Raw genomic sequence first — 72,089 nt, 5'->3', positions numbered from 1 at the left:
CTGTCAAACAATGGCTGAATGTCATCAAGGATTCCCTCCTCCTCTTCCTCCTCATCAACATTGGCTGCAGACGCTTGCTCCTTAAGGTGCGTCAAAGTTTGCATGAGCAGACGCATAAGTGGGATGCTCATGCTTAGGATGGCGTCGTCTGCGCTTACCAGCCGTGTGCATTCCTCAAAACACTGAAGGACTTTACAGAGGTCTTTCAGCTTCGACCACTGCACACCTGTCAACTCCATGTCTGCTCTCAAAGTGCCTGGCCGTGTATCCTTCCACAAATGCATTATGGCCTGCCTCTGCTCGCACAGCCGCTCCACCATGTGCAGGGTGGAGTTCCACCTTGTTGCAATGTCGATAATGAGGCGGTGGTTGGGAAGGTGGAGCAATCGCTGCAGCTTCTGCATACGAACGGAGTGTACAGGCGACCGGCGGATGTGCGCGCACAGTCTTCGCACCTTCTGGAGCAGGGCTGTTAACTCCGGATAATTTTTGAGGAAGCACTGCACCACCAGGTTCAAAGTGTGAGCCAAGCAAGGTATGTGGCTGAGTTTTGAAAGGGCTATGGCTGCCACAAAATTACGGCCGTTATCACTAACTACCTTTCCTGCCTCAAGATGTACACTGCCCAGCCATGACTCAGTTTGTCGCTTCAAGTACTCGGCCAGCACCTCGGCGGTGTGTCTGTCGCCCAAACACATCATCTGCAACACAGCCTGCTGACGCTTTCCACTAGCTGCTCGATAGGGGGACACCTCATGTGCAACAGTGGCAGCTGCAGATGGAGTGCTCATACGACTGCGCTCTGTGGACGAGCTTTCGCTTCTGGAGGAGGAGGAGGAGGGTCGAACGCCTACAGCCAACTGTTTCCTATACCGTGGGCTAGGCAGCACCACCGCTGTCCCCTGTGGACCCTGCATCCACCACATTAACCCAGTGCGCAGTGATGGACGCGTAACGGCCCTGGCCATGCCGACTGGACCATGCATCAGTTGTGAGGTTCACCTTTCCACTCACTGACTGCTTGAGTGCATGGACAATGCGGTCTTTTACATGATGGTGGAGGGCTGGGATGGCTTTGCGAGAGAAGAAGTGGCGACTGGGTAGGTCATAGCGTGGTACTGCATAGGCCATGAGTTCACGGAAAGCTGCGCTTTCCACCAACCGATAGGGCATCATCTCAAACGAGATTAGTTTGGCAATGTGGGCGTTCAAACCCAGTGTACGCGGATGAGAGACTGAGTACTTTCTTGACCTACTCATAGTGTCTGGGAGGGTGAGCTGGACTTGAGAGCTGCATATGGTGGAAGTAGCGGTGGACAGGGCGGACTGAGAGAGGGTTGATGATGGTGATGGAGTTGGTGTTCTTTCTGATGGCCTAGATTCAGTATTTCGTTGATATAACAGTGGGATTCCCTGACTGCTGTGTCCTTGCAACGACACCTCAACATTTGCTGCTGTGCTAACCGGTGGGCTTACAGTGGGGGAAACAATGTAGCGTTGCTGACTACCTTCTTTGTGATCAGTTGCACATGTGGCACTTGAGGTTTGGTGTTGTGTCCACGCTTGCAAGTGCATGGTGGTTAAATGTCTAAGCATGCAACTGGTATTCAAATTTTTCAGATTTTTCCCTCGGCTAAAGGTCTTTGCGCACTTCTTACAGATAACCTTGGCCTGATCATGAGGATTTTGTTCAAAAAAGTGCCACACTGCACTCTTCCTACTTTGGCAGACATTTTGCGGCCTAGCACGCTGTGATCTTTTGACCCTCTGGACAAGCTGTCCAGCAACTCTTTTGATTTTTGGAACCTGTCTTTGGAGTGCTCCGGGCCTGCCAGATAACAGCTGTTGCGATGTCGATGTCTGCTCCTCATCTGAGCTATTGGAAGCAGCACCCTCTTCCCCCAATGGATGCCAATCTGGGTCAACAACTGGGTCATCCATCACCTCCTCTTCAATGTCATGTGCACCTTCCTCTGTGTCACCGTGTATGGTGGTATAGTGTGCGGGAAGGGGCACCTGAGTCTCATCAGGGTCAGAATCTGGCTCTGTACACTGCGAGGACAATGTAGTGCTCTGAGTGAATGTACCAGCAGAATCATCTATCAGCGGCTGTGCATCAGTGCACTCCATGTCAGATTCATCTTGGCCTGGGTAATTCACCATTTCACTTGATAATCCAGGCATGGTATGTGAAAACAGCTCCATGGAGTAATCAGTAGTATGGCCTGCGTCATCCTTCAATCTTGGTTGGGGTGAAGGACACAAGGAAAGGTGTGGTTCATGAACATGAGCCTCCAATGACGACTCAGTGCTTTTACTTTTTACAACTTCAGAAGAGGAGGCGATAGAGCTGGAGGCTGAGTCAGCAATGTAAGACAAAACTTTTTCCTGATGCTCTGGCTTTAAAAGCGGTTTGCCAACTCCTAGAAAACTAAGCCTTCGAAGCCTTATGGAGCCAGACGATGACGCAGGCTCAACACCTCCTGCATTCGGTCCTATTTTGCTCTTGCCACTACCATCAGATCCACCACCAACACCATCATTACCAGCTGCCAACCCCCGCCCAATTCCACGGCCTCTTCCAACAGCCTTCCTCATTTTTTGTAGAAATGTAGACAAAATCCAACAAACTATATAGTAATGTAAAACAAGGTACAAGGTGTCTATAGGACAGAGGAGATTTTGAATTTCTGCACACACTTGTGGACACTGGACACTTATGGATTGTGTGAGGCCCACTGAATATCACAGCTAGTGTTGAGCATTCCGATACCGCAAGTATCGGGTATCGGCCGATACTTGCTGTATCGGAATTCCGATACAGACTTCCGATATTTTTTCAATATCGGAAGTCGGCATCGGAATCGGAAGTTCAAAGTTGATTGACAGCCTGACGTCATCATGATGCGCGGTGTGTGCGCATCATGATGCGCCGTCATTTCGGGCCTTCCGGGGGTCTCTGCCGGCCTGCCGGGGGGCTGTGTGGACTGCCCGGGGTCTGTACCGGCCTGCCGGGGGGCTGTGCCGGCCTGCCGGGGGGCTGTGTGGACTGCCCGGGGTCTGTACCGGCCTGCCGGGGGGCTGTGCCGGCCTGCCGGTGGTCTGTGCACCCTGTGGGGGTCTGTACCGGCCTGCCGGGGGGCTGTGCCGGCCTGCCGGGGGGCTGTGCTGATGTCCGGGGGTCTGTGCAAGCATCGTCCGATGGGACTATAAGTCCCATCTGGCGATGCCTGCTACCATGACAGTGATTGACACATTAGCCAATGATGGAACAGTAGTAGTCCCATCATCCGGCTAATGTGTTAAATGTTAAAAAAAAAGAAAAAAAAAATACTACATACATACTACATACATACTACATGCATGCTACATACATACTACATGCTACATACATACATACTACATATATACTACATGCATCCTACATACATACTGCATGCTACATACATACTACATACATACCACATATATACTACATACATACTACATGCATGCTACATACATACTACATACATACTACATGCATGCTACATACATAACATATATACTACATGCATGCTACATACATACTACATACATGCTACATACATACTACATACATACTACATATATACTACATGCTACATACATACTACATGCTACATACATACTACATATATACTACATACATACTACATGCATGCTACATACATACTTCATGCATGCTACATACATACTACATGCATGCTACATACATACTACATACATACTACATATATACTACATGCATGCTACATACATACTGCATGCTACATACATACTACATACATACCACATATATACTACATACATACTACATGCATACTACATACATACTACATGCTACATACATACTACATATATACTACATGCATGCTACATACATACTGCATGCTACATACATACTACATACATACCACATACATACTACATGCATGCTACATACATACTACATGCTACATACATACTACATATATACTACATGCATGCTACATACATATTACATGCTACATATATACTACATGCTACATACATACTACATGCATGCTACATACATACTACATACATACTACATGCATGCTACATACATACTACATGCTACATACATACCACATACATACTACATATATACTACATGCATGCTACATACATACTGCATGCTACATGCATGCTACATACATACTACATACATACTACATGCTACATGCATACCACATATATACTACATACATACTACATACAATACATTCATACAATACATACATAGACATACAGTACATATAACATAGAGTAACATACTTACCAATACTTGTCACATTGTTCCCCGAAGCCATTGTCTTTTAAAGGAATAAATATTAACATAACAAACCACAAAAATACTCACCCACGATCCGAAGCAGTCCACGAGTGTGTCCCACGACGATCTTGGGTAGAGAACTGCAGCATCAGCTGATGCCGCCGTTCTCTACGGGCTGCAGGAATCCAATGACGGAAGGTAGGTATCCTTCCGCACTGTATTCCTCCGCCACTTAAAAAAAAAAAAAGTCCCTAGTCTCACTTTATGCCATTGCTGTGTGGGAATTTCCCACGCAGCAATGGCATAAAGTGAGACTAGGGACTTTTTTTTTTTTTAAGTGGCGGAGGAATACAGTGCGGAAGGATACCTACCTTCCGTCATTGGATTCCTGCAGCCCGTAGAGAACGGCGGCATCAGCTGATGCTGCAGTTCTCTACCCAAGATCGTCGTGGGACACACTCGTGGACTGCTTCGGATCGTGGGTGAGTATTTTTGTGGTTTGTTATGTTAATATTTATTCCTTTAAAAGACAATGGCTTCGGGGAACAATGTGACAAGTATTGGTAAGTATGTTACTCTATGTTATATGTACTGTATGTCTATGTATGTATTGTATGAATGTATTGTATGTAGTATGTATGTAGTATATATGTGGTATGTATGTAGCATGTAGTATGTATGTAGTATGTATGTAGCATGCATGTAGCATGCAGTATGTATGTAGCATGCATGTAGTATATATGTAGTATGTATGTGGTATGTATGTAGCATGTAGTATGTATGTAGCATGCATGTAGTATGTATGTAGTATGTATGTAGCATGCATGTAGTATGTATGTAGCATGTAGTATATATGTAGCATGTAGTATGTATGTAGCATGCATGTAGTATATATGTAGTATGTATGTAGCATGTAGTATGTATGTAGCATGCATGTAGTATGTATGTAGTATGTATGTAGCATGCATGTAGTATATATGTAGCATGTAGTATATATGTAGCATGTAGTATGTATGTAGCATGCATGTAGTATATATGTAGTATGTATGTAGCATGTAGTATGTATGTAGTATGTATGTAGTATGTATGTGGTATGTATGTAGCATGTAGCATGCATGTAGTATGTATGTAGTATATATGTAGTATGTATGTAGCATGCATGTAGTATATATGTAGTATGTATGTAGCATGCAGTATGTATGTAGCATGCATGTAGTATATATGTAGCATATATGTAGTATGTATGTAGCATGTAGTATATATGTAGTATGCATGTTGCATGCATGTAGTATATATGTAGTATGCATGTTGCATGCATGTAGTATATATGTAGTATGTATGTTGCATGTAGTATATATGTAGTATGAATGTAGCATGTATGTAGTATGAATGTAGCATGTATGTAGCATGTAATTTTTTATTTTTTTTTACATTCAACACATTAGCCGGATGATGGGACTACTACTGTCCCATCATTGGCTAATGTGTCAATCACTGTCATGGTAGCAGGCATCGCCCGATGGGACTTGTAGTCCCATCGGACGATGCCTGCACAGACCCCCGAAGCCTGCACAGCCCCCCGGCAGGCCGGCACAGCCCCCCGGAGCCTGCACAGACCACCGGCAGGCCGGCACAGCCCCCCGGCAGGCCGGCACAGCCCACCGGAGCCTGCACAGCCCCCCGGCAGGCCGGCACAGCCCACCGGAGCCTGCACAGCCCCCCCGGCAGGCCGGCACAGCCCCCCGGCAGGCCGGCACAGACCACCGGAGCCTGCACAGACCCCCTGGCAGGCCGGCACAGCCCCCCGAAAGGCCCGTACAGACCCCAGAGAGGCTGTACAAGGGAAAAACAGGGTTTTTCTTATTCCGATACCGGAAGTCCCATAGACTTGAATGGGACTTCCGGTATCGGAATCGGCGATACCGATACTTTTTTTTAAGATCGGCCGATCCATTCCGATCCGATACTTTGAAGTATCGGACGGTATCGCTCAACTCTAATCACAGCGCTATGTCACTGGCTCGATGGCACAGGTGTGAAAAAAGTGACTACAGGATAAGGGAGATTTTGAATTTCTGCACACACTAGTGGACACTGGACACTTTTGGATTGTGTGAGGCCCACTGAATATCAGAGCGCTATGTCACAGGCTCGATGGCACAGGTGTGAAAAAAGTGACTACAGGATAAGGGAGATTTTGAATTTCTGCACACACTAGTGGACACTGGACACTTTTGGATTGTGTGAGGCCCACTGAATATCAGAGCGCTATGTCACAGGCTCGATGGCACAGGTGTGAAAAAAGTGACTACAGGATCACAGAGATTTTGAATTTCTGCACACACTAGTGGACACTGGACACTTTTGGATTGTGTGAGGCCCACTGAATATCAGAGCGCTATGTCACAGGCTCGATGGCACAGGTGTGAAAAAAGTGACTACAGGATAAGGGAGATTTTGAATTTCTGCACACACTAGTGGATACTGGACACTTTTGGATTGTGTGAGGCCCACTGAATATCAGAGCGCTATGTCACAGGCTCGATGGCACAGGTGTGAAAAAAGTGACTACAGGATAAGGGAGATTTTGAATTTCTGCACACACTAGTGGACACTGGACACTTTTGGATTGTGTGAGGCCCACTGAATATCAGAGCGCTATGTCACAGGCTCGATGGCACAGGTGTGAAAAAAGTGACTACAGGATCACAGAGATTTTGAATTTCTGCACACACTTGTGGACACTGGACACTTATGGATTGTGTGAGGCCCACTGAATATCACAGCGCTATGTCACAGGCTCGATGGCACAGGTGTGAAAAAAGTGACTACAGGATAAGGGAGATTTTGAATTTCTGCACACATTAGTGGACACTGGACACTTTTGGATTGTGTGAGGCCCACTGAATATCAGAGCGCTATGTCACAGGCAGAAATTGGCTAGTGTATCACAAACTACAAGGTGTATGTAGAATTGGGCAGAATAGGAATCTCCCTAGAGTGTAGGTCTGTAAGAACGGAACAAGTCCTCCATTTATCCTTCCACAGTGACACACAGATACAGTAGCTTCACTGTGGCCGTGATAACAGCCATTACACGGTACTGAGAGGAGCGTGCACGTACACGGCTGTCCGGTGTACGTAAAATTGTCAAGCTCCGTGTTTTTTAAGTATACGGACTGACACACGCTGTCTCTCTATAGTTTTGAATGTGATCAAACAGCAAATATATTTAACTGTTTGAAAGCTAGACAAAACTAGTAGGTGCAGGTCTGTAAGAACGGAACATGTCCTCGACTTATTCTCACAGAGTGACACACAGATAGCTTCACTGTGGCCGTGATAACAGCTGTTACACAGTACTGAGAGGAGCGTGCACGTACATGGCTGTCCGGTGTACGTAAAATTGTCAAGCTCCGTGTTTTTTAAGTATACGGACTGACACACGCTGTCTCTCTATAGTTTTGAATGTGATCAAACAGCAAATATATTTAACTGTTTGAAAGCTAGGCAAAACTAGTAGGTGCAGGTCTGTAAGAACGGAACATGTCCTCGACTTATTCTCACAGAGTGACACACAGATAGCTTCACTGTGGCTGTGATAACAGCCGTTACACGGTACTGTGTGAGGAGCGTACACCGCTGTATGGTGTGAAAAAATGCACGCTCAGTACCTCAGCAGGACAAAAAAAAAAATTGGGATTGCTTTTAAAAAAGCAGTTTGCAGAGCAGTGGGTAAACAGCAATGCAGCTGTCAGGAAGCCTTAGAAGGCAGCCTAACAACCAACACCGCTGATCCACCACAATATAGCCTCCCCTTGCACTGCACACACAGTGACTGGTGTGTTGTACAAGCAAAATCGCTAGCAGCAGAAGCAGTTTTTTTTTCTTCTTCCCTGCCTAACGCTCTCCCTACAGAATCAGCAGCAGCAACCTCTCCCTATGCTAAGATCGGCAGAAGTAAGATGGCGGTCGGCGTGCACGCCCTTTTATAACCCCTGTGACGCCCACCAAAGCAAGCCAATCACTTGCATGCCCTTCTGAAAGATGATGGTGACCCCTGCCTATGTCATCACGTTGCCCACAGTGTCCGTGGATCCTGATTGGCTGAAAAAGAGCGCAAAACAAACTTTTGAAACGCGACTTTGGCGCGTAAGTCGCCGACCTCGTGGCCGACCTCATCCTAGGGTCGGGTTTCGTTTCATGAAACCCGACTTTGCCAAAAGTCGGCGACTTTTGAAATTTTTCGACCCGTTTCGCTCAACTCTACTGAAGACTATAGCCAGCAAGATTCCAGCTCTCGATCACAACGCAGAAATCCTGATTTTACTTGGGAGAGACATCCTCCGTTTACATAAGGTATGTCAGCAAATCAAACGGCCCTCATGATGCACCATTTGCTCAGGTGATCAAAGGGAACGTCTGCATAGACACAATGAAGAGACCTAACGCTATCTTCTCCTACAAGATGCATATCTTGCCAAATGGTTGCAGCCCTCATTTCCAGCCATGCCCACATCATTACTAGGTGAAAAAGAAACTGAGCGACACCAAGTGGCTATGGCCACCACTTGACAGTACGAACGAGGACCGTCCCTGGGACGACAACCTCGGTCAATAGTGTCCAATTCCACAAGTGAAGACAACAAGTTGGCACCCACAAGAGAAGATAAAGAATTGGACAAAGAATTCGCTCAAGATGACTCCAACATCTGGGTGGCTCTATTACCCTTTCGTTCTCTTAGACCAAGGTTGCCAAGCAATCTGCAGCAAGCAACAGCAAAGTTCTCTTCTCTAAAGTGCACTTTAAAAAGAAGGCCAGAAATGGAGAGACATTTCATCGATTTCATGCAAAACATCTTTGACAGTGATTGTGCAGAACCCACACCACCACTGAAGGAAAGAGAAGAATGCTGGTAACTTCCATCCTTCAGGGTTTCCACCCTCGGAAATCTAACCAGATCAGGGTGGTATTTAACTCCAGTGCTCAGCACGAAGGCATCTCCTTCAACAACTTGCTTCTTACTGGACCCAACATGAACAATAGCCTCATAGGAGTGTTGGTTCGCTTCAGGCAGGAACCCGTGGTGATAATGGCTGACAACCAGCAGATGTTTCATAGTTTCTACTGTCTTCCTTCACAATGAAGCAATCTCAGGTTCCTATGACACAAGGGCAATGACATCCACAACAAGGTCATAGACTAGCGGATGAAGGTACACATCTTTGGCAACAGCCCCTCACCTGCTGTAGCGATCTATGGACTGAGACGGGTAGCCCAGGAAAGTGAGAGAGAATATGGATGCGATGCTCATCAGTTTATAGAGACGAACTTCTACATGGACAACGGACTTAAGTCTTTCTCCTCGAGTTATCGATCTGCTCTCCAGGACTCAGGAAATGCTCTCTTCATCAAATCTCAGGCTCCACAAGATTATGTCCAACAGTCAAGAGGTCATGGAAGCGTTTCCATCCAAAGACTATGCCACGAGCTTAAGAGACCTCGTTTTAGGTTCCGACGCCCCTCCCACGCAATGCAGCCTCGGTCTGCTATGGGATATTAAACAGGACGCATTCACTTTTCAAGTGTCAACCTGTGAAAACTATTTACCAAACAAGGAGTCCTATCTGTCATAAACAGTACTGTATCTACGATCCTCTCGGGTTCGTCGCACCAATCACTATTTAAGGCAAGATACTGTTAAGACAGCTCACTGCCAAAAATACCGATTGGGATACTCCGCTGCCCTCCCAGAAACAACAAAGATGGGAGGCCTGGAAGAAGTCACTGAAGTTCTTAGAACAACTCCAAGTCCCACGTTGTTATTCTGTAAAATCTCCTTCAGTTGCTGCCAGAAGAGAAGTTTACATTTTCTCCAACATGTCTAAAGAAGCCATAGTCGCAGTAACTTATCTGAAGACCTCGGGAGCGCACAATGAAGTGCACTGTGGTTTCATTCTGGGTAAGGTCAAACTAACCCCTAAACCTGCACACTCAGTACCAAGGCTTGAACTTTGTGCTGCAGTATTGGCAGTAGAAATCGCTGAAGTTGTGAGAGATGAAATGGACATTGCAATCGATTCCTTTACATTCTACACAGATATATATAACCAAACTAAACAATTCTACGTCTACATGAGGAATAGAGTAGAGCTCATCAGATGTTTTGCTACTCCTGAGCAGTGGTATCACATCTGATCTAAACCCAGCTGACCGAGGAACGAGACTCACAGCTGCATCCAAGCTCGGTGACATGTGGCTGACACCTAAAAGTATCTTATACGAGGATACCTACGATAACTACGTCAGCAACGCATATGAGCTGGTGGATCCAGAATCTGACAAAGAAATCAGACCAACTATCTCTACACACTATACTTCAATGACATCAAGGCTGAAGTTGAAACCTCATCGTTTTGAACACCTCTCAAGTTGGTCATCCGCTGTACAAGCCGAGGCTCATCTTACTCACATCACTCATTGCTTTACATCAACACAAGTCATCAGGGTGCCACAGCTGGCGCATGTGCAAGGTTCAGCCTACTGTCGAAGACAAGGATCAGGTTGCACAAGTCATCATCAGATGGGTACAGCATGAAGTATATCACCATGGGATGGACAGCATTATGAAAGGTGTAAACCTCTACAAAAACAGTATGCTCCTTGACCTGAATCCAGTGCTCCATCACAGCAAGTTGCAAAGAGAAGGTGGTCGCACCATAAGGAACTGAACCCTATTATCATCCCAGGTCGGTACTACATGGCTACTCTGCTTGTCCGGCACTATCATGAAAAAGTACAGCATCAAGGCAGACAGCTTACCGAAGGTGGCATCAGGTCCTCTGGTTTATGGATCTTTGGAATGAAGAGATGTGTCTCCTATGTGCTCCATAGATGCGTTAAGTGCCAAAGGTTAAGAGGAAGACATTAGTACCAGCAGATGGCAAATCTTCCAACAGATCGTCTAACTACAGATCAGCCATTCTCTTATGCCAGTGTAGTCTTCGGTCCTTGGTCAGTCGTTACAAGAAGAACTTATGGGCAATGGGTTGTTCTATTTACCTGTCTCAGTATCCGTGAAGTTCACATTGAGGTTATCGAATCCATGGATTCTTCTTGCTTCATCAATGCCCTAAGAAGATTCTTTTCCATCCATGGGACCTGCTAAACAACTTTCGTCCAACAGTGGAACTAACTTTGTAGGTGTAACGTCCGTCTGCAACTCTGGGCTGCAGTAAGACAGCACCCCGAGCAACCCCGATACCCTTTACCCCTATACAGGGATCTGGATTTACAGCAGAGCCCAGGGGGCGCTGTCTGAATATGAGCAGCGGCCAGAGCAGGACGGTCGCCAGAGAGGGGATAAAAAACGGGACCAAAAGCATAGTCGGGAATCCGAGTCTTAACCAGGCGGACAGCAAAGGTACAAAAAATGTCAGGCAATAGCAGAGTCAAATTCAGGCCAAGGTCAGAGTCATAAACCAGGAGGACGGCAGAGGTACAAATCGTTAGGCAGTAGCAGAGTCAGAATCAAGGCAAAAGTCAGAATCATGAACCAGGAGGACGGCAAAGGTACAGAATCGTTAGCCAGTAGCAGAGTCAGAATCAAGGCTGAGGTCAGAATCAAATATAGCAAATAACAACTAGCACACTGGGGAAAGCAAGACTATATCCGGCGGCTTGCAAGCCCAGTCCCAAAGTATTTGAGGGATCAGGTCATCTCTCACAGGCTCCCGGGCTGCTGATGTCATCAGGACCGCCCCCAGGACCAGACCTGATGATGATGCACCAACCCCTTCATGACTGACAGAGGAGCGGAGTCTGCGTCCACTAGACGTCTGCGCAGAAGCCCTTTCACTGTTGCCGCGATCACTCGGGTGTGAACCACGTCGCCTCCCAGTGACCGAGGCAGGAACAGCAGGCCCCGAGTTCGACGGCAATGTGTCAGTCCGGCGCCTCCTGGTGGCCGAGGCCCGGACAGCATGCCCCGAGCCCGAGGGTGGCGTGACAGTCCGTCGCCTACTAGTGGCTGAGGGCGGAACAGCAGGCCCCGCGTCTGACGGTGACGTGACAGTACCCCTCTCTCCAGGAGGGGCCTCCGGACCCTCAAAACCCGGTTTGTCAGGGTGAAGGAGATGAAATTTCCTAATTAATGCCTTGGCATGGATGTTCCCCGCAGGGACCCAGGACCTTTCCGCCGGGCCGTAGCCCTTCCAGTGTACAAGATACTGTACTGAGCCCCTGACTAGGCGGGAGTCAAGGATACCCTGGACTTCATACTTCAAGGTACCCCCGACCGAAACAGGAGGAGGAGGGGACTGGACAGGGTAAACTGGGTAGCGATACAGCTTGAGGAGAGACTTGTGGAACACGTTAGGCAATTTGAATGACTGCGGAAGTTTTAAACGGAAGGCTACCGGATTAATCACCTCTATGATTTCATATGGGCCGATATACCTGGGACCCAGTTTGGCAGATGGTACCTTAAGCTTAATGTTTTTAGTAGAGAGCCAAACCTTGTCCCCAACTCCCAGGTGCGGCCCCTTAGATCGTCGTCTGTTTGCAGCCGAAGCCTGTCTAACCTGAGCTCCTTTCAAATTCGAATTTACTTCAGACCAAATTGTTTTCAGGCGATGTATATTTTCCTCTACCCCAGGGAGCTCCGACATCCTGGCCGAGAATGACCCAAAGCGCGGATGCAGTCCATAGTTACAGAAAAAGGGGGTAGTCTTAATGGAGTCCTGGTATTGATTATTTAGCGCAAACTCAGCCAATGGCAGATGTTCCACCCAATCGGACTGATGTCGTGACACACAACAGCGGAGGTATTGCTCCAAAGCCTGGTTAGTACGTTCGGTTTGACCATTGGTTTCGGGGTGGTAGGCCGAGGAGAAGGACAACTCAACACCAATGCATTTACAGAACGCCCTCCAGAATTTTGAGACGAACTGGGTACCCCTGTCGGACACAATATTTGCCGGAATGCCGTGAAGACGTACAATATGCACAACGAACAATTTACTCAGGGTTTCGGAGTTAGGTAACCCAGACAGGGGAATAAAATGGCACTGCTTGCTGAACCTGTCTACTACCACCCAGATACACGTTTTTCCATCTGAGGGCGGCAGGTCTGTAATGAAGTCCATGGAGATGTGGGTCCATGGACTCTCAGGGGTTGGGCAAAGACTGAAGCCAGCCGGCAGGGCGATTATGGGGGGACTTGGCGCGGGCACAGATCTCACACGCTGAAACATAGTCCTTACAGTCCTTGACCACCGTCGGCCACCAAAAGTTCCTAGTTACCAGCCTGGTGGTATTATTGAGACCAGCATGGCCTGGCAAAACAGAGTCATGTGATTCTTTAAGAACTTGTAGACGAAAGGTAGCCGGAACGAACAATTTTGGGGGGGGGGGCGTAGTGTCAGGAGCTTGTTCTGGAGACCTACGGATCTCCTCCAGAAGGTCCAAGGACACTGCTGACACGACGATCCCATTGGCCAATATCGGGACTGGTTCACAGTCCTTGGTTTGTGTGGGACAAAAACTGCGAGAGAGGGCATCGGCCCTCACATTTTTTAGTGCCAGGGCGAAAGGTGATTAAAAAAATCAAACCTAGAGAAGAACAAAGCCCACCTGGTCTGCCTGGAATTTAGTCTTTTCGCTGACTCCAGGTACGTCAGGTTCTTGTGGTCTGTAATGACAGTGACCTTGTGTTTGGTGCCTTCAAGGAAATGGCGCCATTCCTCGAAGGCCCATTTAATTGCCAATAATTCCCGATTACCGATATCATAGTTTTTCTCCGTGGTAGAGAATTTGCAGGGAAAAAAACACACGGGCGAAGCTGAGTGAGGGATGCAGTGCCGTGCGATTGCACTGCTCCCACTCCGACTTCGGAGGCATCCACTTCTACAATAAATGGGCAGTTTAAGTCAGGTTGAACCAAAACCGGGTTGGCCACAAAGCACTCCTTTAGTGTAGAAAATGCCTGAATTGCCTCAGGATTCCAATTGGCCACGTCCGCCCCTTTCTGGGTCAGATCCGTGAGTGGCTTGGCAATCTCCGAGAAACCCCTGATAAACTTGCGGTAGTAATTCGCAAACCCCAAAAATCGCTGCAGCGCTTTCAGCAATTTGGGTTGCACCCAAGCCTTAATGGGTTGGATCTTGGCAGGATCCATGCGGAACCCTCTGCCTGAGACCATGTACCCTAAAAACTGTACCTCCTCAGCAAAAAAAACACATTTCTCCAGTTTAGCAAACAAAGAGTTTTCTCACAGTCTCTGGAGTACCGAACGGACGTGTCGAGCGTGTGTCACAGGGTCAGCAGAGTAAATCAAAATGTCATCCAAATACACGACGACATACACCCCACAAATGTCTCTGAAAATATCATTGACAAAGTGCTGAAACACTGCAGGTGCGTTACTGAGTCCGAACGGCATTACAAGGTGCTCAAAATGGCCAAGAGGTGTATTAAAGGCTGTTTTCCACTCATCCCTGTCTCTTATGCGGACTAGATTGTATGCCCTCCGGAGGTCGAGTTTAGTAAACCAACGGGCTCCTGTTAGCTGATTAAAAAGATCAGGGATGAGTGGAAGCGGTTACTGGTTCTTTATAGTGATTGCATTTAATTCCCGGTAGTCAATGCAGGGTCTGAGACCACTATCTTTCTTCTCTACAAAGAAGAACCCAGCCCCAACTGGTGAAATAGATGGTCTAATAAACCCTTTTTTTAGGCTGTCTGTTATATAGTCATTCATGGCCTGACGCTCTGGACCAGAGAGATTAAATATTCTCCCTTTTGGAAGACGGGCATCCAGAATCAGATCTATAGGGCAATCATACTCTCTGTGGGGGGTAACTTCTCAGACTCTATAACAGAAAAGTAATCTTCATAGCCCCTGAGAGCAAACGGTATGAAGGGGGTTTTAACCTTAACTTGGTTTGCTGCTAAGGATATGCAATTTTCTTGACACTGTGAACTCCAGTGTACAACGTCACCCAAGTGCCAGTCGATGATAGGATTGTGCTGGCATAACCACGGCATACCCAGAATAACTGCAGAGGATAAATTGTCCATCACAAAAAAATGACACAAGCTCAGTATGTAATGCTCCCACAGACATAGCAACTTTAGCAGTAACAAATTTAACCCCTTCCTGAATAATAGATGTGCCATTAATAGCTGTGGTTTTAATAGAGGCATTAAGTTTTAGTAGTGGTACACCCAGATCCCTAGCAGTCAAAGAATCCATAAAATTCCCTTCAGATCCAATATCCACATAGGCTTTTAAACAAAGAGTTTTCTGACCAAATGAAAATGAGATAGGTAATAAAACTTTAGCCGCATCTGCGGGCAATACCTGTGCCCCTGGGTAACCATAGCCAGAGTTGCCCAGAGGCCGATGTCTCAGTAGTATGGATCTCTGACGTTCAGCTTTCTCCCTGAAGGCTCCAGACTGCAGCATGCTGGTGCAGGAAGATGAAAGTGATCCTTCAGGCTGTGCACTGAAACAGGTGTTTAGGCCAAAAATCAGCTCAGGTAGGAGAAGAGAAAAAAAAGTTCAGGGAAACTGCTTTTATATATGTTGGGTATATATACAAGAAGCAGTTTTATTTGGGCCGGATATAATGTAACGTCCGTCTGCAAGTCTGGGCTGCAGTAAGACAGCACCCCGAGCAACCCCGATACCCTTTACCCCTATACAGGGATCTGGATTTATAGCAGAGCTCAGGGGGCGCTGTCTGAATATGAGCAGCGGCCAGAGCAGGACGGTCGCCAGAGAAGGGATAAAAAACGGGACCAAAAGCGTAGTCGAGAATCCGAGTCTTAACCAGGCGGACAGCAAAGGTACAAAAAACGGCAGGCAATAGCAGAGTGAAATTCAGGCCAAGGTCAGAGTCATAAACCAGGAGGACGGCAGAGGTACAAATCGTTAGGCAGTAGCAGAGTCAGAATCAAGGCAAAAGTCAGAATCATGAACCAGGAGGACGGCAATGGTACAGAATCGTTAGGCAGTAGCAGAGTCAGAATCAAGGCAGAGGTCAGAATCAAATATAGCAAATAACAACTAGCACACTGGGGAAACCAAGAATTTCCCTGAGGAAGGTGCCAGGAAGGGCGCCGAAACGCGTAGGAGGAAATAAAGGAGTACACTGCTACAACATCTTGCATCCCAGGTGATTTGTTAATCTCGGCAACGCGGACTGCAACACACCCTGCTTCCCACAACATTCTGAAGGTTTTTCCACGTGCGAGTGGTTGGTGGAGGTCCTGCAGCAGCTGATTCTGTGATATGCTCTCAAGCCAGTTGTGGGTTACACAACTGGAATAGGTGAGTGGAACTGTATTATACCGCTCATACTTCAAGTGTCACTAGTGATAGGGCACTATTGCGCCTCTTGTTCCCCCCACCATTTTTTGTATTGAACCTACAAGAAGGAGATCTCATCCTTTTAAATGACAAAGAGGCTCATCGTAACCACTGGCCGATGAATCTTATCACCAAGGTTGTACCCAGCGATGATGGAAAGACTTGGAAGGTAGAAGTCAAGGTGACAAAAGGGGGCTCAACTCGAATCTTCTTTTGCCAAGTCACTGAACTTGAGTTGCTTTTACTGAAGGAGGACGTCACATAAACTGAACATTATTGCTGGACTCCGCCACTGCAGGGAGCATACCCCAGCCGTGTTAGGACATAAAACGCTCTCCATGCAACCGGACTTGAACATTTCCCCGTGGATTACCATTGGATTATGTGGTTGGCGGAAGAGTTGGCTTGTTGTGGCTTTCTTAACCTGAAGATGGATTTTTCTATTGAACTCATATTCATTTTTTCATTTATTATTCAAGGACTACGCATCATCGTTCAAGTAGGGACTTGAATTGTTGCATTATTGCATATTGTTTTCTTCTCTCTCCTCTTTTCAGGTTTCATGTCGGCATTGGACAGCAACGACTCATCACGCCATACAGAGACATTGTGAAATCTGAAGATTTCAGATGGGGAGTGTTGTGTCCCATGAATGGAACAACTTGCTATGTATTCTATATGTTATGCATTGCATTCTGCTGTTGCTAGGGAGAAGCCCTGCCCCTTTATGTTAGCCTTTGCTCCTCCCTTCTTTCTCATTATCAGTTTGCTGTAGCCATTTTTGGATGTACATGTGTACTTATCCATTTGGATTACTCTTTCCTCCTGCAACATTGTGCTTAAATACAAGATTTCAGAGAATATCAACTCTTTTTGCCCTGTACTCTTAGTTCCAACTCAGCCACACTGACTTTTAATATCTGAGGACACATTGCATGTGAGTACAGCAATCATACAGTTATTTAAAAGATTGATGGCTAAAGATTAAGATACTCATACTGCCTTAAAGAGTCAGAATAGACATCATATTTTGTTGTGTGACTGTGGAGGACATCATACTGTTTTGTGGGACCGTGGGGGCCTCATAATGTATGTGGGGGAACTGTGGGGACATCTCTGTGTTTGGAGCACTATGGAAGCAACATAATGTGTTGCACTCATTGTGAGCTCATCTGTGGGGGTATCTTGCAGTGTTAGAATTCATTTTTGCTGGCACAATACTTTAAGAGGGCCATAAAAAGGTTAGCATATTTGGTGAAACACTAAGGGGCTTCAACAGGGTCAAATGTTGTGAACTCATTTTCTGGTTTACCTCTGACTTCTGGTGAGGGTGCTGGAGCTGGCTGTATTGACAAAGGAGTCGTGAGTTCTTCATCCGGGCTCCCTCTAGTGGTGACAGTAGTTAATGAAGCTGATCTAAATGGCAGAGACCTGCCACCTGAGGAGGAGGACTGTGAGTGGACATCAGGAGTCTCTGACTGGATTTAAGAGAGCCGACTCCCTAATTTTGTGCTGGTGATTTTTTTCCTGCCCTGAGGTTCTGGTTTCCAGTTCTGTTCCTGCCTTCTCAAGCTAAGTGTGCTCTGCTATTTTTTCACATGAGATTTGGTCTGGTTTACTCAGCTTTTGTGGTCAGCCAGCCCCTGCTGGGGCTGTGCTGAATTTCCATTCTTATGTCTCTGTTTATGCCAGCTTGCTTTTTGTCCCTGATCAGATTGGTCTCTTTTTGCTCTGTCTTCAGAATATACCAGAGTGCTGATATAGGGAATTGAAGTCTAGTGACTTCAGGGTTTTTGTTAACAGAAAGTGTTGGACATTTTTTTGGCAGGGTTTTATGCGTGATTACAAACAGCATCTTTCCTTTCCTGTCCTTTCTAGTTAGTGTGGGCCCCATCGTTTGCTCAGCCTATTTTTCTATCTGTGTTTGTGTTTTCATCTTGTCTCGCCGTCAATACTGTTTGGGGGCTGTCTATTGCTTTGGGGTCTGCTCTGGGGCAGTTTAGATTTCCCCTTTTCTTGCTTTAGACTTATTTAGTTCTCCGGCTGTGACGTGGCGTCTAGGATCATCGTAGGTACGCTCCACGGCTACTGCTAGTTGTGTGGATAGGATCAGGGGTCTGCAATCCGCTTAGTTACCAATATCTCTGGTTTTCTGTGGCTTAGCTTGCTTTTGTTTTTCCTCCTCGATGACTCATTCATAACAGAATCACCAGCCATACTGCAGATTCTAGGGTACTCAAAAGCAGGAAAAGAAAAAAGTGTCAGAATTTTTTTTTTATATGTATTTTTTCCTCTTTTTCTCTGGGGCCGTAGGAGGATTTTTTTTTCCTTAATGGAGATTAAGCAATTGTCTGATCATGTGGAGCAGCTCGCTGCTGAAGTGCAGGGAATTTCTGCCTATCTCGCTCAATCACATGCTGTTGAATCAAAAATCCCTACTCCTGATGTGTTTTCTGGGGATCGGTCTAAATTTTTGAATTTTAAGAATAATTGCAAATTATTTCTTGCCTTGAAGCCTAACTCATCAGGGAGCTCTGCGCAGCAGGTTAAAACTTTCAGCTCCTTGCTGCGCGGCGATCCCCAGGATTGGGCGTTTTCTTTGACACCTGAAAATCCTATTCTGACTAATGTGGATGCATTTTTTCAAGCCTTGGGGTTGTTGTATGATGAACCTAATGCTACTGTTCAAGCTGAGAAAGCCCTATTGACATTGAACCAGGGTCAGGATTCTGCAGAGTTATACTGTCAAAAATTCCGAAAGCGGGCGGTCCTTACTACATGGAATGATGGTGCCTTGGCAGCTCTCTTTCGCAAGGGTTTATCAGAAACCGTAAAAGATATTATGGTGGGATTTCCTGTTCCCTCTGGTCTTGACGAGTCTATGTCATTAGCCATTCAAGTTGATCGGCGTTTACGTGAACGTAAAACTACACGAGAGGTGTTGCCACCTTTTCAACAAATGTCTGAACCTATGCAATGTGATAGAGTTTTGTTTAGGGTGCAACGTCAGGAGTATAGAAGACGTAATAAACTGTGTTTTTTCTGTGGAGATGCCTCTCATATTATTTCTGTCTGCCCTAAACGAGAGAAACGTTTTGCACACACATTTGCTGTGGGTGGCGTACAATCTAAGTTTCATTTGGCAATTGCTCTGAAATGCTCCTTATCCACATTTCCGCCAAGGCTTTTGTGGATTCAGGAGCGGCTTTGAATCTGATGGATTTGGATTTTGCTAAATGTTGTGGTTTTCCCATGATATCTCTGCGGACGCCTATTCCTTTGAGGGGTATTGATGCTACTCCTTTGGCGGAGAATAAACCTCAGTTTTGGACCCAGGTGATAATGCGGGTCGCCCCAGACCACCAAGAAAATTGTAGATTTTTGGTACTGCATAATTTGCATGATACTATTGTTCTGGGGTTTCCCTGGTTGCAAATCCATAATCCAGTTTTGGATTGGAAATCTGTGTCTGTGGTGAGTTGGGGCTGTCGGTATGCTCTTGGTGACACTCCTGTTTTCTCCACCTCTCCCCAGTCTCATGATGTTCCTGACTATTTGGCTGATTTTTATGATGTATTTAGTGAGAGTAAGTCTGCGTCCCTGCCTCCTCATAGGAGTTATGACTGTGCAATTGAGTTGAGGCCTGGGTGTGAATTTCCCAAGGGTCGGCTTTTCAACTTATCTGTAGCTGAACACGAAGCTATGCGATCTTATATTAAGGAGTCGTTGGAGAAGGGTCATATTAGACCATCCTCTTCACCCTTAGGTGCTGGGTTTTTTTCGTGGCTAAGAAAGATGGTTCATTAAGGCCTTGTATTGACTATCGTTCCCTTAACAAGATTACGGTTAAATATCAGTATCCGTTACCCCTGATTTCTGATTTATTCTCCAGAGTTAAAGGTGCCTGCTGGTTTACTAAGCTTCACCTCGGGGGGGGGGGGCGTATAATCTTATTCGCATCAAGCATGGGGATGAACGGAAGACGGCGTTTAATACTCCGGAGGGACATTTTGAGTACCTGGTGATGCCTTTTGGGCTCATTAATGCCCCTTCTGTCTTCCAATCCTTCATGAATGATATTTTCCGGGACTTTGTGGATAAGTTTTTGATCATCTATTTGGATGATATTCTGATATTTTCCTGTGATTGGGATTCTCATGTGGAACATGTTCGGACTGTGTTCTGGATTTTGAGGGAGAATTCCCTGTATGTTAAGGGATCGAAATGCCATTTTGGTGTACAGAGGATTTCATTTTTGGGATTTTTGTCTCCGTCAACTATTGAAATGGACCCAGCCAAGGTACAGGCCATTTATGATTGGGTTCAGCCCACTTCTTTGAAGGCTCTCCAGAAGTTTTTGGGTTTTGCTAATTTTTATCGTAAATTTATAGCTAATTTTTCTGGTATTGCCAAACCACTGACTGATCTGACCAAGAAGGGTGCTGATGTGCTGAATTGGTCTCCAGAGGCTGTTTTGGCCTTTCAGGAGCTGAAGCGGAGGTTCACTTCTGCTCCGGTTTTACGGCAACCTGATGTCTCACTTTCATTTCAGGTAGAGGTAGATGCCTCGGAGATTGGGGCAGGAGCTGTTTTGTCCCAAAAAGATCTGGTGACTTCTAAAATGAATCCCTGTGCCTTCTTTTCTTGAAAGTTCTCCCCATCTGAACGCAACTATGATGTGGGGAATTGGGAATTGTTGGCCATGAAGTGGGCATTCGAGGAGTGGAGACATTGGTTGGAGGGAGCTAGACATCAAGTTGTGGTCCTCACTGACCACAAGAATTTGATTTACCTGGAGTCGGCCAAACGCTTGAATCCTAGACAGGCTAGGTGGGCCTTGTTTTTCACGCGTTTTGATTTTGTGGTCTCCTTTTTTCCTGACACTAAGAATGTTAAGGCAACCGCCCTTTCTAGGAGTTTCTTTGCTGATTCTCCTATTGTGACCAAACCTACTACCATCCTAGGTGAGGGGGTAGTTCTTTCTGCCATCTCGCCCGATTTGAGACGTGCCCTGGAAGAATTTCAGGAGGACAAACCTGAGCGTTGTCCTATGGGAAAATTGTATGTTCCTGACCAGTGGAGGAAGAGAGTGATGTCTGAAGTTCATTGCTCCACGTTGGCTGGTCATCCAGGTATTTTTGGTACCAGAGATTTGGTGAGTCTGTCTTTTTGCTGGCCCGCCTTATCTCGTGATGTCAAGAATTTTGTGCAGTCTTATGGGACTTGTTCCCGGTCTAAACCCTGTTCTCGTTCTAGTGGGTTGTTGATGCCCTTGCCGGTGCCCAAGAGGCCATGGACCCATATCTCAATGGATTTTATTTCTGATCTTCCTGTCTCTCAGAGAATGACTGTTATCTGGGTGATTTGTGATAGATTTTCTAAAATGGTCCATCTTGTACCACTCCCACAGCTGCCATCTTCCTCAGAGTTGGTACCCTTGTTTTTACAACAGGTGGTTCGGTTGCATGGGATTCCTGAGAACATTGTGTCGGACAGAGGAGTCCAGTTTGTCTCCAGATTTTGGAAAGCTGTTTGTTCCAAGCTGGGAATTCAGTTATCCTTCTCCTCTGCGTTTCACCCACAGACCAATGGGCAGACAGAACAAACCAGACTTTGGAGTCCTATTTGAGATGTTTTATATCTGCTGATCAGCATGATTGGGTCTCATTTTTGCCCTTGGCCGAATTCGCCCTAAATAATAGAGCTAGTTCTGCCATATTGATGTCGCCCTTTTTCTGTAACTTTGGGTTTCATCCTCGATTTTCTTCAGGGCAAGTGGAATCTTCTGCCTGCCCAGGTGTTGACACTGTGGTAGAGAGATTGCAGCAGATTTGGGACCAAGTGGAGGATAAGTTGTCCCTCTCTCAAGAAAAGGCCCAGCGGTTTTCCAACCTGCATAGGACCATTGGTCCCCGGTTTAAAGTGGGTGATATGGTTTGGTTGTCGTCAAAAAATATCTCTATGAAGGTTTCGTCTCCAAAGTTCAAGCCAAGATTTATTGGACCTTATAGGATTTTGGAGATTCTTAACCCGGTTTCTTTTCGATTGGCTCTTCCAGTTACATTTAAGATCCATAACTTGTTTCATAAGTCTCTGTTGAAGAGGTTTGTTGAGCCAGTGGTTCCTATAGCGGCACCTCCTGACCCTGTGTTGGTTGAAGGTAATGTGGAATATGAGGTTGAGAAAATACTGGATTCTTGTCTGGTTAGACGGAGACTCCAGTATTTGGTCAAGTGGAAGGGTTATGGCCAGGAGGACAATTCTTGGGTCTCTGCCTCTGACATTCATGCCAATAGATTGGTTCGTGCTTTTCACCGGGCCCATCCTCATCAGCCTGGTGGTGTGGATGAGGGTTCGGTGACCCCTCCTCAAGGGGGGGTACTGTTGTGAACTCATTTTCTGGTTTACCTCTGGCTTCTGGTGAGGGTGCTGGAGATGGCTGTATTGACAAAGGAGTCGTGAGTTCTTCATCCGGGCTCCCTCTAGTGGTGACAGTAGGTAATGAAGCTGATCTAAATGGCAGAGACCTGCCACCTGAGGAGGAGGACTGTGAGTGGACATCAAGAGTCTCTGACTGGATTTAAGACAGCTGACTCCCTAATTTTGTGCTGGTGCTTTTTTTTCCTGCCCTGAGGTTCTGGTTTCCAGTTCTGTTCCTGCCTTCTCAAGCTAAGTGTGCTCTGCTATTTTTTCACATGAGATTTGGTCTGGTTTACTCAGTTTTTGTGGTCAGCCAGCCCCTGCTGGGACTGTGCTGAATTTCCATTCTTATGTCTCTGTTTATGCCAGCTTGCTTTTTGTCCCTGATCAGATTACGTATAAGTACTTGTGCACGTGCCGTGACACGCTGTGGAGTTAACCCCGAGTACAGGTCTGTAACCTCTAATTGCTGCATCTTCCTCCTTCTGTAAACTACCAAAAGACACTGTCCAGTGCTCTTAAAGCTCCAGACCCCAATCACATCTCAGCATCTAAGTGTAAACTGCAATTGCCATGGACTACCCATGAGAGACTGTTCCTTATTTGTTCCAAGTTATAATTCCCGTTCCTGCTGAAGTAAAAGCAACTGTTATCCCCGAGACCGGTGTCTCTCATAATTCCTTCGGCTGCGGACACCGTGTGGGGGTGGATAGCAGGGAGCATTCGGCCTGGTCATTACAAGGCTGGAAAATGGCATCACGAACAGGATTTATTCCTCTGTGCCTATTTACTGTTACTGCACTACAAGTCCCAGCACTGCTCATTAACCTCTATCTTGCTAGTGAATACTGCTAAAGACTGCTGCAGCTGCTTGTATTTGTGCTTGAAGGCAAGAACTGCGATCCTTGTGTTTCTCAAGGCTGGACTGTGCCTGCCTGTTTTGCACACACTGCGACCGTCTTCTTCAACAGCTTCTCTCCTCTCCTGCCATCCAAGTTATACAGATAAGTACAAATTCTCATTTACATCGGTGCTATATTCAAGAGGGGAAGCCTTCCATTTCACAAACTGTTTTGCTGTATAATTGTGCATTTCTTAAAGCTACAGTGTCATCCTTATTCTTAAAGAGACACTACCGGTATTAACACCAAAATGTCTGACCCGCTTGATAATGACCATGCAGAGTCCACTAACTCTGCACCATCATCATCATCAGCTAGTGTTCCAGTTTCACAGGCTAATGCTGACAACTTGGTTCCAGCCCCTGTCAAGGCCACTGGCATGCCATTCTTCATAGGAACCTCTAGTCTCCCAATCTACAGAGGAGATCCCCATACACTTGCTGGGTTGAAAGAAAAGGTAATGTACACCCTTGCACTCTTCTCACTTTCTCCACATCAGCGGGTACTTCTCCTGGGTAAGCTTGCAGGTCCAGCGGCTGAAGAAGTCCGTTCCTGGCCATCTACTAATAAAAACAGCGTAGAACAGAACCTCACCCGCCTGAGAAAAGAATTTGAGCACTAGTCGCCTACCGAGGTTCGTCTAAAATTTTACAACCGACGTCAGAAGCCAGGTGAGACCCTCCAGGACTACGCATTAGCCCTTCAGTCTGCATACAGGGCTTTACAGCAAATAGACAATCTAGATCCTGCTGGTACAGAAAACATAATCACTGACAGATTCATAGAAGGTGTGGATTCCACACTCGTACAAAGTCAACTCCACATGCTAGCAGCGCAAAACACCAACATGACTTTCTTAGACTTTAAAGCTCTAGCCTTGCAGGTAGTGGGTAATGAGACACCTTGTCCACACTATGCTCCTGCTTCTTGTTCTCTAGACCTGGCTGCCGGAATATCCGCAGTATCTCCACTTTCACTTGCTCCACTTATGCAGGCCATACAGTCCATGCCAGCCCCTACTCTCAGTCATACTCCTATTACCACAGATGCACTTGTCCAAGTCCTTGACTCTGCATGCCAAGCCTTGAAGGAACTAAAAAGCAAATCCCCTGCACCATGCGAGTCATCCGTAAGTCGAGCAGAGTCTCCAGAACCACGTTCTTTTCACCCAGGTGCTGGAGGTCTTCCATTTGGAGAATGTGTCTACTGTACTTATTGTGATCATCCTGCGCACTATGCGTCTCAATACTATAAGTTAAACGGGACACCCCTGGAGGCCAAGGGTCGCCCCTCGGGAAGTGAATCCAAAAACCCAGAGGGACCCTCACAATGGGTCTCCCGGTTCATCTCCAAATGCCCGTATATAACCATATGGATTGATGGTGTACCCTTAGAAGCATTATTAGACACTGGTTCACAAGTCACCACCATTGACCGCCGAACTTTTGAGAAGAATTGGGACTATGATATTCTGAATCCAGTGGGCAAAGCGAAGTTACATGTGATTGCAAGGAATGGTAAATCTGTTCCCAAGCTAGGCTACTGGGAACCCATCATCCAAATTGGGGATCGTAAGTTACCAGGTCAAGGTGTAATTGTTACTGATGCTAAGGGAGATTCAACAACAGTACTGCTAGGCATGAATGTTATGCAACAAGTGTTTCCTGAATTGCTCGCTGACTTGAATGCTTCTCTCCCTTCTGCTTCTTCTCCTTACAGGAAAGCTGTTCAACGAACCATCAAAGTGCTCTACGCCCAACAGAAGTTTGCCAACTGTAAAGGTGAGATTTGCCATGTGCATATCACTGATGCATGGCCAGTTGCCCTATCGGCCAACAGCCAGACTTTATTCTGGTGCCGAGCCCGACTGTCATGATCCCAGTGCAGGTTTTTGAGCTGCACATCAAGGGTTAATGTCTGGAGCTCAGTGCAGGTTTTGACCTGCACACATGGGGTTAATGATGGTGGCCTCTTTCTGGTTCTGGGAGAGCTTCTTAAACCCCTGGGAAGCTTCAATCCCTGCCAGTTATACTTCTGCCTTTGGCCTAGTGTGCCGACCCCTGTATGCCTGTGCCTGTTTGTTGCTATAGCTTGTTTATATGGTTCTGACCCGGTTCTGTTTCCCGTTGTGAGTTTGCCTGTTGATTCTGTACTGCGTTATTATCTCTGTGTATGACTCATTGTCTGTGACCTGACTACTCTCTGCTCACCCCTTTGGTACCTTGCAGCTATCTCTGTGTTTGACTCATTGGCTACGTCCTGACTATCCTCCCTGTCTATGCCCCTTGGTAACTTTGTCTCGCAGTTACCCTGCTAGGAGTTCTCTTGCAGCTCCTAGCTCTGTGGAGTTTAGGCCATGCTGCTAGCAGTCACGTGCTTCAGGTCCTGCGGCTCTGAAGTACGCATCTACCCGGCTGCTGCCCGCTCCACAGGTATCGTTGAGCACAGTTCGCTTTACTCAAGACACGCGCACTGGCTCAGTGAGCAAGTTCAGTGTGGTGTTCCTGACACCGACCAGGAATTAACAACGAAGACTATGAAGTGCTTCTCGACTCCATCCCAATTGAAGGACAGCTCCTGGTAAAAGCTGGCAGAAGTATTGTCAATGTCTCAAATGGTAGCGTACCAGGACGGCTAATCAATCTGAGTGAAGCACCCATCGAGCTATACAAGTTTAATTCAGTCGCTCAACTGTACAGTCTTGATCCTGAAGACATCCTAGATGACGAGACACTCGCTCATCAAAAGTTGATGAAAGCCGCTCCCAAAGGCACTAATACACCCAGTACCTTCTGGTGGAATGAACTTAATATCGGGGATGCAAACACTCCCATCGAACACATCCAGGGTGTCACCAAAGTTGCTAAACGACACAGCCAAGCTTTCAGCAAGCACCCACTTGACTTTGGCAGGACTTCCCTGATACAACACAGAATCGAAACAGGTGATCATCCTCCTATCAAGGAAAGACACCGTCCAGTACCTCATGCTAACTATTAGCAAGTAAAGACGCTGTTAAAGGAGATGAAAGATTCTAAAGTCATTCGAGAAAGTCAAAGCCCGTGGGCAGCACCAATCGTCCTGATGAAGCAGAATGGTAACATCAGGTTTTGTGTCGACTACAGAAAGCCGAACAATGTTACGCACAAATATGCCTATCCTCTTTCACAAATTAAAGAATCCATCACGGCTCTTGGTTCAGCTGCATATTTCTCCACTTTTGACTTGACCAGCGGCTATTGGCAGGTACCCATGTCTCCTGAAGATAGAGAGAAGACAGCCTTCACGACCCCGATGGGACGAGTTCGATGGTATGTCGTTTGAGTTATGCACTGCCCCTGCTACATTTCAGTGACTCATGGAGAGATGTCTTGGTCACCTCAACTTCCAAAGCGTTCTGTTTTATCTCAATGATGTGATTGTGTATTCCCATACTTATGAAGAGCACTTACACCATCTTGTAGAAGTATTCCAGGTACTCATTGAACATGGCCTGAAACTAAAGCCATCAAAGTGCCACCTGCTCAAGCTGAAGGTCAAATACCTGGGTCATGTTGTAAGTGCAGAAGGTATCCAGCCTGATCCTGACAAAATCTCAGCTGTGAACGGCTGGGATACTCCAAGAACCGTGAATGATGTCAAGAGTTTCCTAGGTTTTGCGGGCTACTATGGCCGCTTCATCCCTCATTTTGTGCAAATAGCAGAACCCCTTACAGAACTGCTACAAGTTTGCCCTAGAGAATATTACAACAGAAGACTTCCAATTGATTGGTCTGAGAGACAAGAAACTGCCTTTCAGATGTTGAAAAGCTTACTATCTTCCCCTCCAATTCTGGCGTATCCTGACAACTGCCACCTTTTCCGTCTCTACACAGATGCCAGCTATCAGGGCCTCGGGCGGTACTATCACAAGTCCAAAATGGCAAAGAGAAAGTCATTGCCAGTGTGGGGAAGGTGACTTGACGGACGGACTTGACTGAAGGGAGAAGGGATGGTTTGTGCACTGGAGACGGATGGTAGTAATGACAGAAGGGAGACAGCTGGGGGTAGATGGAAAAGGGAGTGCAATACCTAGAATTGACCACAAGATGGCAGGGGGGAGCGTAGTTCAGGTCATGACATCAGCTTAGGGCTTAGGAAACCGCTTAGTCATGGGGGGTGGGGAGACAGGAACCCAGGAGGGAAATTCCCGAGGAGGGGGATAGATAGGACAGGACAGACTAGGCTAGTCCCGGGAGGAGCTCAGGAGGAGGAGACTCAGTACAGAAGACTGACAACGGTGAAGAGCTCGACCAGGGGACTGACAGGAAGAGACAGTCAGGAGGGTGGCCCCTGACAAAAAGGACCACAGGACAGACGAGGCCCCGGGGGTACCGATTGGACGACGACCTCGGACAGGTGAAGCACTGGCGGTAGATAGGTCTAGGACAGCCCCAGCGAAAGATCCACGAGGAGTGTCACTACGATAGAAAGAAGGTGAAGGTACCCGGGCCTGAATACAGAGAGCTGTAAAGGAACTGCGGTGTATGGCTACGGTCATCAGGAGGACGCCAATAAAACCCGGACCTGTTGCAAGTGAAATCTGCCTCTGTCTCGTCTCTGTGTCGGCTGTGCGTGGTAAGCAGTGGACCACCCCCCAATCCGGGCCATTACTACACCTATGCCAGCCGAAGTTTGAGAGGTGGCGAGAAGAATGAAAACAATTACAGTTCATTCAAGTTAGAGCTGCTAGCTCTTGTGTGGGTTGTCACCGAGAGGTTCAAAGATTACCTCGTGGCTACCCCCTTCACGGTTTACCCGGACAATAATCCTCTCGCTCACCTTAATACTGCATGGCAAAGTGCTCTGGAACAGAGATGGGCTTCAAGATTGGCGAGTTTCTGCTTTGACATCAAGTATCGCAGTGGCAAGAGCAACATCAGTGCAGATGTGTTATCTCATTTGCCCGTAGGAGAAGAGCCTCCTGAGGAAGATCTGTGAGAGGATGTCGAGATGCCTCTCTTCTATCAAAGATTTGCTTCACAGAATGCCATTTCTGCTACACAAACTGATGAAGTCTCTCAACCAAAACTGGATTATTTGTTCCAAGATCCATTGAGATGGCAAACCCCTCAAAATGAGTCTCGTGTCCTAGGAGAGATCTATGAATGCCTGACTACTGGGAGAATACCTGCACGACGACGCAGCCGATGTCCTGATGTTGATCTTAAAGGGGTTGTCTGGGCTTTTCACATAATCTCAGTACATATCTGGGCTGCAGAATTATGACAATAAGTAATTTACTTTCTGTCACTAGTTTGCACGGTTTTCTAGATATTCTGAACAGAACGTCCAAGGGGGGGGTGTTATGGCATTGAAATAAGAACTAGTCGTAACCTCCTACTCTACTCCAAACATGCCCTCTATAGCAACAACCCCACCCTCCATAGCTACAGGCCCTCCCCATCCACAATAAGAATCGTCCTGTATTCTGGGACAGGCTGCTCCCATCAGTATTTGTGTCATTAGAGACACAGTTCTCACACATACACTGCACCAAATCTGCTCTCTGCAGTGAGGCTGCTGGAGGGGAAGAATTTGTTACTGTGTGATGAGGGCTGCTTCATGTGGACGGGGAGGGCCTGTAGCTATAGAGGGTGGTGTTGTTGCTATAGAGGGCATGTTTGGAGTAGAGTAGGATGTTACGACTAGTACTCATTTCAATGCCATAACACACACCCCCTTGGACGTTCTGTTCGGAATATCTAGAAAACCGTGCAAACTAGTGACAGAAAGTAAATTACTTATTGTCATAATTCTGCAGCCCAGATATGTACTGAGATTATGTGAAAAGCCCGGACAACCCCTTTAATCGTCTATGCAGACAGCGCAAAAGACTCTTCATTCAAAAGGGCTTGATCTTGCACAATTTCCTGGAACCTCTTTCAGGTGAAAGATTACATCAGATTCTATTCTCACGGCGAGATGCCAAAATTGTTCTCGATGCCTACAACGACCAGTCTGGGCACTTTGGCGTACACAAAACTGAAGCCATCATACGCCAACGCTTCTATTGGCTTGGGATGCGTTCAGACATAGAGAATTGGTGTAGCGCATGTTCAGCTTGCAACCTCACTAAAGCTGGTAAGAAAGATGCCAGAGCTCCTCTTCATTCAATCCATTCTCAGAAACTGAACGAACTAGTTGCTCTTGATCACGTGAAGATAGCTCCAACTCGTTCAGGCTATACGTATACCCTTAACATGGTGGACCACTATACTAAGTGGGTTGCCGTTATACAAGTGAAAGACCTTACAGCTCGGACTACAGCTATCACCTTCTACCACGAATATGTGAGACATTACAGTTGCCCTGAAGTAGTCCTCACAGACCGTGGACCTGCCTTTGAGTCCCAACTATTTCAAGAACTCTGCCAATTCCATGGGTGCAAGAAGCTAAGAACCACCACCTATCATCCACAAGGGAATGGCCTTTGTGAGAAAGTCAACCAGACCTTCATCAATATGCTGCGAACAGCATCTGTTACCAAACAAGCTGAATGGCCTCAACAACTTGATGAGTTAGTGGAAACCTACAACAATACAGTCCACTGTTCTACCAGCTACTCGCCATATTACTTGATGTTTGGAAGACAATTTCAACTCCCAAAAGATCCTGCTTTGGGAATCCTGGTTCCCGATGTGATCAATCCCCTGCCTAAAACTGATTGGGTCTCTGAGCATCAGCGAAGAATACATGTCATCCGCTCAATGCTGACTTTTATTCCCCATTGACTTGCATTGGGGTCGGGTTTCGGACGAAACTCCGACTTTTTTTGCCCTAGTCGGACCAGTTTCATCTGAAACAAATTTTGTTTCATGAAACCCGATCCGACAAAAGTCGCTCAACTCTACTGCTGAAGTAAAAGCAACTGTTATCCCCGAGAACTGTGTATGTCATAATTCCTTCAGCTGTGGACACCATGTGAGAGTGGATAGCAGGGAACGTTCGGCCTGGTCATTACATCAGGACCACGTGATCAAGATCTCAGGGTGCCGATGGGGATAATGAGGAAGCCCCCACACTCTGTTAGCCATTTACATGTCGTAGTAACTATTGACAGCAGCATCTAAGGGGTTAAAAAGCCTTGGTTGGTGCCAAATCCGATCAAGGCTGATAAAGCAAGGTGTCAGTTACAGTGGACAGTCGACAGCTGATGCATTTTCACCAGTCAGGGGCCACTATTGTCTGATATGCGAGGACAGTAAAAGGACCTATTGGTGGTCACTAAGGGGTTAAAAGTTGGGAGATATGCCTTCTGTGACTGTGCTTATGCACCATGACCTTGACATTAAATATTTTTTCTTTTTTTGGAAGGGGGTGTGGTGGTAGGGGGAGGGAATTAGAACTTCTTTTCTGCTATCAGGACCCATGATTGATGTGTATGCCCCTGTCAACATTATATAATTACCAGTAAAATCTCAAGTTTTTATCAGTGTTCTGAGCTTTATCTATATGATTCCTCATCGTCATCACTGGTTTTATTTTAGGATTAAATGTCCAAAAATAAAGGTAGATCCCTCTGGAGTGAGTCCATATTCTGTTGATATTGTTAAAAAGTGAAATATCAGGGAATCTACTGTACATTTCCATCAGCTGCTCACCCTACAACTGACATAACTTATGGGAATAAAAGAAGATATAGGGAAATAGGGTTAAATTATTGTTTTATTTTGCTTACTTATAACTGCTGTACATATACCCTTATTACTTTTCTGAGTATTTGTCACTCTTCTATCCATTTATATTAAATTTTTTTATTAATGTGAACCTCTCCCAATATCTCACTTTTTGTCAGAATCCACCAAATTCTTTAAATCCACCAATATTGAAATACCTGTTACTACCTCCTCCGGAGCACTACTCATACTGTGGCAATCTTCATCATAGGCAAGCACTGTTACCGACAGACTTTCTCCACATTGTAGCCCTTTGATCTGGCAGCTGGTATTAACTGAGGAACAGTTGTAAGAAAAGTCACTGCTTCCTAAGGCCGAGGCTGTATAGAAGACTGCCCCAAGCGATGGTCTCCATGACACCTCCACTGTATTGTCTGAGCACTGAGTAATGGCTACAACATTCTGCGGGTCACAAGGCGCTGAATCATAAAGACATAGATAATGTGTAAGTACAAATTATATAAGTAATATTATACATATCGTCTACATTATAAGTAGGCTTAAGAGTTCTGAGTCCCTTCTACTCACCTGTCCTTATTTTAATCCCTTGGCTCTTAGAACCATTAACTTTTCCATTGAAAGCAAATACGCTCAGTTCGTACTCCGTCCCGCATAGCAGGTTCATGAAGAAGCAGTAGGTATCCCTGTTCACACATTCTTCTTTGCTGCCATCTCTAGCCAAGGCATTTGCGGTGTACCTAATGGCATTAATTACAGGGTTCCAGTAAAGGCTGACAGTGTTTATCTGGCAGTCACGGATTACTGTCACATTCTGTGGAGCACATGGAGCTATAAATTAGAAAAAAAATCTCCAGTTACACATAGAGTAGTATCTAACCAGAGCTCAACTAATCTATATAGAAATCTATATAGATCAGGAGGTTAGCTGATATTATGGGAAATAACAACTGCTGTAAAATAAGCTGATCAGGCATATCAAATATATATATGTCTACCCTTTAATCTTCCACACAACAATACAAATGCAATGGCAAAAACTTGAGTCCACCATGTTTTATAATGGCACAACATTTTGTAGGAGACAGGTGTCCGGCTACAGGTGTCCCATTGACCTCACTCTACTGCTTGCAGAGGCCATCATGGTGCAGAGCAAGATGGCAATGGAGGCTAGAATGGAGGTCTTTTCAATTCAGCTATGAGTCCCGCTTTTGTCTCGGCACATTGATATCCTGAGATTGGTCTAGAGACCAAGTGGGTAAAAACATGAACAGGCCTTCACAAAGGAACGTTTTGCAACACGACTACACCACGCCAGACCTGAGACTGGTCTAGAGACCTAGTGGGTAACGCCATGAACAGGCCTTCACAAGGGAACGTTTTTCAACACGACAACGCCAGACCGTATGTTGCTCGTGCTACTGTGAGCAGCCTGTGAGACGTAAATGTGCTACCATGTACTGCAGCATCTCCAGACTTGTCTCCCATCGTGCACATCTTAGACCTCATTCGTCAGAAACTAAAAAGAGAGCTGCCAGCTGCGGATCTTGACAATTAGCCATTAATAACCTCACTGATAGCAACCAAGATGTGCCAGTGCTGGATTTATGCATGTGGCGCTCATACTCAACACTGAATAAATCAAGATGCTTTTAAAATTTTGTTTAGTTTTTTCATTTCATCTTTCAATTGCATGTCATTAACATGTTATCCATCACGTGATTTCCATAATTTCATGGCTTTTCCTTCTTGGTGCTGCAATTTCAATGTTGTGGTATGTGCAGCAAAAATATAGAGGTAATGTTCCCTTTAGAAAGGTTGATCCTGGCCATTAAAAGAGCTCCAGTCTGCGAAATGCAAGCTAATTGATGTTCATTTACTGGCCAGTGATTCAATGTGCACCAAATAATCTATGATAGATTGTCTGATTGACTAAATAGCTACTTTATGCTGTAAAATGCTGTAAACATTTTGGCTAATATATGATGCATGCCACTGTATGGCATCTGGTGAAGGTGTATGTTGAAAAATGTTTCTGATTTAGACCTCTGGTTAAATCCTGAGATGCCGTCTGCAGAGTTTAAAGCCCCTATTCACGTTAAATTGCTGTCAGCTGAAACATCGTCTGGCCGGCAACTATCTCACCTGACTGTCTGATACACAGGAACGTTTGCTCTGCCGAGCGCTCTTGTGTCTTCTGTTAGAGAGCTACTGCTAGACATCTGTGGCAGAGAATTGTCTCAGGTAGAACAAAAGGATCAACAGTTGAAACCAGACATGCTTCTTGCAAACAATCTTCTCAACACCATGTCTGACATTTGCTGTGCCCATCCATACATTATATACAGTACCTGACACCCATGGGTTGTTCCTTTTCAAGTTTGTAAATGTGCTGGCATTCCAAGAATGCAAATACAATCTAAAGTCAAAACTGAAGCTGAAGACCCAAAAGCACCAAGTCAAACTTTCAAGGAACAAGCCCCCGATGGCTGAACCTAGGGACACAACTGCTGAATATATTATAATATATTAATAAATTCCACATTTCATGCAATCAACATCTCCAATAGTGAACTTACCTGTTTCCAGAGTCAACGTTTCACTGCTATTGCTCATGCAGCCATTAATGAGAGCTATGATGTTCACGTTATATGTCTGTTCACACTGCAGGTTCTGGATGACACAACTGCTAGAACTAGATGTACATAATGTCTCTTGTCCAAGAGTGGATTTTGCAGAAGCCAAATATGAAGCAGCTCCAATACTTAATTTCCAGGATAATAAAGCACTCCCCAGATTGCTGTTATACTGAATGGTAACATCTTGAGGAGAATCCAGCCCTGGTCAACAATATATATAATACTCATTTTTTTATTAATTTGTAAGAAATCATAACAGTTAAATCATCCCTATCAATGCACTGAGAAGCTCCAAATGGGTACATGAATGGTGATCAACTTGTTATAATATTGAACAGCAGCTGGATGATGCCGAAAATTGTTCTAAGGGCCCATCTTCTTTAGTATTTTCAGTGATGACTATGATGGCTAATAGTTGTATAAAAGGTCATACCAGATAAGAGCCAATTTAGCACATTGTGCATTTTATTCTTTACACATATTTGTTTTTATATTAATACTGACAACCATAATAATTGACATAACAGAATAGAAATGGACTTACTGCCGGTTTCCTGGAATATCTGCTTCTCTTCCCCTGCTGTATAAAACCAATTATAAGATGTAAGGCCAAAAATATACTTAGTGCATGGAAGGAGATTATCCAACAAGATGGTGGTAGAGGTGGTTTTCCTGATAAAAGCCAATGTAGTGGTTGTTCCAGCTTCATACACAAAAATGCCATACATTAGAGCCTTCTCAACACTTGTCCAAGATAACGTTACAGAGTAACTTGAGAGTGAAGTGACAGTGACATCCATTGGTGGTGGAGTTACTAAAAATACAAAATATCACATAAAACATAGTGACACGTATGGAATGATGACAAAGCCATCATTACCTCTGTTATATACACAGGCAGTAACAGTCTGCTAAATACTGGGTACAATTGACTTGGAAACAAGAATTTGTCTTCCTGTGCTGTGTGCTAAAACGAAGTGGTTGGAGAAGAGTTGTTGTAGTAGTGATCTGTGGTTTGCTGTAGTATGTGCGTGTTAATCTCCTGGTCCTTGATCCCATTTAGTTTATTCCTCCCTATCCTTCTCCCTATTGTTGGTTAGTGCTTTTGTATGATAGAGGGTTTCTCTTAACCCTGTTTTGTTTTTGTGTTTTGTTTACATTATATTTCTATCCCAGGCTTCATGGGTTTGGGGAGGGGGTAGATCATGGTTTAACAGGAGCATAGTAAGGTTGGAGACTCGGACCTCTCTACCTTCAACAGTAGGCTCGGGACAGGGATAGCTAGGGTCCCAGTTTCAGGGACAGTTTGAGGTCCCCCTTCCTTAAAAAAGACCGTCACAGCATGGCAGAAAATCAGACAATGCGCAGATGGAATCTGAGTGCCGACAGATTTTTTTCATAGACATGCATTGGTGCCATTTCTCGTTGTCTTGGATCATATTGGAACATGTCTCTGTGATTTGATACAGACCACACTGTCACAAAAATGGTTAAAAATAGCCAAAAAAAGAGTATTCTGCCTCTTCCTAATGGCTGCAAATCCCAAGCGTTCTAATTATCAGCTTCTTAGATAATTGTATAACTCGTACTCACACCACCAGGCGTCCACAGATAGTTTTTACTCGACCGCCACTGCAAACTGTAGAAAGACTAGGAGAAACTATTCTGTTGTAATGCAGGGTATGCAGGTTTTTGAAGTAAACTTGACCTTGTCAAGTTGAAGTTGCGACATTTTTGCCAGTTTCTGAAGCACTTGGAGAGGGTCCTGCAGCTGTAGTCTTCGTAGATGTGTCGTAGGAAATGAAGACTTGTCTCTTGATGACGGTTGAAAGAGTCTTTAAAGAACTACGGTGCAGAACTTGGAGTTGCTGTAAGGCCTTTAGGGACTTCTTCCTCATCTGCCACCTTTGCAGTCTCTGAGATGGTAACATAGTGTTCCTGATGATGCCCTGAGTAGCAAGCAGTCTCAGTGGTACCCTGCCTTGAACTGCAATGGGTGTTTTGAACCCAAAAGGACCGTGGATGCTGTTTTCAACAGGCGAGGCTCCTCATTCGATAGCAAGTTCATCACAGGGTGATGCTTGGGAACTGACCGTGTCTTGTTGACATCCGGCAGTGTTCTGAGTCTGCGTTGTGTGGGGAGAATGCTAGCACCATCGGTAAGAGGTAGGCTGTTGAGTGAGGGGCTCTCACTCTGAGCACTGAAGTTTAACATGGCTTCGGCTTGACCAGGTTTGTGATGAAGATAGGCATCAAAGGTTGGGAACTTAGCAGTTACTTGCTGCGGATCCCTTGGCAACTCAGTCTTTGCTGGAAGAGAAGGTGATGGAGCTACCCAGCTGTTATAGTTGTCTTCAGTGGGTTTAATGCTCATGACCCTGATGATAACCTTGTCTTCCTCTGCAGCTGGTGAGTTGTCCTTGGTTGTAGGATCAAGTGCTGTTGTCTCGAGGTTGTAGTCTCAAGGAAAAAGTAAACTTGAATTGTCAGATGGCTGATGTTGCCACTTAGTGTCGTTTGACTTCTTCTTCACCCAGTAGTGACGTGTGTATGACAGGGGGGACAAGCCGTGGTCATCTGACATGATAAGGGTTTTGTAAGAGGAGATGTTGCTTGAATCGTTTGTCTGGTCACAATTATTTTATTGAATTCTATAAATAATGAATAAAATTACTTCAATACATAAATACTACTGGATATTAACAAAAGAATGGGAACACAAAATCATATGCCATATCAAGTAGTGCACTGGTGCCTCATCAAGAAAGTTGTATTCTAGAAAACATAAAACCAATATCAGGGGTTGCATTCCCCATATATGAAACAGTAATCATATTAAAGATACATACATTAAAACAAGCAAGATGGCAACACTTGCATAGATATACTGTATATTTGGAAGAAAAGTCCCCAACGCCCCAACGCACGTTTCGTATCAAGACTTCATCAAGAGGCGAAGTCTTGATACGAAACGTGCGTTGGGGCGGTGGGGACTTTTCTTCCAAATATATATCTATGTATGTGTTGCTATCTTGCTTGTTTTAGTGTATGTATCTTTAATATGATTACTGTTTCATATATGAGGAATGTAAACCCTGATATTGGTTTTGTGCTTTCTTGAATACAGCTTACTTGATAAGGCACCAGTGCACTGCTTGAAATGGCATATGATTTGGGTCCCCATTCTTTTGTTAATATCCAGTAGTATTTATGTATTGAAATAATTGTATTCATTATTTATAGAATTTTAAAAAATAATTTTTAAACAGTTATACTCTTTTTTTGGTTATTTTTTTAACCATTTTTGTGACAAATGTATTTCATGAGTTAAAACACCCATTAATTTCAGTGGGCTTCTTTTTGTACTTAATAGACCACACTGTCTACAAAAATGCAAACAAGTGAACAACCACCTACACTATAGCCAGTACGTGTCCTGACAGTGAAAATGAAAAGTGATGTCTGAACACACTCTTAGAACAATGCATGTGTTACTTTTCAGAAATCTGATGCAGAAATAGAAATGTTCCTCCACATTAGGGCTCATTCAGACCTCCATTTATTCACTTATGAGTTCTATCAGTGCTTTCACAGATAGCCCTTGTAACTACAGTAGTATAGTCTATGGGGTGGTTCAAAAATTCAATTTTTTTTGCCGCTTGATTCCTGCAAAATTGCTGGACATGTCCAATATTGATCTGAATATCTGATCAAAATCGTCAGTGCAGGTCTATGAGTCCGTGAAAAATATCGGACAGTTTTTCATGGATAAGAGGAGGTAGAAAAACTTTTTTTTGTCATTCAGGAAAAAGTAAGGAAACTCAGGCCAACCTTGGATGAAACTCTGATGACACTGATGAAAATCTGATAAAACTGAACAAAATCACTGATCAAACTGCGTCACACGTGAAAGAAATGAAGAAGTTCTAAAAGTGACCTTGAGGATTGTGACTGCAGCTCTGGAATATGATACAGGGTATAACTCGAGATCAGTGAAAGATAACTAACGCAGGGAAGTATTCTCACAATTAGTGACATACTATTTGGATCATTGTGAAGTGTAAACTTGTGTAATTTCAGTATGTATAAAGTATGCTTAAAGTTAATGGTCTGTAATATCCATAAATGTGTGTGCCCCATCCAGTGAAAAAGAAATTAGAATTTTGTTTTCATCCCAAATCTTATGAGAGAAACATAAAAAATATGAGTGAGTCATAAACAGTGCAAAGATTTAAGAAAAAATATAAGAAACAAAAAAACAATTCTGTTGGAATACAAAGACACTTACAAGTAAGAACAGTGATACGCTTGCTTGCTGCACTGGGTCCAGCAGAATTAGCAGCAAATAATGTGAGACTGTAGAGGGACGATGGCTGAAGTCCAGCAATGCTGCAGTTCAAGGTTCCAAATGTCCTGTTAATGGTTTCAGTACCAAGCGTCACCATCAGAAAGAAGTAATCTACCCCAATTTGAGACGACCATGCCACTGTGATTTCAGTGCTGGATATGCCGTTTGACGTTGCAATCTGTGGAGTTGCAGGTACTTAAAATGGAAAAAAAAACATAATTTAATAGAAGAATGGGATAACTGGTCTATAAGATAACATGGTTACCTGAGCAAATTCAATGGTGACAAACCAGCTCAGATCTAAGCTCATATATGTTTATAAAGATACAATGCTCATCTCTTCTAAGCAGATCTGTCACCAGATAGCACAATGCAAACTGCATAAAGTATTAATTTGATATCTTACACCAGGTGATGCAATGTCATTGTATGCAGAGGCGCAAATAAATCCTTACATGTAAGGACTGTGACAGAGGGAGATCTCTCCCTCTGGCACTCCATTGGCTCCACTCAGCACAATTACTTGGTGCTGGTGGTTCCTGTGGCAAACGGTGGCCTAATAATGGCCTCCAGGGCTTCATCAATCAAAGTGTAATAGACTGTGCGGAAGACAAGGTCGGTTGGGCTACCTGTCAAAATTAGAATGACAGGCTAGATAATGTTCTGCGCTACTTAAGTAGTACAGTGCATTACTACTGTGATCAATATATCATTTGTTCGGCCGGGATCACACACAGCGAGATACGGCCGAGTCTCGCAGGTTAAAACCAAGCTCAGGCGCCGGCACTCCGGAGCGGAGCGTGCAGCCGCACAGCAATACATGGAGCTGCACGCTCCACTCCGGAGTGCCGGCACCAGAGCTTGGTTTTAACCTGCGAGACTCAGCCGTATCTCGCTGTAGTGTGACTCCGGCCTTCAAGTCCTATCGTAAGACTAATAAATAACGTAAACATTTTTTTAAGTGCTTAAAATATGAGGAAATAAAATGTAATTTTTCAAAATGAAAAGTTGTTTAACCTAAGGAAAAGAAATCCCTCCCTCCAAAAGAAAAGATATCTTGAATCAAGGCATCATAGCAACCAGGATAATAGAAATATAGATGATTCAAAAAGAATTGTACAAATGTAGAGACCTGTAGTGGTGAAAATCAAAGCGAACTGTGTATGCTCATTTTAAAATTGGCTCTTGAAAACTGAATCTGTACAGTGATTGGCTGCTCTGGGCAAATGAGCTCGTATTTCTTCGATTTTCAGTCTTTGGAAATTTTCCACCATCCTTTTTGAATTACCCTGTATATCATATTTTTTCAGCCTGGTGAATGCTGCAATAAGAAAAATAAACCTACACCAGACATGTCATTTTTTTCATTTTGCCTCACATAAAATGAAATTAAAATGAAATATCAAAATGTTGTATGGATCCCAAAAATGATACTAGAAACTATGCAAAAACAAAGTCTTCATAAAGCTGAATAGTCCCAAAAATGAAACCGTTATGACTCTCAGAATCTTAAACGGGTTTTCCCATCTCCAAGACCCTATCCCAATATATAGTAGTTTCGAAGCATACAATACTTCTTCATCTGGACAAACCACTATATTCTATACAAATAGAAAGGACAGAAAAGGATATTTGGAAGCGTTGTTAATTTGTCAACATGTTTTGAAGCATGCAACACTTCATCATCAGGAAAAAAAATCAATATTCTAAACGTGTAGAATATAGTGTTTTTTTCCTGATGAAGAAGTGTTGTATGCTTCGCAACACGTTGACAAATTAACAACGCTTCCAAATATCCTTTACTGCCCTTTCATCATCTGGTGGGAGATTGGCAGCACGATTTCAGATCCATCTTTCCATTTGTCTCCAATGTAACCAAAAATGGTACCAGCGAAAACTACAGTTTTACCCCACAAAAAATACATCTGTCTACAGAAAAATAAAACAGTTATGTGTTTTGGAAAATAGTGACCCAATAAAAGAAAAGATTATTTTTTAAAATGTGGGGTTTTTTTAGCAAAAGTAAAAAAGAAAAACTAAATAAATTTGGTATTCACACTATCATATCGACCTGTAAAAAAAAGTGTTTATTTAGTGAATGAGTGGTGTTTAAAAAAAACAAACTTAATTTTTTTTGTTCATTCCACCTACCAAAAAGTATAAAAAAAAAGTGATCTAAGGCTGGTTTCACATTTGCGTTTTTTTTCGCGGTAATTTAGCGCTAAATAGCGCATGCGTTTTTTTTTCCTATACTTTGCATGGGATGCGCTTATGTGCGCTTACACATGCGTTTGTACGCGTTTTACCGCGCATGCGTTTTTTTGCGGTATGCGCTCGGGCGCACAAAATGCAACTTGTTGCATTTTTTGTGCATCCGATTTGCCTCAAAAAAACGCATGCGCGCGCAGTGCGTTTTTTTACAGCAAGACACCCATTATAAGTCTATGGTGAGCATATGTGCGCATTGGCATGCTTATGTATGCGTTTTTTTGCACATGCGTTTTTTTTTTTACCATTAGTTTAGACAATGGAATTTAGGGGTTTGGGTAAAGTTAGGGTTAGTTAAGGGGGTTTAGGTTTAGGGTTAGGGTCAGGGTTAGGGTTAGGGTTAGGGTTAGGGTCAGGGTTAGGGTTAAGTATGGTTTGGTTAAGGGTTAGGGTTAGGGTTAGGGTCAGGGTTAGGGTTAGGGTCAGGGTTAGGGTTAGGGTTAAGGTTAGTTAGGGTTTGGGTTAGGGTTAAGTATGGTTTGGTTAAGGGTTAGGGTCAGGGTTAGGGTTAAGTATGGTTTGGTTAAAGGTTAGGGTTAGGGTTAGGGTCAGGGTTAGGGTTAGGGTTAGGGTCAGGGTCAGGGTTAGGGTTAGTAAAGTCATGGTTTGGGTTAGTGTGAGGGGCCACCTAATGTTGGAAAAAAACGCAAACGCGGTAAAAACGCACTAAAAACACATACAAACGCATAAAAACGCTGCGTTTTTTTCATGCATGCTCATAAAAATGCTTGAAAAAAACGCAGCAGTTGTATGCTTTTGTATGCGTTTTTCAATGCGTTTTTTTGCGGGAAAAACGCGCTGCAAAAAAAAGCAAGTGTGAAACAGGCCTAAAGTAATATCTACCCCAGTAAAATCTGCACTCTGTCTCGCAAAAAAAAAGCTCACATAAAGCTCTGTTGTGAGATAAATGTTGAACTAATGACTCTTAGAATATGGCTGCACAAAAACATCAGTTTTCAAACTGAATATTTATCGTCTAAAAGTAATAAAAGATAAATAAATAAAACATATACTGGTTCTTAAAAAATTGTGAACCCTTCAGAATTCTTCATAGATTTGACCTAAAACTACATTAGAATTTCACACAAGTCCCAAAAACAGATAAAGAGAACAAAGTGTAACAAATGGTAGACTTTGTCATTTTTAAAATGTGGAAAATTATCCAATATTTTATATCTGAGTGGCAAAAGTGTGTGATCCTTCAGTATTAGCAGATAATATGAAAATGAAATTAGAGTCTGCTGTTTTCAATCAGGTGACTATCAGGTGTGAGATGGTGACCTTTCATATTTAAAGAACAGTCATCTATGAAAAGCTGATGTTTGCATCTGTGGAAGTGTATCATGGCACGAACAAAGATTTCTGTGGTCATCATATTAATAGGTGTGGATGCTCATCAGGCTGGAAAATTGTTACAAAATCATCTCTAAAGACTTTGGACTACACCAATCCATAATCAGATGGATTATGTACAAATGGAGGAAATTAAAAATCATTTTTTCCCTCTTTTGGAGTGGCCAGCCAACAGAGATAAAGAAGGCATATGATAGTCCACGAGGTCATAAAGGAACCGAAGGTAGGCTCAAAGCAACTAAAGGCTCTCGTCAGCTAATGTTAATGTTTATACAGTCCTGCAGCTTGATCCAGATCCACTTTGCATGTCAAAAGGCTATTGGGACAATGTTTTGTACATATATAAGACCAAAATATATATTTTTGGTTTAAGAAGAGATGTTATGTTTAGAGAAAGATACAGCACACAAACCTCAAGCCATCTATGAAACACCATGGTGGTAGTATCCTGGTTTGGGCCTGTATTACTGCATTTGAGCCAGGAGGGCCTGTCATTCTTGGTGGAACAATTAATTTTTATTATAACAGCAAAATTCTAAATGAAAATATCAGGACTTCTGACCATGGCCTGAATCTAAGAGAACGTGGGTCATACTGCAAGGGTACGTGCCCACGATCTGGAACTAGCAGCAGTTTGGACACAGCGTATATTTGCTTCGTCCAAAGCGCTGCCTTCTATTGAACACAGGTAAATCCGCTTGCGTCTCCGCAAGACAAATTGACATGCTGTGGTCCTGAAAGATGCGCTGCATGTCAGTGTCCGCGGGTGATCTGCAAGCGACTATGCATAGTGGACATTTGCTGTTGGAGAGGAAAAAAAGCACAGAATAGGGTCTTAGCCAACATATTTAGGGTTAATACAATCAAATTCCACTCACTAAACAGAGCTACAATTGTAGCATGTAAGATTATCCGCTACAGCAGATCCACTGGTCACTGCGCTGTAGAGATTGATGGGAAAGCGTGGATTTGATCAGCGCAGATCAAATCCACGCATTTCCATCAATCTCGCACAGTGGACATGGGATTTCTACTTTGCTGTAATATCTGGCAGCTCCTGGCTTGACGCTGCATGAATATGCAGCATCAAACCCGCAGCAATTACTGATCATGGGTACGTACCCCAAGAAAACAACCTAAAGCATACAAGTCGTTCTGCATAAAAATGGATAAAAGACGAATAAGCATAAAAATTTTGAATGGACAAGTCAGAGTCTTGACCTTAATTCCATAGAAATGTTATGGAAGGACCTTAAGCGAGCAGCTCATGGGAGAAAACCCACCAACGTAACAGAGTTGAAGCTGTTCTGTAGTAAGGACTGGGCTAAATTTCCTCCAAGCTGATGAGCAGGAAGAAGCAATGTGCAGCAGAAATGTTTAGATGCAGTTATTGCTGCACAAGGGGGTCACATCAGATACTGAAAGCAAAGGTTCACATGTTGTTGCAACTCACAGACATGTGATTTTGGATCATTTTCCTCATTTAAAAAAATGCAATGTCTATATTGACTAATTTGTCAGATTTTATTCTCTTTATCTACTTTTAGAACTTATGTGAAAATCTAATGTAGTTTTGGTCAAACTTATGCAGATCTAGGAAAACTCAAACTTTCAATCACCACTGTAGCGTAAAATATAAATAAACATACTGTAAGGTAATAAAACATAAATCAATCTACATAAATCTGATAAGATTGACGACCCACAGAATAAAAATAATACTTATTGGTTCAGCAAATAAAAATTGTAAACGTTAGAATGTAAAAAAAAAATCAACAGCAGAAATGGAGGTGGTTTTTTTACATTTTTTCCCATGAAGAGTTCATAAAAAAAGTTAGATATTGGGTTGTACACGTACCCCAAAATGGTTCCACTGGCAAATATAACTTATCCTGCAAAGAAACAAGCTCTCACGCAGCTATGTAGATAAAAACATAAAAAAAAGTTATGACTACTGGAATGTGACAATGAAAAAAATGTGCTGACATACAGGTAAAATTTGCAAGTGTGAGTAAAATAACTTGACAAGACGCTATGACACCTATTTAGTAATGGGAGGATATTTATGTGAGCCATGCACAAAGCACAAAATTTGTGTTTGTTAACATTTATGTGAACAGAAAACTAAGAAAAGTCTTTATGCTAAGTTATAATCTAGTTATTGTTACTTACTTGGCCTGGAGCCTTCGTCTGCCTCTCCTCACCTGCCCATCTGACCAACAAACTGTGATAGTTTCTGACATAAAATGTATACTGACCTGTCTGTGACTGTATCCAGGCTGTTTCGAGCAATACTCCATTAGATTGATATGATCTCAGTGTTACATTATAAAATGTCCCGGCTCGTAGGCCTTGTATTAACCTGGATCGAGTAGAAACACTGGTAACAGCCGTGATGGGAGCAATTGTTGCATTGTTCACCACTCGAAGATCAAGCATGAAGTAGGACACCAAGGTGGAGCTGGAGTTCCATGAGACCAGGAGTTGAGCAGAAGTCGGACTTTTAACATCAGTAATCTGCAAGTCTATATGAAAAAGAGTGTTCATATCAGTTTTTATTTTACCTATCAATAGTATGCATATATACTGTGTTTATATATTGTAGTGTGGCTAATGGTCGCATAATCGATGGGAGGTATGTGGGACTCCCTCACACCCAGGGCTGTGGGGTACTCGGTTACCGGGCCCGATGAGCTTCAAGGGGAGATGACCCGGCCCGTGGCCCTGGGCGCCCATTGTAAAAAGAGGAATGTTCAGTGTGCTTATGATGAGTGATTCTGTAAAGCAAGCTAACGGGGGCACCACCGAAATATAAAAAGGGGATCCAACCCTGGCCTACAACCTATATATGACAGTCACAAGCAGAAAAGAATAGGCAACAAATCGGGGATCACCCTGAATAGGAATTTAGCAAAAATATTACAATTTTTATTTATTTAAATTAAGCACAGCAAACAACAACAACACATTAAAAACATTAAAAAATGGTCACACATGTGACACATTCAAAAGATATACATATCTCATAATAGAGAACCACACCTGATAACCACTACCACTTTTGGTGGAGAAAGTGTCTTATACCCAAGGTCCATGTAAACTAATACCCAATTAGAAGGTTTTGAAAGCACACTAATACACTGTAGCCATCACAAATGAATCATGGATATCAGTGATGCAGATAAATTTTAAATTTTAAATGGATGTTATCACAAGCTCAAATAATGCCTTGAGACAGTGCATACAATTAGTTATATAGCTCTGGCATACTCTTATTCACAATGTGGTACATAAAAAACAAACGTTTCTGGAATGTACTGAATAAACCCCATTTGGAAATACCTCAGCCTGAAGGCAGGCTCCAAGAGCAGACCAGATCATCCAGACCAGAAATGGGCTGTAAAGAGTGCAAACAACCAAAGGACATCTACATGTCCACCTTCAAATAATATACATAGATGCACAGAACCCAATACATCACATATGAAGTGAAGTGGAGTGGGGCAGGCTGGACTAAGCAGGGAGCCACCAAGGGGTGCTATGCTACACTCCAAGCAGGGAGCCGCCGAAGGTGCTTTGCTACACTACTTTGTGGTGTGGAGTGCAGGTGTTGGAGTGTGGTCAGGTGTCTCCACCTTACCTGGATGGTGGGGTACCACACCTCAGGAGGATTTGCAGTACCTCTGTGGCGACTGAACCCTCAGGGGCACCACATATGTGTCACAGAGATGGCTTGTCTCTGTGATGTAACCCAGAGTATTTTTCTCTCGTGCATGAAAGCACTAAGAGGTTAGTTTATTGCACATGGGTCCGAGTTGCGGGTAGCTATGAGAGATGAGTGGGTCTGGCTACCCACATACCTCACAGAAGTGTGGTTATAGCCTATTTAATGGAGGGTGTTTGCCACATGGCCTGTGACTGGAGACATGGAGGCTTCCAGTGTGTGTTCTGCTGAGACACTGACCTGAGCAGACGGACCTGCTGTGCTATATGAACTGTTTGTTTTTCTGTTTGCTTCCATTTTGTGCCACAGAAGACCATCTTTTGTTTACTTGAACTTAAGCAGATTTATGGAGCAAATAAACCTTATGGACATTTTTATGAAAACCGCTTCCTGTGCTTACCTCAAGCCGTGGCCAAGTGAGTAAACCTTACAAGTGGTGGAAAATGCTGGTAGCTTTCCAGCAGAGACGTGCGACTGCTATAGGAGGGACTGCATGTCCTGGGTTAAATCTGTTACAAGCATGTAAGCATCGCCAGACAAACTGGAGGACCTGCTGAAACACTTGGTCCAGTCACAGCAGCAACAGCAAGAGACCAACAGCCTGTTATTACAGCAGATTCAGCAGAGCCAGCAGGAGCAGCAGCAGCAGATGCAGCTTCCAGCAACTGCCATCCAGGGCAGAACGAGCGCCCCAACCCCAGGTCCGACTGATGACACCCACATCCAGAAAGTGGTAAGATGGGCTTTGCAGAAAATGACTCCCAGGGATGATGTTGAGGCCTTTCTGACGGTGTTTGAGAGGGTCGCCGAGAGGGAGAAACTCCCTCCAGAGCAGTGGGCAGAAGTATTGGCGCCATACTTGATGGGAGAACCCCAAAAAGCGTATTATGATTTAGTTTTGCAGGACGCCAAACAGTATGGCAAGCTAAAGACTGAGATCCTTGCACGCTTGGGGGTGACAATGACTCTCAGGGCGCAACGGGTTCACAGATGGGAGTACCACTGGGACAAACCACAGCACTTCCTATTGTTTGCCCTGTTGCACCTGGTCCAGAAGTGGCTGCAGCCAGAGTCCTCTACGCCTGTGCATATGGTAGAATGGGTGGTTATCGACCGGTTTGTGCACTCCCTGCCATGGCCCATACAGACTTGGGTTGCCCAGGGTGATCCCCGGAATGCCGATGAACTGGTCGGACTGGTCGAGAGATACCAGAGGATGGAAGGTTCCCTGGGAATGCAGCCCACTCCATACTGGGGGTCCAATCAGGTGGCAGAGGCCCAAAAGGGGGTGGGACGCCCAAGGTCCAAAGGGGAGGTGGTGCCCAAGGTCCCTATGGGTGATATTGTTTGTTGAAGGTACCATGGCCCAGGCCATATAGCCGCCCGTTGTCCCTTGAACCCTGAGCAGATGGACTGTAGCATAGGACACTGATTGTCCATATTACTCGCATCCGGCCTGCAGTGTGAACTGTCCACCCAGCGAGGAGCCTCAAGCGTGTCCCGTGAAGGTGAACGGGCGGGAGGTTACATCACTGCTAGACTCCGGGAGTCTAGTTATCCTTGTGAGGGCCACCCTTCCACTTCAACTGATCCCGGGGAAAAAGGTCAGTGTGAGGTGCATTCATGGTGATACTAAGGACTATCCTATGGCCAGAGTGGACATTGAAATGGCTCATGGTACTGAGTCCTATGAGGTCGGCGTTGTTCGGGACTTGTTGCACCTATAATTATAGGCCGGGACTTTTGTTTTTTTGGGATCTGTAGGGGAAGGGCTCTGAGATTGCTGGAGCGAATAGGGAACCAGTGAACCCTAATAGGTATCACTACACACAGAGGCAGACGGGTTTCCCTTTTGTGTCCTTGTGGGGGATGAGGAGGAAGTGTCCCCTGTTAGGAATCTGGGTTCTTTTATGCCTATGCAGCAACCCAGATTCTCATATTTATCTCCAGAGGCTAAGTCCTTTTTCCCAGCTTCTGAGCATGCTCACGGGACGAGCTCTCATTGGAGTTCAGGAGTCAGGTGCTCAGGTCCTGCTCCTGATTCCATTGGTTCTGCCCTGGGCTCTGGAGATTTCCGGAAAAAGTGCGCATGGCTGTTCCGCCATGCTCTAGTATTTTCCATACTTGCTGCTGTGTGTTTGATGATGGATGATTGGACTGGTGACTGACTCATTAAATATCCCCCTCCTTGGTTATTACGAATGTGTGAGTGATTGGGTCAGCCAGGAGCAGCGCTAGCGCCAGCGCGCTCAAACCTCACCCATTGCAGCAGCTAAAGCATCCTGCATTGCGCCAGCATTTCTGCAGTGCCTTGCCAGCGGCTCTATTCTTGCCGCGCTGCAATTGCAGCACAGTGTGCGTTCACTGTTGCAACGCCTCTGCTTCAGACGTCTAACGGTAGTTCTACACGGAGTCTGTCCCGTCAGTCTTGGCGACTCCTGTGACCAGATACCGCGTCTGTGTCGCTGAGTTCCTGTGGAGTTAAAACAGACTCAGCGTTTTTGTATTTGTGTTTTGCTTGCAGCTCTGTGTGTGAAACAGCCTGCGCCAGCGTTACTTTCCATATGTTAATGCTTACAGCTCTGTGAGAGCAACAGAGCTTACTTTTGTGCACCAGGTGCTGTTTCACTCTGTGCACATTACCGTCTGTTGTGGTCTGTTGTGGTCTTTAGCAGCGGTTTCTACACCTGCCGCACGGTGGACCCCGGGCGGCGAACACGCTTTATTTATATTTTTTATTTAGCGTGTTCCGCCGACCATAACAGTCCCCTGTATCTGACATTCCAGAGTTAGGGGTGACCAGTGAATAATGGAACTGCCCACCATAGGGACCCAACTCTGAAAGAAGCCTTTAACAATATCACTGTCATTAATGGGGTTGCACAGGAGCCGGGGGCTGACACAAGGTTTCCTGTTTTATGCTGAGTGGGGAGTTGTTGTACCGGGTCACGAAAATAAGGGAGGAATTTTTGGAGCAGTTAATAGTGCCGGGCCCCTATAGACGGAAGGTGTTGGACATGACCCATTCACACATCTTGGGGGGATATATGGGAGTGGAAAAAAAGCAGGAACGGATTGTGCAGCGGTTTTGATGGCCTGGGTGTCATCGGGAAATATTAAACTATTGCAGGTCCCGCCCTACGTGTCAGTTAACCATCCCCCACCTCTCACTTTCGGAGTCCCCTCGTGCAATTGCCCATCATCAAAGTGCCGTTCGAGAGAATTGCTATGAACTTGGTCGGTCCCCTGGTGAAATCTGCTCGTGGGCATCAATACATATTGGTCATCCCGGACTATGCCACACACTGCCCTGAAGCAATTCTCCTGAGAAACTCCTCCGCAAAAAGTAAAGCCCACAAATTGGTCCATATTTTTTCCTGGACAGGTTTAATATTTTGTGGAATAACCATGATTTTTAAAAACAGCTTTCATGTGTCTTGGCATGCTTGCCACCAGTCTTTCACACTGCTTTTGACGCAAAAATTTAAGCAGTTCTTCTTTGCTTGATGGCTTGTGACTATCCATCATCCTCTTGATTACATTTCAGAGGTTTTCAATGGGGTTCAGGCCTGGAGAATGGGCTGCCCATGACAGCGTTTTGATGTGGTGGTCTCTTAATTTTTGCCAGAGCTGTATATATATATGCCCTGTTCTCCAGAGAACCATCCAAAGTGTAATCCCAACTACAGAGTAACAGCACAAAGGCTGCAACTCCACCAATAGCAGAGACGGAACAATATTGGAGGAACATATGGGAGAAGGAAAAAACACACAACACTATTGCAATGTGGCTGCAAGATCTGAGAATGAAACACAGCAACCACCTAGAGCAAGAACCAGTCACCATCACAGAAGCAGACATCCAACAGCAGGTCAAGAACATGAAGAGCTGAACAGCACCTGGCCCAGACATGATCCACATCTACTTGCTAAAGAAATTAACAGCAGTACATGAACGAATGGCAAAACAGATGAGCCCACTGCTAGAAGCAGTCCACCACCCAGCCTGGCTAACACAAGGAAGAACAGTGCTGATCATGAAGGATCCTCACAAAGGAACAGTTCCATCCAACTACCACCCAATAACATGGCTTACAACAACATGGAAATTCCTGTCAGGCATCATAGCCACCAAGCTACAGAACCATATGAACCAGTACATGAATCCAGCTCAGAAAGGCATTCGGACCAACACGAGAGGCTCTAAGCACCAGCTCCTAGTAGATAGGGCAGTCGCTCAAGACTCAAGATCCAGACAGACCAATCTCAGCACAGCCTGGATTGACTAAAGGAAAGCCTATGACTCAATGCCACACACATGGATCAGTGAATGCTTGGCTCTCTACAATTTCAACAGGAAATTAAGAACCTTCCTCAGAAACTCAATGGGACAATGGAGAACAACATTGGAAGTTAACTCAAGACAACTAGCACAAGTGATGCGGCATATACCAAGGTGATGCACTGTCCCCATTGCTATTCTGCATAGGCTTGAAGCCCCTCAGTCAGATAATTACAGAGTCTGGCTATGGATACAAGTTCAAGAGTGGAAGCACCATCAGCCACCTCCTCTACGTGGATGACATCAAGCTGTATGTGAAAAACAAACGAGACATCAATTCACTGATCCACCTGACAAGGACCTACAGTGAAGACATCAGGATGTCCTTCGTACTAGAGAAGTGCAGCAGGTTGGTAATAAAGAGAGGCAAGGTAGTCAAGACTGATGGAGTGGAATTACCAGCAGGACACAGATTAGATGTACAGGCATGCTACAAGTACCTCGACATCCCACAGGGATATGGTAACCATGATGAGAAGGCAAGGAAAGCGCCTACATCCAAATACCATCAAAGGGTAAGACAGGTCCTGAAGAGGCAACTCAATGGGAAGAATAAAATCCGTGCCATCAATACATATGCCCTGCCAATTATCAGATACCCTGCTGGCATAGTGTGCTGGCCAAAAGAAGAGATGGAAGCTGCAGATGTGAAGACACGAAAGCTCCTCACAATGCATGGAGGTCTTCACCCTAAGTCTAGCACCCATAGAATGTATACCAACAGAAAGGAGGGTGTCGAGGCTTGATAAGCATCCAAGCCACCATCACAGATGAAACAAGGAGTACCCAAGAATACATCAGAAAAATGGCACCAAAAGAATGAGATACTGTGAGAAAGTCTAAGGCAGCAACAACAACAGATCTGGAAGGAAGAACAGGAACATGAAGCACCATGGCAAGACAACCCGCTGCATGGGATGTACCATCGACAGATAATGGAGGTGGCTGACATGGAGAAATCCTACCAATGGCTGGAAAAAGCTGGACTCCTAGACAGCACAGAGGCACTAATCATAGCGGCACAAAAGTAAGCACTAAGTACCAGATCCATAGAAGCAGGAATCTACCACACAAGACAAGACCCAAGGTGCAGACTATGCAAAGAAACCTCAGAAACCGTCCAACACCTAGTGGCAGGATGCAAAATGCAAGCAGGAACGTATACCAAACGCCACAACCAAGTAGCGGGAATTATATACAGGAACATCTGGGAGACCCAAGAGAAAGTGGTGGAGAATGAAAGGGCAAAGAACCTTTGGGACTTCAAGATCCAGATGGATGAGCAGGTGTTGGCTAACCAACCAGACATTGTGATAGTAGACAAGAATCAGAAGACAGCAATGATAATAGATATGGCAGTGCCAAGTGACAGCAACATCAGGAAGAAGGAAAATGAAAAGCTGGAGAAATACAAGGGCCTCAAAGGAGAACTGGAGAAGATGTGGACAGTGAAGGCAACAGTGATTCCAGTCGTGATAGGTGCACTTGGAGCAGTGACCCCCTAAGTTGGAAGAATGGCTAAAACAGATACCAGGAGCAACATCTGAGCTCTCTGTCCAGAAAAGCGCAATGCTGGGAACAGATGACATAGCTCCCCAAACCATCACTGACTGTGGAAACTTCACACTAGGCCTCAAGCAACTTGGATTGTGTGTCTCCCCACTCTTCCTCCAGACTCCGGGACCTTGATTTCCAAGGTCTAGTGTGAAGTATCCATAATCAGTGATGGTTTCGGGAGCAGTGTCATCTGCTGGTGTAGGTCCACTGTGTTTTATTAAGACCAAAGTCATTGCAGCCGTCTACCAGGAGATTTTAGAGCACTTCATGCTTCCCTCTGCTGACAAGCTGTTTCGAGATTGGAAATTTTACAGCTGTCCACACTGCCAAAAGTACCAATTCGTGGTCTAAAAACAACAGTATCACTGTGCTTGATTGGCCATCAAACTCGTCTGACCTTAACCCCATAGAGAATCTATGGGGTATTGTCAAGAGGAAGATGAGAGACACCAGACCCAACAATGCAGACAAGCTGAAGGCTGCTATCAAAGCAACCTGGGCTTCCATAACACCTCAGCAGTGCCACAGACTGATCGCCTCCATGCCACACCGCATTGATACAGTAATTGAAGCAAAAGGAGCTCCGACCAAGTATTGAGTGCATTTACTGAACTTACATTTAAGTAGGGCAACATTTCAGAGTTTAAAATAATTTTCAAGCTGGTAATAAAGTATTCTAATTTACTGAGATAATGACTTTTGAATTTTCACTGGCTGCAAGCCATAATCATCAACATTAACAGAAATAAACACTTGAAATAGATCACTCTGTTTGTAATGACACTATATGAGTTTGTGTTGAAGAACTGAAATAAATTAGCTTTTTGATGATATTCTAATTTTGTGAAATGCACCTGTATATATATACAGTTGTGGCCAAAAGTATTGACACCCCTGCAATTCTGTCAGATAATACTCAGTTTCTTCCTGAAAATGATTGCAAACACAAATTCTTTGGTATTATTATCTTCATTTAATTTGTCTTAAATGAAAAAAACACAAAAGAGAATGAAGCAAAAAGCAAAACATTGATCATTTCACACAAAACTCCAAAAATTGGCCAGACAAAAGTATTGGCACCCTCAGCCTAATACTTGGTTGCACAACCTTTAGCCAAAATAACTGCGACCAACCGCTTCCGGTAACCACCAATGAGTTTCTTACAATGCTCTGCTGGAATTTTAGACCATTCTTCTTTGGCATACTGCACCAGGTCCCTGATATTTGAAGGGTGCCTTCTCCAAACTGCCATTTTTAGATCTCTCCACAGGTGTTCTATGGGATTCAGGTCTGGACTCATTGCTGGCCACCTTAGAAGTCTCCAGTGCTTTTTCTCAAACCATTTTCTAGTGCTTTTTGAAGTGTGTTTTGTGTCATTGTCCTGCTGGAAGACCCATGACCTCTGAGGGAGACCCAGCTTTCTCATACTGGGCCCTACATTATGCTGCAAAATTTGTTGGTAGTCTTCAGACTTCATAATGCCATGCACACGGTCATGGCATTATGGGCAAAGCAACCCCAAAACATCAGGGAACCTCCGCCATGTTTGATTGTAGGGACCGTGTTCTTTTCTTTGAATGCCTCTTTTTTTCTCCTGTAAACTCTATGTTGATGCCTTTGCCCAAAAAGCTCTACTTTTGTCTCCTCTGACCAGAGAACATTCTTCCAAAATGTTTTAGGCTTTTTCAGGTAAGTTTTGGCAAACTCCAGCCTGGAGTTTTATGTCTCGTGGTAAGAAGTGGGGTCTTCCTGGGTCTCCTACCATACAGTCCCTTTTCATTCAGACGCCGACGGATAGTACGGGTTGACACTGTTGTACCCTCGGACTGCAGGGCAGCTTGAACTTGTTTGGATGTTAGTCGAGGTTCTTTATCCAACATCCGCACAATCTTGTGTTGAAATCTCTTGTCAATTTTTCTTTTCTGTCCACGTCTAGGGAGGTTAGCCACAGTGCCATGGGCTTTAAACTTCTTGATGACACTGTGCACGGTAGACACAGGAACATTCAGGTCTTTGGAGATGGACTTGTAGCCTTGAGATTGCTCATGCTTCCTCACAATTTGGTTTCTCAAGTCCTCAGACAGTTCTTTGGTCTTCTTTCTTTTCTCCATGCTCAATGTGGTACACACAAGGACACAGGACAGAGGTTGAGTTAACTTTAATCCATGTCAACTGGCTGCAAGTGTGATTAAGTTATTGCCAACACCTGTTAGGTGCCACAGGTAAGTTACAGTTGCTGTTAATTACACAAATTAGAGAAGCATCACAAGATTTTTCGAACAGTGCCAATACTTTTGTCCACCCTCTTTTTTATGTTTGGTGTGGAATTATATCCAATTTGACTTTAGGACAATTCTTTTTGTGTTTTTTAATTTAAGACAAATTAAACGAAGATAATAATACCAAAGAATTTGTGTTTGCAATCATTTTCAGGAAGAAACTGAGTATTATTTGACAGAATTGCAGGGGTGTCAATACTTTTGGCCACAACTGTATATATATATACATACACACATACACACACACACATATATATATATATATATATATATACAGTGGAGAAAATAAGTATTTGATACACTGTCAATTTCTCACCCACAAAGAATGGAGAGGTCTATAATTTTCAACATAGGTACATTCCTTGGCAGTGTATTTGCAGCATTTTTTGCTGCATTTTTGTTGTCTCTTGTGCATGTTGATAAAGTTTAGTGCCCCCAAAAAATCATGATGCAACTTCCTTAAGTTTTTTTTTTTTTTACAAGAAACACAGCAAAACCTAATACCTGCGTTTTTTTGCTGCGTTTTTGTACTTACCCATTACTTTCTATGGGTGAGAAAACGCTGCAAAACTTCAGAAAAAACGCTGAAAGAAGTGACATGCTGAAACTTGTAAAAGTGCAGCAGTTTTCCAAATCAGTCAGGAAAAAAAAAAATGTGTGTGCATGAGATTTTTGAAATTTCATAGCTTTTCTTTTGTAATGTAAAACAGAGCCTAAAATTTGTATAAAAAAATCAGCAGAAACGTAACATGTGAACATAACCTAAGACTCTGTAGTGTGAATCAGAGGAAATCAGTTTTATAACACTGATCCTTCGAAAGGGTCATTAACATTAGACGGTAAGGGGTGGGGTCCAACATCCGGCATTCATTAAACTGTTTAATGGCTGCTGTTGCGTATTGCAGATGTTCTATTATTTTAATATTTGAGAAGTTATAACACTAACTTACCCCTGGAGACTATGAGAAGCCACAAGGCTCCTCTGCTGCACAACAAGGCATCAGTTGTATAATTAGGATATGATAAGTGACACCGGTATTTTATATTTTCACATATTGAACATGCCGTCTCCCTTCTGTATATTAGAAGGTTGCTCCTCTACCTTTATAGCAATGACCTATCCTGAGTATATGTCATCAATATCAGATCGTGGGGGTCCGACTCTTGGTACCCCATTGATCAGCTTTTCTTGGTGCCGGCAGTGCAATTGTGCAGCTGAACAGTACAGTTCCATCAAACAGTGCAGCTGACCAACTGACTGCCCAATCCTGAGAACGGGGCTTTGAAGTCCTCCTTTGAAGAGGTGTGACGGTCAGGCATGCTTTCCTCCCCAATTTGTTGTCTCTGAAGTGACAAAAATCGCTGAGTTTAGCTGACAAGCTTTTGTGACGAGACAGCCAACTCTATTCATCAACATGTATTAAACAAAAAAACAAAAAATATAGATACAGTAATTATCAATAGGTGAACTTTATTACCTCGTCCAGATGAAAACTGCAAAAGCAAAAGACAGAATATATTAGAAAAATGACCACTCACCGAATATCATGCTAAAACAAGAAATGAAACATGTACAGTAAAACCAGTAGTAGACCTTTCTTCATGCTGCACCATAATGCAATGGTTTAAAAAATGAATAATAATTTGCTACAGGAAAGGTATATATCTTTGTACCGTGTTAGCCAGTAGATAGAGGAATATTTAGAATTGGGAGTCCTCAGTGGTTGATACCTTCAGTTAGCCATTAAAAGGTATCAACCACTGAGGACTCTCAATTCTAAATATTCTAATAATTTGCTACTAATTTATGAGCAAATGGTGAGTTAATCTTACAATCTATGAAAAATACAAATCCTAAAATGGGTTGTCCTTAAAGGACTAAAGAAAAGGTAATGGTGGAGACATCTGTGTGTTATAACACACTCTGCATTGTTTGCCACATATGCTACTCTATTTCACCACACATCTAATCTGAAAATATCAGATATGGAGAAAACAAAATGGTTGGATGCCTACTGATAATTTAATGATCAGATCTGTTTGATAGGTTTACGAAGATGTTCTCCAATTCTTTTGCAGAGGGGGCGTATGGTTTGTCCCACATACATTTTGTGGCACGGACATTCAATAACATAAATCACTCCTGTTGTGGTGCAAGTTGTAAAGTCTGTAATTTGGAACTGTGGAAAAGTGGAACACAGTTCCAAATTACAGACTTCATAACTTGCACCACAACAGGAGTGATTCATGTTATCGAATGTCCGTGCCACAAAATGTATGTGGGATGAACCATACGCCCCCTCTGCAAAAGAATTGGCAAACATCTTCGTAATATTAGGAATAAACTTGATAATCACCCTTTGTCCAAACATTTTAAAATATTCCATAGGGGTCCTGTAAAAGATGTGAATGTAATGGGCATTAAAATAGTTAACAAACATTGGTGTTATGATTGAGTCACCGTAGGAGGCAAAAACAGAAATGCTAGCTAAGTCCAGAAAACCAGAGAAGTTGGCAGCTATCGGATTGCAGACCCCTGAACCTATCAACACAACTAACAGTAGCCGTGGGGGGTTCCTACGATGCCCTAGACCCCTCGATCACAGCCGGAGAATTAAATAGGCCTAAAGAAAGAAAGGGGAAATCTAAACTGCCCCAGAGCAGACCCCAAAGCAATAGGCAGCCCCCAACATATAATGACGGTGAAGCAAGATGAAAATACTAACACAGACAGAAAGATAGACTGAGCAAAGAGGGGCCCAAGCTAACTAAATAGAAAAGGACAGGAAGGCTGCTGTCTGCAATCCGTGAAAAACCCTATGAAAATAAGAGCCAACAGACTGACAGTGAAAAAGGCCCTGAAGACGCTAGGCTTCAAAAAAGCTATGTCAGTACTCAGGAATATACTGAAGACAGAGCTACAGGCAAAAGGAGATTCAGCTCACCCCAGAAGGGAATGGCAGAATACTGAAAAGCAAGGAAAACAAAAACAAAGCAAAAAGCTAACAGGCAAAACAGAAACTTAGCTTTAGAGGAGCAGGAATCAGACTGGTGTCCTAGAAGTCCACAGAGAAATCACCCGCAGGGCAGAAGGGCGTCGGCAGCCTTATATCCAGTCCGTGACTCCACTCAGCCAGTCATCCTCATTAGACTCAGGTGCCTGATAATCAGGCTCATTACCTTCCTTTACCAGAATAGGGAGTTCACCAGACCCCAGTGACGAAGGGGAAAATGAACTCACAACAGTACCTCCCCCTTGAGGAGGGGTCACCGAACCCTCAACCACGCCACCAGGGCGATCAGGGTGAGCCCGATGAAATGCACGCACCAATCTTTTGGCATGAATATCAGAGGCAGAGACCCAGGAATTATCCTCCTGACCATAACCCTTCCACTTAACCAAATACTGGAGTCTCCGTCTAGCCAGACGGGAATCCAGTACTTTCTCTACCTCATATTCCATGTTACCTTCAACCAATACAGGGTCTGGAGGTGCCACCCCAGGAACAACTGGTTCAACAAACCTCTTCAACAAGGACTTATGGAACACATTATGGATTTTAAATGTGACAGGAAGAGCCAAAAAGAGACCGGATTAATAATCTCCAAAATCTTGTAAGGTCCAATAAATCTAGGCTTAAACTTAGGAGAAGCCACCTTCATAGCAATATTTTTTGATGATAACCACACCATATCACCAATCTTAAACTGGGGACCAATGGTCCTATGTCGATTGGAAAACCGCTGGGCCTTTTCCTGGGAGAGAGATAACTTATCCACCACTTGGTCCCAGATCTGGTGCATTCTCTCCACCACAGTGTCAACACCTGGGCAGGCAGAAGGCTCCACCTGCCCTGAAGAAAATCGAGGATGAAACCCAAAGTTACAAAAAAAAGGTGACATCAAAGTGGCAGAACTAGCTCTATTATTTAAAGCAAATTCGGCCAAGGGCAAAAACGAAACCCAATCATCCTGATCAGTGGAAATAAAACATCTCAAATACGACTCCAAGGTCTGGTTTGTTCTCTCTGTCTGCTCATTGGTCTGAGGGTGAAAAGCAGAGGAGAAGGACAACTGAATTCCCAGCTTGGAACAGAAAGTCCTCTAAAATCTAGACACAAACTGAACTCCTCTGTCAGACACAATGTTCTCAGGAATCCCGTGTAAGCGAACCACCTGTTGTAAAAACAGGGGCACCAACTCAGCGGAAGATGGCAACTTAGGGAGTGGTACAAGATGAACCATCTTAGAGAACCTATCACAAATCACCCAAATAACAGTCATTCTTTGACAGACCGGCATATCAGAGATGAAATCTATTGAAATATTGGTCAATGGCCTCCTGGGGACCGGCAAAGGCATCAACAACCCACTAGAGCGAGAACAAGATTTAGACCGGGAGCAAGTCCCACAGGACTGCACAAAATTCCTGACATCATGAGACAAGGTGGGCCACCAAAAAGAGCGACTCACCAGATCTCTAGTACCAAAAATACCTGGATGACCAGCCAATGCAGAGCAATGAACTTCAGACATCACTCTCTTCTTCCACTGGTCAGGAACATACAACTTTCCACTGTGACAACGCTCAGGTTTGTCCTCCTGGAACTCTTGCAGAGCAAGTCTCAAATCGGGCGAGATGGCAGAAAGAACTACCCCTTCGCTTAAGATGGTAGCAGGCTTTGTCACCACAGGAGAATCAGCAAAGAAACTCCTAGAGAGGGCGTCTGCCTTGACATTCTTAGTTCCAGGAAGAAAAGAGACCACAAAATCAAAACGTGTAAAAAACAAGGCCCACCTAGCCTGTCTAGGGTTCAAGCGTTTAGCCGACCCTAGGTAAATCAAATTCTTGTGGTCAGTGAGGACCACAACTTGATGTTTAGCTCCCTCCAACCAATGTCTCCACTCCTCAAATTCCCATTTCATGGCCAACAGTTCCCGATTCCCCACATCATAGTTACGTTCAGATGGAGAGAACTTTCGGGAAAAGAAAGCACAGGGATTCATTTTAGATGTTACAGTATCCTTTTGGGACAAAACAGCTCCTGCACCAATCTCAGAAGCATCCACCTCTACCTGGAACGGGAGTGAGACATCAGGTTGCCGCAAAACCGGGGCGGAGGTAAATCTTCGCTTCAGCTCCTGAAAGGAAGCAACAGCCTCAGGAGACCAATTCAACACATCAGCACCCTTCTTAGTCAAATCAGTCAATGGCTTGGCAATACTAGAAAATTTTGCTATAAATTTCCGATAAAAATTAGCAAAACCCAAAAACTTCTGGAGGGCCTTCAAAGAAGTGGGCTGAACCCAATCATAAATGGCCTGTACCTTGGCCGGGTCCATTTCAATAGTTGACGGAGACAAAATAAATCCCAAAAATGAAATCCTCTGTACTCCAAAAAGGCATTTCGATCCTTTGACATACAGGGAATTCTCCCTCAAGATCCGGAACACAGTCCGAATATGTTCCACATGAGAATCCCAATCCCTGGAAAAGATCAAAATATCATCCAGATAGATAATCAAAAATATATCCACAAAGTCCCGGAAAATATCATTCATGAAGCACTGGAAGACAGAAGGGGCATTAGTGAGCCCAAAAGGCATCACCAGGTACTCAAAATGTCCCTCCGGAGTATTAAACGCCGTCTTCCATTCATCCCCATGCTTAATGCGAATAAGATTATACGCCCCCCTGAGGTCAAGCTTGGTAAACCAGCAGGCACCTCTAACTCTAGAGAATAGATCCGAAATCAGGGGTAATGGATACTGATATTTAATAGTAATTTTATTGAGGGCACGATAATCAATACAAGGCCTTAAAGAACCATCCTTTTTGGCCACAAAAAAAAAACCGGCACCTAAGGGTGAAGAGGATGGTCTAATATGACCCTTCCAACGCCTCCTTAATATAGGACCGCATAGCCTCGTGCTCGGGTACAGATAAATTGAAGAGCCGACCCTTGGGAAATTTACACCCCGAGCTTAGTTCAATTGCACAGTCATAACTCCTATAAGGAGGCAAGGACGCAGACTCATTCTCACTAAATACATCATAAAAGTCCGCCAAATAGTCAGGAACATCATGCGACTGAGGAGAGGTGGAAAAAACCGGAGCCTCACTAAAGGCACACCGACAACCCCAACTCACCACAGACACAGATTTCCAATCCAAAACTGGATTATGAATTTGCAACCAGGGAAACCCCAGAACAACGGCATTATGCAGACCATGCAATACCAAAAATCTGCAATTTTCTTGATGGTCTGGGGCGACCCGCATGACCACCTGGGTCCAAAACTGAGGTTTATTTTTAGCCAAAGGAGTAGCATCAATCCCCCTCAAAGGGATAGGCGTCTGCAGAGGTGTCATCGGAAATCCACAACGTTTAGCAAAATCCAAGTCCATTAGGTTTAGCGCTGCTCCCGAATCCACAAAAGCCTTGGCGGAAAATGTGGACAGGGAGCAGATCAGAGTAATTGCCAGAAGAAACTTAGGTTGAACACCACCAACAGAAAACGTGTGTGCAAAGCGTTTCTCTCGTTTAGGACAAACAGAAATAATATGCGAGGCATCTCCACAGAAAAAACACAGCTTATTACGCCTTCTGAACTCCTGATGTTGCGCCTTAGACAAAACTCTATCACATTGCATAGGTTCAGACGTCTGTACAACTGGTGGCAACACCTCTCGTGCAATCCTGCGTTCACGTAAACGCCGATCAACCTGAATGGCTAATGACATAGAATCGTCCAGACCAGAGGGAACAGGAAATCCAACCATAGTATCTTTTACGGCTTCTGACAAATCCTTCCGAAAGAGAGCAGCCAAGGCATTATCATTCCAGGTAGTAAGGACTGCCCACTTTCGGAACTTTTGACAGTACAACTCTGCAGAATCTCGACCCTGGTTCAATGCCAACAGGGTCTTTTCAGCCTGATCAATAGCATTAGGTTCGTCATACAACAACCCCAAAGCTTGAAAGAATGCTGTCAGTATTCCGGGTTTTCTAAATCACCTTGTGAATGAATTTGCCCTTTGTCAAGATGGAGGTTGCTGTTCTTGTTTGCCCTACTTCCTGTTCATGTGTATAAAACCGGCTCAGGTGCTGCCTTTCCTTGCTGGAGTATTCTGCTTCCTTCAGCTGTGCTGTTTGCTTCTTAGTGTGCTTCTGCTGTTGGCTCTGGACATTTCCTGTTCTCTGTAGGGAAAGCTGCACTCATCTTTGGAACTTAACCCTTGGTTCACTTTATCTGGTAAGAACTATGTTCCTGAACTATGTGTTATTCTTAACCCTTCACGCTCCCCAGTGAGAGCAGTCGGAACTGTCACCAACCATATGCTTTAATGTGAACCTGTTCCTGGACTCACCTGTGTTCACGCCGCTCCTGGGATCAACTTGTAAATCAGCTTTTGGACTGTCCTATGCTTTTGCTCATCTGGGACTTACCTATAGACTTGTTCTGGACTTCCCTGTGCTTGCTACATACCTGGATTGGACTCTCTCTGCATCACTACTGTGTGAACTGCGCCACGTCACCTGAGTGTTACACTCACCTTTGGATCACATGTTTATGAGGACTCTGTCTTAAGAACTTTACTGAATGGCTATATAGCTTTAGGACTTGTCTCATTACAGGTTATCAGCATATTGTTTTTGGGTGTCACTGCTGTTATAAAAATACACAATTTGCACTAAAGTAACCCGCTTCTGTCTGATCATTGCCCCACGCTATCAGAATCCTCGAGTTCCTACAATAGTATTACAGGATACTCCAGCCTTAAAGAGGATTCTGCTGGGGCAATGTCACAGTCACAAGCAGATAAGATGTTTTCTATGATGAACTCCTTGCAGCAGGAGGTGGGGGCTTTACAAAATAAGCTCAGAGACTTGGAGTCCCGGGTGGACCAAAATGCACAGGTGTTTGGTCAGGCTCTTCAAGATCTACGTACCAGGATGGAGGTCCAGGAGGCCTTACCCACAGAGCATATACCGTCCCCCAGTATGCCCAAGTTGCCCCCATTCCGGTTTAATGGTGACCGAAGTCAATTTCGTGGGTTTGTTAATCAATGCATATTATTTTTTGATGTACATGCCTCTTACTACCGGTCTGATAGATCTAAGGTTTTATGTATTATTATGTTGTTGACATCACGGGCTTTGGCTTGGGCAAATCCTATGGTTGAAAGTCATGATACCCGTCTAAATAATTTGGATGATTTTCTGACATCTATGGCGCAAATGTTCGACGATCCCAACCGCCGTGCCACCGCTGAATCTGCCCTGCTGTCATTGCGCCAGGGGAAGCGCTTAGTCATAGAATATGTTACCGAATTTAAGAGGTTAGTGGTGGATACCAACTGGGACAACAATGCTTTATTGCCAATTTTTAGGAAAGGTTTATCAATCAAGGATGAGCTAGCTCGTTCCGAGTCCCCACAGGAGTTCGAGTTGTTTTTACAACACTGTGTGCGTATTGACATTCGCCTAACTGAACGCAGACAAGAGAAATGGGCAGCTTTAAATCGCATTGCTAATTTTTCTCTTCCATCTAGGGAAACTACAGGCAAAAACCCGCGGGAGACCGAGGAGGTGCCTATGCAAGTGGACTCGCTACAAAGACGTGAGAATAATGAACGCCGGGAATACCGTTTCCGTGAACGATTATGTTTTTATTGCGGTCAATCAGACCATTTCCTCATTAATTGTCCTAAATGTCCCAGGCGACCTAACAAGGTGTTAGCGGCAGTAGGGGATTATGACAATACGGACGCTGAGTCAGAGGTTTCGGAGACCAGTCTACACCTAGACGCTGTGTTTCCCCCAACATTGATGTCGACTTCCCCTAAAGATCAAGGGGAAAAATATTCACATTGTTCTCTTCCTATTCAGATTCTGTGGGAAGGTCAATGGATACCAAGTTCTGCCATGATAGACTCTGGAGCAGGTGGGAATTTCATGGATTCTTCTTTTGCCAGGAAACATGGTATAAGGACACAACTAAGAGCTTCGCCAGTCACCATGGAAACGGTGGATGGTTCCCCATTAACTTCTGGACCAGTAGACCGGGAAACGGTGCTCCTGGAGTGTAAGATGGAACCAGACCATCAGGAAACCCTTTCATTTATGCTAATATCTTCTCCTCATTTTCCTATAATTTTAGGAATTCCCTGGCTACGGTCGCAAAATCCAAACATCAATTGGGAAACCAAGGAGATATCCTTCCCCTCGAAGGGTAGTCCTACCATCTGTCCAACGGTCACGGTTCCAGTTACCCAGGACGTGGAAGAGGCAATACAGGTACCTACTCTCCCTCTGTTTTACCAGGAATTCGCGGATGTTTGTGACAAAAGGAAGGCAGATCAACTCCCACCACATAGACCATATGACTGCCCCATAGAATTGCTTCCAGGGGCAGCGATCCCTTTTGGCCATGTTTACCCGCTGTCAGCTCCAGAACTAAAAACATTACGAGAGTATATAGATGAAAACCTAGCCAAGGGGTTTATCCGACCATCCTCTTCACCAGCAGGAGCCCCCATATTCTTTGTAAAGAAGAAATATGGGACTCTAAGACCTTGCATTGACTACCGGGAGCTAAATAAGGTAACCATTCGTAACAGGTACCCGTTGCCGCTAATTCCTGAAATGTTGGAAAGAGTTCGTCAAGCCAAGGTGTTTACCAAATTAGACCTTCGTGGGGCATATAATTTACTCCGTATACGTCCCGGAGACGAATGGAAGACAGCTTTTAGATGCCGGTATGGACATTTTGAATATTTAGTGATGCCATTCGGACTGTGTAACGCTCCTGCTGCTTTTCAAAACTTAGCCAATGATATCTTCAGGGATTTATTGGACCATTATGTGGTAATTTACCTGGATGACATCTTAATTTTCTCTGATTTTCTACAGGAACATCAGGAACATGTCAAGACCGTGCTCAGATGCTTAAGAGATAATCATTTATACATTAAACTCGAAAAATGTGAGTTTCATTGCTCCGAAATTCAATTTCTGGGCTATATTATTTCTCCCCAGGGATTGAACATGGAATCCAGCAAGATCCAGGCGATCATAGACTGGCCGGTACCAGGAAACATCAAAGAGGTACAACGATTTATTGGTTTTGCTAATTTTTATAGACGTTTTATCCGGAATTTTTCGGAAATTGTCCGTCCCATCACTCTTCTTACTAAGAAGGGGAAGAAGTTTGTATGGTCTTCGGAAGCCCAGGAAGCCTTTGACCGCCTCAAGGTTTGTTTTACCACGGCTCCGATATTAATGCATCCGGATTCTGCACTGCCTTTCATCGTGGAGGTGGATGCTTCTGACTGTGCACTGGGAGCTATCCTCTCACAACGAACCGGAGACAAAGGTTTGCTGCAACCGTGTGCCTTCTTTTCGCGCAGGCTATCTTCTGCTGAACTAAATTATGACAATGCAGATAAGGAACTTTTGGCAATCATTTCCGCCTTTAAAGAATGGAGACACCATTTGCAGGGAACTACTCAACAAGTAGTAGTGCTTACAGATCATCGTAATTTGGAATTTCTTAAATCCGCCAGGTGTCTTTCTCCTCGACAAGCTAGGTGGAGTTTATTCTTGAACCAGTTTGATTTTATTATCTCGTACCGCCCAGGTTCACGTAATGGGAAGGCCGATGCATTATCCCGAATCCACACGGTGGACTCCGTGCCTGGGACCCCGTCTAAGACCATCTTGTCTGATGCCAATTTCATAGGAGTGCTCCAGGACCGGGACTTGTGGGAGGAGATCAAGCTGGCCTATGACGGTGATGTATTTCTTGCTGCTCCACCTGACAACGTGAATCTTGTCTTTCAGAATGGTGTGTGGCTTAGAGATCGACGTATTTACGTCCCAGAGGCTGTGAGACTTCGAATCCTCAAATTGGTCCATGACTCCGTATTGGCTGGTCATAGGGGGGTACAGAAGACTCAGGAATTTTTAAGTCGTTTTTTCTGGTGGCCTACCTGCTTAAAGGATGTGAATGATTATGTCCGCTCTTGTGAGGTTTGTGCCCGGTACAAGGTTCCTCGTGTTTCACCTACTGGTCTTCTCAAACCACTACCCGTACCATCTCGCCCTTGGGGGTCTATTTCGATGGACTTTATTGTGGAGTTACCCACCTCTGGCGGTAAAAACACTATTTTGGTGGTAGTGGACCGTTTAACGAAGGCGGCCCATTTTATTCCATGTACCGGTCTCCCCTCAGCTACAGAGACAGTGGATCTGGTTATCCAAAACGTTTTCCAGCTGCATGGGGTACCAGATGAGATCATCTCTGACAGGGGAATACAGTTTACTTCTAGGTTTTGGAAAGAATTTTGCTCTGCGCTCCACATTAATGTTTGCTTATCTTCTGCATACTATCCTCAGACCAATGGGCAGACCGAATGTACCAATCAAACCTTGGAGCAATATCTACGCTGCTACGTCAGTCATTTGCAGGATGACTGCCTGAAGTTACTTCCTTTAGCGGAGTTTTCGTACAACAACTCACAGAACAGTTCCACGAAGGTAACTCCTTTTTTTTGCCAATCTGGGATATCATCCAAATATTCTCCCTAGGTCTCCGGTTGTCTCTTCGGTACCGGCGGTTCAAGACAGAGTGGAGCTGTTGCAACGTAATCTTGAAGTTTTGAAGAACTCCCTGAATGTAGCACAGGAGCGTTACAAGAAGTCAGCTGATAGGTTCCGGAAACCAGCACCTTTGTATAAGGTAGGAGACTCGGTTTGGTTGTCTACCAAGAATCTAAGGTTGGGTGTTCCTTCGCAGAAACTGGGACAGAAGTTCATCGGTCCATTCAAAATTACCGGGATTGTGAGCTCCGTTGCTTTTCGGCTGAAGCTACCACGAACTCTAAAGGTACACCCAGTATTTCAAGTTTCTTTATTAAAACCGGTTTCTCCTAACAAGTTTCAGGGACGTATCGTACCTCCTCCTCCACCAGTGTTGGTTAATGGCGAAGAACAATTTGTGGTCCAGGACATTATTGATTCAAGACTTCATCGAAACCGGCTTCAGTATCTAGTTAGATGGCAGGGTTACTCTCCTGAAGACGATTCCTGGGAACCAGTAAGTAACATCAATGCTCCCCTGAAGGTTGCTCAGTTTCATCGGAGATACCCAGACAAACCTGGTCCGGGATCGTCCTGAGGCCGTTTCTAGGGGGGGAGTAATGTCAGTATTCCGGGTTTTCTAAATCACCTTGTGAATGAATTTGCCCTTTGTCAAGATGGAGGTTGCTGTTCTTGTTTGCCCTACTTCCTGTTCATGTGTATAAAACCGGCTCAGGTGCTGCCTTTCCTTGCTGGAGTATTCTGCTTCCTTCAGCTGTGCTGTTTGCTTCTTAGTGTGCTTCTGCTGTTGGCTCTGGACATTTCCTGTTCTCTGTAGGGAAAGCTGCACTCATCTTTGGAACTTAACCCTTGGTTCACTTTATCTGGTAAGAACTATGTTCCTGAACTATGTGTTATTCTTAACCCTTCACTCTCCCCAGTGAGAGCAGTCGGAACTGTCACCAACCATATGCTTTAACGTGAACCTGTTCCTGGACTCACCTGTGTTCACGCCGCTCCTGGGATCAACTTGAAAATCAGCTTTTGGACTGTCCTATGCTTTTGCTCATCTGGGACTTACCTATAGACTTGTTCTGGACTTCCCTGTGCTTGCTACATACCTGGATTGGACTCTTTCTGCATAACTACTGTGTGAACTGCGCCACGTCACCTGAGTGTTACACTCACCTTTGGATCACATGTTTATGAGGACTCTGTCTTAAGAACTTTACTGAATGGCTATATAGCTTTAGGACTTGTCTCATTACAGGTTATCAGCATATTGTTTTTGGGTGTCACTGCTGTTATAAAAATACACAATTTGCACTAAAGTAACCCGCTTCTGTCTGATCATTGCCCCACGCTATCAGAATCCTTGAGTTCCTACAATAGTATTACAAATGCGTTCACATTAGTCAGAATAGGATCATCTGGTTTCAAAGAAAACACCCAATCCTGGGGATCGCCACGCAGCAAAGAGATGACAATTTTAACCTGCTGCGCGGAGCTCCCTGACGAGTTAGGCTTCAAGGCAAAAAATAATTTACAATTATTTTTGAAACTCAAAAATTTAGATCGATCCCCAAAAAATACATCAGGTGTAGGGATCTTTGGTTCAACAGCATGCGAACGAGCAAGGTAGGCGGAAATTCCCCGCACTTCCGCAGCGAGCTGCTCCACACGATCAGACAATTGCTTTATCTCCACTGAGAGAGAAAAAAAAAAAAATTCCCCCTACGGCCTCAGAGATATAGAGGAAAGAATATACACACACCTTTTTTTTTTTTTTTTTTTTAAACACAATTCTTTCCTGCTATTGAGTACCCTAGGATCTGCGGTATGGCGGGTGATTCTGTTATGATTGAGTCACCGTAGGAGGCAAAAACAGAAATGCTAGCTAAGTCCAGAAAACCAGAGAAGTTGGCAGCTATCGGATTGCAGACCCCTGAACCTATCAACACAACTAACAGTAGCCGTGGGGGATTCCTACGATGCCCTAGAACCCTCGATCACAGCCGGAGAATTAAATAGGCCTAAAGAAAGAAAGGGGAAATCTAAACTGCCCCAGAGCAGACCCCAAAGCAATAGGCAGCCCCCAACATATAATGACGGTGAAGCAAGATGAAAATACTAACACAGACAGAAAGATAGACTGAGCAAAGAGGGGCCCAAGCTAACTAAATAGAAAAGGACAGGAAGGCTGCTGTCTGCAATCCGTGAAAAACCCTATGAAAATAAGAGCCAACAGACTGACAGTGAAAAAGGCCCTGAAGACGCTAGGCTTCAAAAAAGCTATGTCAGTACTCAGGAATATACTGAAGACAGAGCTACAAGCAAAAGAAGATTCAGCTCACCCCAGAAGGGAATGGCAGAATACTGAAAAGCAAGGAAAACAAAAAACAAAACAAAAAGCTAACAGGCAAAACAGAAACTTAGCTTTAGAGGAGCAGGAATCAGACTGGTGTCCTAGAAGTCCACAGAGAAATCACCCGCAGGGCAGAAGGGCGTCGGCAGCCTTATATCCAGTCCGTGACTCCACTCAGCCAGTCATCCTCATTAGACTCAGGTGCCTGATAATCAGGCTCATTACCTTCCTTTACCAGAATAGGGAGTTCACCAGACCCCAGTGACGAAGGGGAAAATGAACTCACAACACATTGGTGCAAAGGGGATTTTATTAGGCCAATGTCAAGAGAAGAAATGTGATGGTCTTTGAAATAGATACCCTGAAACCAAGGGGACTGAACAATGAGGTTGAACTATTCACTTTTGATTAACCAATGTATCATGAACCAAAAGTATTTAAAGCCACCAACGCAAGAGGAGCCATCCCTGACGAAGGAATCCGCTGTAATTCCAAAACACGTTGGACAATTTTGGCTCCTATTGCACTCCGTAGCTGCCTTTTGGGCACCACGTGACCGCGCGAGTCACATGACCCGAATACATCACGAAGGTCCTGTCAGCGTTCATCGCGAGCACCCGCGCTTCAGCATCTGGCACAGTGAGCGCTTGTCACTGGCCGGGACAGCGCTCCAGGACTCATCCTAACCTTGGAGAACTTACAGACTTGATTTAAGCTAAGTACTAAGTACCCACCACATCGATTGGACTTAAATCAGTTAATTGTGCTATAGGTATCAGGCTTTTTTCTGAGTACTCTCATTTTGACAGACCACTTCTATAGACATACTCAGCTCCAACTCCTAGCACCTCAGTGCCATCAATATATGCTTATTTGCACAGCTCTCTATATGTACGCAGCTAAATATTATATTCACTTACCCTTTTAAGGAATTTTTTTACTTACAGCGCAAACCCTTATAAATGCGTTTTATTAATCCCCTCCTCTTTTTAATCTAGTTCGCCAAATAGACCTTACATCTGATTTATCAACTTGCATTACATATATGAAAATCCCCTACTCTCCAACACGTACTTAATATTGATCAGTATTGTGTCCATATGTCTGAATCATAGCGCGAGTACGCTACATATATGTATATTTGCTATAACTTGATTACCCTCTTGTGGTAAGGGATTGTACTTGCAGCTGGTTCAGCTTTTATATACTAGTGCCGCTATATTATACCTTATTATGCACATACGGAATATTGGAAAAATGAAACTGCAATATTGCTAGAAAAATTACAGTAAAAAGGAAGGTACTTAACGCATAGACTGGCCAATATATGTGAGCCCAACATCCAACGACAAGGCGTCCCTGATACCTTAAAAGGGATGTCATTGGTCTCCATTATTCATGTTCCCTTGGTCTATCACTGAGTCTCCACCACTGCTAATGATATCTGACATAGGCTGCAGCATTGACATTATGCTAGCTTGGCATCAGTGCGCTCATCAGCTCTGAAGGGAGCATTTCATCTACACGATCAGATCCGCTAGGCTCAGGTATTGGCTGATGTGCTGCTGACTGATATCAGCGCTGCAGCTAATATGAGACACAGGGAGAAGTGGCAGAGACCTAGCGGTGGACCCAGGGACGGTGATTAAAGTGCATTTGTTTAATATAACAAATGGCAGCAAATGGAGATTTTCTAAAAAGAATCAGACCCTTTATTTTACTGCACCTCTGTATTAAATATTTTGCAAACATTTTGAGCTATAGAGAGTACAACAGCAGTCGTCTATAGACATTCACATAATGTGTGAAAAATTCAATAAATGAATCACCTTTTAAATATCTGAAATCCGCACAATACACACTACAGGGTTGTGTATGTCACTTTGGCCATGTTCGCACATTCAGTATTTGGTCAGTATTTCACATCAGTATTTGAAAGTCAAAATCAGGAGTTGAACAAATAGAGAAAAATTAGAATAGAAACATTTGTGCCACTTTTGCATTTTTGACCCACTCCTGAATTTGGCTTAAAAATACTGATGTAAAATAGTGAACAAAACGCAGACATGTGACTGTGACCTTACAGAGATGATACACACATAGAGGGCGATTCATCACAGCTTTTTCGCCAGATTTCTACACAAGGTTGCGCAAAAAAATGTGACTTCTGGCATTTTCATCCTGTTCTCGCCTCAGGTCAGACAAAGTGGACAGAGCTGGGATGAGACGGGGTTGTGATGTGGTGTGTTGTTTGATGAATTCATGTTCTTACTCCAGATGCTGGAGTAAGATTTGTGGCGAGGCGCACATAGCGGTGCACTCCACTACGTGCCTCACCCTACTCATTAGCCACCCCCTCATCATGACCAGCGAGAGAATCTGACTATGTACACACAATGAAACACATTCTGAATAATATTCAGATTAAAAAAAAATAAACAGTCGTACATATTTTGCTAAAGAACAAATATTTCATTTCTTATGAGTAATGTTATAACTATATTTAGTTACTTCAATGTTAATTATTGCACACAAGTCATTCCCTAAAATTACATGTTTTAGTAGTCTAGAAATGTAGAAGTAAAGATCTGGTCCTCTATCATACTAAGCAATAAGTTTCAATGTAGCTATAATGAAGAAAAGACCCTGTTCTATCTTCTGTCATGTACATTAACACAATACAATTAATGTACATTTTTAATTAAATTCATTTCTAAGTACCGTACATTGAAAAAAAAAAAGATTCTGTACGTTTTAACCCATTAATGTCTGGAATCACCCTTATGTAAATCTTTATAAGGCTGTAAAATTACTAAAATAATCAATATAATTTCAAGTAAAAGAGCTGATATTAAACATCTCCCCAGCAAAGCATCACAAATCAGTAATAGAAATCATAAATGTGTTTCATATACATAATCTTGATCACTGAGAGAGATTTCCTTACTATCCTTTAAAATAAAACTTCCAAATTCTGACATCAACATACCTGAAATAAAGCAGAAGGCAGGACCAAAGTGCATAGAATCCACAAGTTAGTCATTTCATGTATTCTTCAAATATTATCTGGAAGTTCTGTAAGTGACACATTAGTAGTTGATTTTAGACTAAAGGAATTGCTTTGGGAAAGTGTTATGTTTATTGGTTGATATGGGCCAATCCTAAATGATAGGACACTGTAAGAAGATATCGGGTGGAGGACGCTATCCCTCCCAATAATGAAAATCTATCCGGCTTTTTGTTTCCAGAGAAAGCAAACTCTTGGGAGGTGGTAGAATTGTCACTATCCGCAGAGGTATTGTAATGCAAGGAATATAATAGTTATCAACTGTCATACACAAAAGACATTGAAGGATAGGGGAGAAATTCGCGTGTGCAGTTACAAGGGGGCAGAGGTTAGAGAAGAAGAGCAGATTCCCAGCGGTAGGAAACACTACAGCAGCAGGAAGTGAAATCAAAACTTTTTGTTTTGAGATGTTGACGCTGGTCTAATTTTTACAGAGGGTTGATGAGAATGACGTGGGTCATTTACAGCATGTGCGACATGATCTGATTTTTTTCTATTTAATCTTGTTTAAATGTATATCATTATTGTATGACAGTCGGAGTACATGAAATATATAGCTTTACACTTTCTGCTCCATTGATTCGTTTAAGGATTTCTTTTCTTTTTTTTATGAAATGTAATGTGTTTCTTATTGTAACATAGGACAACATGATAGATGAGCAACATGTGCCCAGGAAACTCTCCACTTATTTTACTCATGGAAGAACAAAGAGTTCCTGGAGAAAGGTACAAGATCATGTTCTACTCTACTCACAGCTCATGAAGCACAAAAGGGGACAATTTAAAGGGACCCTGACAGCTGATGCATGCTGCCAGATCCAGGGCAATATGTATCAGGCACTGGCTGTATGATCTCAGACAAGGACGTTTGACTT

The 72,089-nt window shown here is 44.1% G+C and overlaps 1 long non-coding RNA gene across 1 annotated transcript; it reads left to right on the top strand.

The window, feature by feature from the left end:
• The first annotated feature begins 23,477 nt into the window (after positions 1-23,477).
• On the top strand, positions 23,478-71,888 carry LOC141096370 (uncharacterized). Its single transcript, XR_012233675.1, has 4 exons — positions 23,478-23,560; positions 25,731-25,792; positions 31,941-32,174; positions 71,857-71,888. It is a non-coding gene; the product is annotated as an uncharacterized lncRNA (long non-coding RNA).
• The last annotated feature ends 201 nt before the right edge of the window (positions 71,889-72,089 follow it).

This window comes from Dendrobates tinctorius, unplaced genomic scaffold (genome assembly GCF_039654945.1).
Source record: "Dendrobates tinctorius isolate UK_male_01 unplaced genomic scaffold, ASM3965494v1 ptg000074l, whole genome shotgun sequence".
Classification (NCBI taxonomy): domain Eukaryota; kingdom Metazoa; phylum Chordata; class Amphibia; order Anura; family Dendrobatidae; genus Dendrobates; species Dendrobates tinctorius.
This window is presented reverse-complemented; position numbering and strand designations above follow the sequence as displayed.